Source organism: Sceloporus occidentalis, unplaced genomic scaffold (assembly GCF_023333645.1).
Source record: "Sceloporus occidentalis isolate IW3139 unplaced genomic scaffold, rSceOcc1.0.p SCAF_3, whole genome shotgun sequence".
In the NCBI taxonomy this organism is placed as follows: Eukaryota; Metazoa; Chordata; class Lepidosauria; order Squamata; family Phrynosomatidae; genus Sceloporus; species Sceloporus occidentalis.
Window position 1 is genome coordinate 218,848,314 of NW_028316983.1, and position 72,089 is coordinate 218,920,402.

The following is a 72,089-nucleotide window of genomic DNA, read 5'->3' on the forward strand; positions in this document are numbered from 1 at the left end:
TGTTTAGTTTCCGCTGATGGTTGATATGAATGATCTGCACTAAATTAATGATGATTCAGTGCCAGGTTGCTTAGTGGCCAGATAGCAACCAGACATCTGCAAAATCAGTTCTTTCAACAATAACACTTCCAGGGGACATCCAGTACAGCTGACATTTTATAAAAAAAGGTTAATGCTAATAGAAGAGGTGACAGAAGGATAACCTTTACTTGTTGGAGACTTCTTTAACATGACAGTGAAGAAAGACTAGTGGGTTAAAGCTTGAAATGATATTGCATAATTTTTTCCTATGTTTATTCAGAGTACTAACCACATCCACTTCACTTTTGACTGACTGCTGGACTGGATATCATGCATGAGGCAGTTTGGCCAAAACTAGGTGTCTTGCCAGTCTTACTGAAGGAAAATAACTTACCGTAGGTGTGACCGACAAATCTGCTTTAGAATCACAGATAAATTGTGTTTTTTAGCCTCATTTGTAGATTAAAAAAGTAAGAATTCTAACATTTTCTTGTTTCTGACATGTACAGACAAATGTCTGGTTTGAAGACAAGCCTGTCTATTATGTAGTTTCACATTATGGAACTTATCCCATGGTGTTTTAATTCATTTTACCTCTATCCAGATTAAATCTTAATTCAGGAGACATCCTGATTTTATCAGGTGGTTTTTGCTGCCTAATTTGCCACCTGAATACATCCCGGATCCAACCCCACTTCCAGAGTCTCTCCTCCTGGCTCTTTTCAGATCCAGGAGTTTTCTGGCTTGAGAAAAAGGCTGGTGGAGTGCTCCTGGAAGCAGGGATGAACCTGGGCTGTATTTAGGTGGCAAAAACCATCTGATAGTATCAGGATGCCACCTGAATTAAGGTTTAAACCAGATAGAGGTAAACCGAATTAAAACGCCATAAGCTCCAATGTCTGTTTGGTACGTAAAGTTATGAATTATTACTGTAATAGTACCAGCTCCATTTTCTAATAAAGAAACAAGAAAACAGAAATTTATATATGCAGGAAAAAGGCAGGGGATTGGGGTACACTATGGACAAAAATATTTTAGGTACTGTAATTCCCAGTATCACTCAGCCAGCATTGTTCCTGGAAATTCTGGGAGTTGTAATCCCAAACAGTAATGTTTCCAGGTTTGGGGTCAGAGGAAAGAAGCTGAGTAGCTTGGTATCTAGAACTTGGCTGAAGGCAACATTTCCAATGCCAGTGATCTCTGCTGTGGATTTGTTTCTTGCCCAGATATGTAAATCACAGGGAGGGAGCTGACTTGACTGCAGTTATGTGTTCATAAACTCATTTTGCAATCCTTATAGATGGCTCAGCTTGGGTGTGTTTGAGTATAGTGTCCTTTGTATAAAGAGGGAAGTCACAAGAGCTTGATCCTACATGCATTGTCTGAGGCCAAATTCCATTTTGTTTCATCAGAGAATACTGACGAAGGAGAAAATTGGGAAAAGAAAGGTCAAACCGTAATACTAATAGAAAACCTCAATTTGTTTTTCACTTTTTAAAAAAATGATGCAATGAGATTGCTATCCTGCTGTACTACGGAAGAAGTGGCCATCCTTTTTAAGCCAATGCCTTGCTTATGGTCAGAAACCCTTTACGTTTGGCTCAAGAGCCATTGTGGCGTAGTGGTTTGAGTGCTGAATTAGGAGTCCCAGAGACCAGAATCCAAAACACACTTCATAAATAATCCAGTTTGAGACCACTTTAACTGCCCTGGCTCAATGCTAGGGAATTCTGGGAGCTGTAGTTTTGTGAGGCACTTAGCCTTCTCTGTCAGAGAGCTCTGGTGCCACAATAAACAATTTCCAGAATTCCCTAGTACTGAGCCAGGGTAATTAAAGTGGTCTCAAACTGGATGATTTCTGCAGTGTGTTTTGAGCCCAGGATTCAAATCCCCATTTACTGGGTGACCTTGGGCTAGCCCCCCTTGCTTGGCATTAGAGAAAGGCAATGACAAGCCTCATCTGAGCAAATTTTGCCAAGAAAACTCTGATAGGCTCACTTTAGGATCCCCACAAATTGGAAATGATTTGGAGGCAGACAATAGCAAAAAACATATGGATATGGTGGTCAGGAAATGATCAGGGCAGTCTATCTGTAGATCCAAGTACTAACTAGAACTGAACTTGCTTAGCTTCCAAAATCAGATCAGACATGATGCCTTTAGGCGTTTCTAGGAGTTGAAGCCCTGGAGGACCAAAGTTTTTGAAACACTGATTTACACCATTTTGTGGAATTTTGGATAGTCCTAATAAAGATATTGCCAGCTGTAGATTTTGGGGAGTTTTGCCCCATAGAACAGAATGGATATCCATATATTTTAAAGTGGCATTTTCCACAGTCCACAGAACAAAGATCTCCTTTGTTTTCAAACTTTTCAGTCAAATAGGTATCATAGCCAAAGGGATTTGGTTGACATTAATGGGATTTGTAGTGAGATTGGTAGTGAAATTCTGTTCTCAGTTACACTAATGTAAACTAAAACTAATTCCAGGGGATTATATTGGATTTGTTTCAGTGTCCAGCATTTTTCTTTCATACACATCCACCACCATCCCAATCCCCCTCCTTTTCAGCATAGAAACAGCTTTGTTAACTCGGCATGACCCCCTAGTTTTTGAAAAGCCTCTGGTGAAGTTCAAGGGATCTAGCCAGCCCTTTCCATACTTTGATAAATATAATTTCTGTCCTGACGGCATAGAACTGTACATAACCATGCTTTTTTTTTTTTTAAATGGTCAGTTGATGAGATTATTTAAAACATGCTCTAATGCAGGGACTATATTCTCATCTCATCATGCATGGGGATTTATGTCCTTAACTCTCTGCACATCTGGATTATAAGAAACATCATAGTTGTTGGGTTCCCTGGCCTCAAAGATCCTAATGCTTTCTACCAATTCTGTCCCTTAAATTACTGTACACGTAAAACAGAGAAATGGTACAGAGTAAGGGAAGTGGAGCCAAGTTTGGGCGAGAGGAGGTGGAAGGAACCAATCTTCCTCTAACAGATCCCACAAATGAAAAGAAAAAAAAAACGGATGTCTCTGACAATCTAGAAGGTACAGTCCCATGTGTAATCAATAGGACTCATTTAAGTATTTACTGTTATCTCTTGACAGAAACCAACAGCTCTTTAAAAGGCTGGAACCAAGATATGCATTTTAAACTTTAGGGTAACTGAGGTTCTCTTTCTCTATTCTCTCCTTGGGTGCTGTCACAGAATGGAAAGAGACCTCAAGAGCCACCCAGTTGAACCCCTTGTCATGCAGAAACACACAATCAAAGCACTCTGGACAGATAGCCATCCAGCCTCTGTTTAAAAACTTCCAAAGAAGGAGACACCACCACTTTCTGAGGGAGTATGTTTCACTATCGAACGGCTCTTACTGTCATAAAGTTCCTCCTAATGTTGAGGTGGAATCTCTTTTCCTTTAGTTTGCATCCATTGCTCAGTGTCATAGTCTCTGGAGTAGCAGAAAACAAGCTTGCTCCATCCTCAAAGTATGACATCCTTTCACATATTTAAACAGGGCCATCGTATCACCTCTTCAGCTTCTCTTCTCCAGGCTGAACATATCCAACTCCCTAAGTTGGTCCTTGTTTCCAGACCCTTTCAGATGACACTTTCTTTTGTTGTAAGTTGCCCTGCTGGTATTTGTGGAATTTTTAATGAAGTGTCGAGAACATCATCTTCCATTTCTAACCAGTGGTGCAGTGAAGTCAAGAATGACAGGTTCCAAAACATTGCTCCTTTTTGATAAAGAGGGATGATGACTTTATCTGCCCTCTCCTCGCCTCCCCTGTTCCTGATAGCCTCAACTGCAGTCTCCAGAGAAGCTGAAAGAAAGTGAATCTTCCCAGCAACAATATATTGATGTGACCTTTCCTTGTTGTAATATAAAGAACTTGGTACTGGCTTAAACTAGCAATTCAGATCCATTACCTCTACAAAAGACCTGCTGTGTTGGAGATGAAAACTGCTAGACTTGGTTTGTTGATGTGGCTCAACACAGCTACCTGCATTTTAGATTCCTCCTTGGGATGTTTGGCTGTGGCAACTGTCATAATGAAGGCCTGCACTTCAGAATTTATAGCCACATCACTCCTTATCAACCTTCATAGAATCATATAGAGTTGGAACCACCTGCCATACAGGAATGGCTTTTCCTCACCATTCCTTCTATCTTTTTTACTTTCACAGAGAATCCTTTATGACAGGAAAGACAGAGTAGTTGCACAGTGTCTTCCGACTGGTAGGGCTTGAATCTGTCTGTTTGGGAAAGGTTTGTCTATATCTAATCAATAATGTATTAATTACTCTGGCAAGCACTGCATACCTTCAAACCTTAGTCCCTTCTGAGACATGAAACCCACTAAATGATCTTGGGATAATCACTTTCTCTCTGCCTGGCCAACCTGGCAGGGTGGTTGTGAGAATTAAGAGGCCAGAAGGAAAGCCATGTGTGCCACCCTGAGCTCACAGGAGAATAGGTGCCATATCAGTGTAACTAATAAATAAATATCTGGACAGTCAGAGCAGTGCCTTCTCCCACATAGTTTGATGGTACTCTTTTCTTTAATTCATAGGTCTCAGCCCATGTTTTAATTGCTTCCTGTTCTTTATTTACTATATTAATAAATATAGTGGAACAGAAGTAATTAGGCAGCCAGTGTGGTGTAGTGGTTTGAGTGCTGGGATAGGGCTCTTCGAGACCAGGGTTCAAGCCCTTGCTCAGCTATGGAAACCCATTGGATTAGCTTGGAGGAAGGCAATAGCAAACCTCCTCTGAACAAATCTTGCCCATGATAGGTTTGCTTTAGGGTTAGGGTTAGACATACACTGGAAACAACTTGAAGGCATGCAATAACAACATAATCAGAGAACCTGTGCCTCACATTCTGCAATCTTCTTCTTCTTCTTTTGTGTGTGGAGACAATGGGCCTGAACAGACAGGCCAAAATAAAGCTGCTTCAGGCCACTTTGGAAGTGTGCTGTTCCAATGAAGCATGTGTCCTAAGGGGCCGGAAGCCGCACCAAAGCCACGCTCCAATCCTAAAGACTGGAGTGCAGCTTTGGTGCAGCTTAGGGTCTCTTAAGATGCATGTATCTTTTAAACAGCATACCTCCAAAGTGGCCCAAAGCAGCTTTACTTTGGCCTGTCTGTTCAGGCACAATAGCCCTTATCAGATGAGTCTGGAACTGGGGGTCTTCAGCACTGGGTGGTTCGAATTCACGTTATTTCGCACAATACCATCATACCAGCATTCGAATGGCCCAATCCGAACTCACGTGAATGCGCGAGATGCCGAACTGAATGCGTACTGGCTCCTCTTTTTGGAGCGTGTTGGCCAGTGCGCTGATAAGGGGATTGGCAATATCCTGGATTGGGGCTCTGTTCGATCTCAGTGCGAATGGCTCTGGTGTGACTACCCAATCCTGAATTCCATCGCAAGACCCCCAGATTCCAATTTTAACTTCCGGTGGGTCTTTCCTCTTGCCGGTTCCAGGGAAGCGGGGGGGGGGGGCGGTTCCAGCGGCCTCCTCCTCCTCCTCCCGGCTTGGGAGCCAGCATAAGCTGCATCCCAAGAAGGGAAGAGGCGCGTGGGGCCGCTGGAATCGTGGTTCCGGCAGCCTCCTCCTCCTCCTCCCGGCTTGGGAGCCAGCATAGGCTGCATCCCAAGAAGGGAAGAGGCGCGGGGGCCGCTGGAATGGCGGCGATCGCCGCGATTCTAGCGGCCCCGCGCCTGTTCCCTTCTTGGGATGCAGCTTATGCTGGCTCCCAAGCCGGGAGGAGGAGGAGGAAAAAAGCATCCCCATTTACTTAGATGGCCATCCAGCCTCTTTGACAGCCGCTGGAACTGGTCCTCCCCCCCCCCCCCAGAATACATATTCACACACTCACACACACACACGTACAACCGGGCATTGCTAATTTGTTGCAAGGGAAGGTCATGGTAACGTTAAAACCAAGCAGGAATGTAGAGAGGAAACAGAGAGGAATGTAGAGAGGGCACGTTGTATTGCGATTGTTAATGTGCATGAGCTGGCTCTCCAGCTGTTTACCGGGCTGTCATGACGTGACCTCCCCTTTCACCCCGGAAGCGTTTAAGGTCGCAACCCATGCAGGGCACCACTGAGCATGTGCGAGGGGGCCGATACGAATCGGCCAATCCTCATGTTGAGTACCGGTGTGACAAAACATTCTGCACTGAATGCACTTCGCGCGAATGCGTATTGGCCAATTTGAATCATGCCAATTCGGAGGGGCTCCCAGGTATGATGGTATTGTGCGAAATAACGTGAATTCGAACCGCCCAGTGCTGAAGACCCCCAGTTCCAGACTCATCTGATAAGGGCTAATGTTACCTTTGAATGTGAAAGAACTGAGCCTGCCCTCAAAGCCTCAGCGCTGATGAGAAATTGCAACTGTTAAAAATAAATAAATGCTTGTTTCTCATTGCCTCTCATTTTCCAACCTTTGGTTAATTTCTTGCAGGCTAACAAGCCAACTTCTCTCTGCAGTTGTGGGCATGTAACATAATGGACATGATCTAGCCATAGTTAGCATTCCTTTTGGTAACAGTATTTTAATTCAAGAGGAGCAATTTCAAAACACATTTAAATTGTTCTGCTGAAACCAAAGGGACTTCAATGGGCTTACTCCTGGAAGGAACCATTTATATTTTTATATTATCTGAATGACTCTTGGACTTCTCAGAAGACCATTGAGAGCTAATAGGTTCCCCAGAAGCAGATAAAATAGCTTGAGAGGAAAGGGGTAAGTTTTTCAGTAGAAAAAAAATGCCTGAAGGGGAAAGTTAAAACAGCCACTCCTCTCATCTTCGCCTTTCAAATTGTAGCCCCAACAGCTGGGTTGCATTAACGTCCCCAAAGAAAATAATGGATTTATACATAATATGCAGTTGTAGTGCAATACTCTGTAATTTCTGCACTGCGGGATCAGACTGGTCACCATGGCTTTGATCTGCACATTCTGAGTTTCTGGCTGCAATACTATACCCACTTAATTGAAAGTAAACCCAACAAAACCCAGTGAGACTTATGTTTAAGAAAACAAACAATACAATTGTGCTGTTAAGACAGTGATGTGGGTTTCCCTAGATAATTCTGAGTCAGAAAATTTTCCGGTGTCCTAAGCTAACTGGAATCTGATTTCGTACATTCAGATGGGTGTGTAGTTTTGACTTTGATTTACCTCCCATTCATATCCCTGCTTTACAAAGAAAAATATATACAACATTTTTATGTGTGCATGAGATTTAATACAGGATTTCTAAAGAAAACCACTTGTAAAGAGTTAATTAGAATTTTGAAAATTTCTTCCTAGTTAACCATTATTGTATACATTATGTCACATATTAACCTTGTGGGGGAAAACAATTAGAAAAGGACTTTTTTTGTTTGTTTGAAAATATGGTAATTGAAGATGCACTAGGGACCACACTGCAAACATATAATAGCTAATGTACCATAAAAAGGAATTCTGAGGGGGGTAGGGAGAAGCATGTGTTTTATAGACTATAGCAAAGGCTTTGACTGCATAGACCACAAAAAGCTATATATGGTTCTTCAGATCATAGGAGTGCCACGGCATCTGGTAGTCCTGATGAGGAATCTGTCCTTAGGATAAATGGCAACTGTTAGAATATGGAGAAATGGAATAGTTCCCAGTTGGCAAAGGAGTCAGGCAAGGTAGAATTCTATCACCCTCTTTGTCCAACATGTATGCAGAAAATATCATAAGAAAAGCAGGTTTAGAATGAGAAGAAGAAAGGAAGATAGGAGGAAAGAACATCAACAATCTAAGATATGCAGAAAGCCCCATACTACTAATGGAAAATGTCACAAATGTGGAACAATTACAGTGGTCCCTTGTCTTACGTGGGGGATCCTTTCCCCCCGCCCCCGCGTGAGCTGAATAATGTGTAAGCTCAAGTCCGCAGAGAAACAAAACAAAACTGAGGTCAAGAAGTGAAACAGAAGGGAGAGTTATAGTTCGACAAATTTCTAATATATGTGATGCACAAGGTAGCATGTATTGTCAGAAATGAATGACAAGAGGTGACAGTTTTGCAGAAAATCTGCATGTGCTAGTTTAAATGCACAGACTCAAATTTAGAAATTGCTGCTGTAATATAAATAGGAATATGACAGTGACATAGTGCCCACCTGTTTGCCTACTTCTCAGTCTGCTGTCATGCTGGTAGTTGTTTCCCTCCTCTCCTTTCTTAGGGTTCTATCCTTCTTATTAAACCAAATAAAGTAGTATGCATGACCACATTTCCAAGTTCTCAGAAGTGGAGGAGGATTTCCAACTGTCTACTTCAGTGTCAGCCTGCCCTCTACAGTTTTGAACTGGAAGTTTTTCATGTTCTAAGAGCTGTTTTAGCATCTGAAGAAGGTGTGTGTGTGTTCATGAAATAGTATGGTAAAATAAATTGGTTTGTCTTTAAGGTGTCTTGAGCTGACTTCTTTGTATTATGTCAGTTTCAGTATAAAAAGAGAAGGTGGAGTGAAAGAATCTTGTGGCACCTCTAAATTGATTGATTGGTTGATTCTTTAAAAATAATAATAATATTCAAACCTCAGATATAAATGACTCCAGGAAAAGTATACAGCTGAACTGGTATATGATCATTCCACTCTATTAACAAGAGTTTGAATAGAGATAATGATTTCTTAGCACATTGCAAGTATTAATAATTTGGTTTTTGTTACCATAATGTGTATACTCCCTTCCACTAAGTCTTAAAAACCTCTGCCTTCAAGAGATCTAATTTTCTGAAAGCAAAATGTATTGTTTGCACACATCAGAGGCAGATAGCAGCCTACAAGCTTTGTAAAATGCTGTAACAGCTGTTACTATATTTGTTTCACTGTCTATAAAGTGTTATGGACTAGAGGCCTGACTCACCAATGATTGGGATTCTACTGAGAACCTAGGAATCAGTGAGGTATCATCAGAGTACCTGGAATGCTCCAAGCAGTGTTGCATTTTTCCAATTGTCCTATTGTGAGAGTATTTATTGTTAGCATACCTGACATGTCATGCACTGTGTAAGGGGCCTAATATTTTGGTATCTGGAGCTAGGCATGTTTTAAGAGGTCACAATGACCCTTGGAACCCCATGAAGTTTCATGTGGGAAAGGCATGTTGGCCCAAAGACGTGGCAAACATTTTAGAGACCGAGTGCCCAAACAGTAACCGAAAGTCTACTATTTTTCACAACGTGCCATGTCTCTCTGGCTTTCTAGTAACAAACTTTGGCAAACTCTGTACTGGGATGACAGTATGTGTGCTCACAGAAAGGGCTCTGAGTGCTACCTCTGGCACTCGTGCCACAGGTTCGCCACCATTGATCTAGATAATACCATAATAAATGCATAATGAGTTGCTGATTATTCCGTCCTCCCTGCCGTGTTCCCATCCACCTTTCCAGTCCAGGTATCTTGCAGTTGTCCCATATTCAATCACTATTTTGTTAATCTGGAGTTAAGATCATCAACTGGAATCACCCCTTTTGTAAATTCTATGGAAAAGCAATGAAACTCTTTGTACTTTGTGTGGGCATGTTAAATATCTCTCGAGGATATGAAAGAGGATACATATCCAGTTTGCAAACACTAGAGCTCTGCCCAACCATCTAGAGTTTCCTCTGCCTATATTGCTCTCAGATGCTGTCTGAGCCACACTCCGCTTTCTGTGGATTCCTCTTCAGGACTTGTAAATATCACCTTCTCTCAACTCTAAGCCTCCCCATCCAAATTTTCCAAACCTCTTCTCCAGTTAACTTTGCATGGTGCTTCAGACTGAATTGCTATTATGTTTGGTTGCACTTTGGCATATTTCTAAATAAACCTTCTTTATTCACCAAATGTGGAATCCTCTCGTAGTTAGTAATGGTATACATAGATGAAACAATCCCCCCACTATTACCCACCTCTTGACCTAAGCAATTCTCCCAACATTTTAAGGAGACACCCAGTTGGTGGGGACCCCAAGCTTCTCTTTGGGGTAACACTATAGCAGTTTCATTTATCTCCACCTCTTAATTTATAATCTGCCTTTTGCCCAAAACTGACATTCAAGGCACCTATAGGTGCCAGAATGCTGGTTAACCTCTTTGAGATATGACAATTGTCTTTTTGAGCATTTCATTGCACTCTGAACCCATCTCCATAACTATATAACTATGCATTTAGGCTGCATGGGGTCCTAGGCTGGAAGGGGGGGGGGAAGCAGGTGACCTTATTATATTCCCCTTCCCCATTCCTCCCAATGTAGAATCAAAGCCAAGCCTAAACCAGGGCATGGCCCACATGTTAAAAGGGCAAGGAAAAAACCATGCTAACTTACCTTCAGAAATGGCATAGTTAAGCTCTTCATACTGTTTATGTAGATCAATCATTTTTCCAGCTATTCTCAGAACCAAATGGTTAACTGTACCCAAAAGTTATTTAGCCATACAACTTAAAAGTATTCAAGAGAGCCAAGCTGGAGCATTACTGCTTAGAACATTTTACTGTTTTATTGATTTCAATATATAGGGCCCTGAGATTCATGGAGATAGGTCAGGACATAATTATTTTAACAACAACAGAAGCAGAACCATATAAATATTTTCCATTTATATAGCACACATTTCAAGTGTTCAGCATGCTTTAGATATAGGCCTGGTACATATGGGCCCTTTGCGACGCCCTCGTCACGTGCTAGGGTTGCCTGGGGGCAGAGTGCCCACACGCCCCGCAACCCTACCACGTGACGAGGGCATAACAATGGCGGCGCCCTGTATACATGGGCGCTGCCATTGTTATGCCGCTGCGGCTTTAGAAGAACCCGCTTTTCACAGTTTTTTTTCCACCGGTGGGAAGCCACATAGTTTGGTGGCTGCGGCTTCCCTCCGGTGGAAAAACAGGCGCTGGGAGTCAGCCCTTTTTGGACGGTCTGTCCCGCGCTATATTTATCTTAGGATTTTCACATTAACACTGAGAGGAGGGCCAGTATTCTCTTCTACATGCTGTATCTAAGGGGTGTGTATATTTTTATTTTTTCATTAATTCTTCAATCAGCTATATCTGGCCAAGATCAGTCACTTTCAAAGAACAAAAGTAACCAGTTTTTACATCCCCTTCAACATATAATACTGGGTTGGAGAATGTGTGTACCCTGATGCTGTTGAACTGTAGCTCGTCTCATCCTTGGCTGTGTTGGTAGGGGCTGATAAGAGCTATACCAAACAATATTTTGAAAGCTAAACTTCCCTTATACATGATTTAATTTAATAATCAGAATTTATACAGTGGTTTTCTAAGTGTTCAATAAGTTTCACAGTTATTATCTCAATAATATTATACTGTCTGTATATAACGTTTGAAGAATGAATTAGTCATTAAGCCATCATTGACACCAATAAACAAAAGAGGTAATAGGCAATAAAATGTGATATACAACTAACTTACCCAGGATACAGCTTTTAGTACACTTTTCTCTCTATATTTACTAAGGTTAGGGGCACAAGACCTCTGTGAATAGGGAAAAACCACAAATAATGAAAACACCATAGTTTTACCTGAGATGACACCTCTCTAGGAATCTCTAGGTCTTCCAGTGCAACTCTGTGGTCAATGTCCGACAGACACTGACCATAGAAATTGCACTGGAGGGGCTATAAATGCCTAGTGGAGTGTTCTCTCTAGGAATCTCTATGTCTTTCAGTGCAACATTTAGTTAAAGTTGACCACAGAGTTGTGCTGGAGGACCTAGATATTCCTAGAGAGAATATATTAATCAAATCCGTGAATAATCAAAGCCGCAAATATCAAAGCTGCAAATATGGAGGGATGAGTGTAATTGTAGCACTACAGAGAAAGTCAAAGGACTGATTTCTATGTTTACTTTCAAATTTTTATTTAAAAGAAACATATCAAAACTATTTATACTCCAGTTCTAACAAGGTTACATGGAATGAAAATAAACTGCAATAAATTAAACTTGCTTGTATGTAATTGGTCCAAGACTGAACTTAGAAAAGTTACTTTTTGGACTACAGTATGCCGAATTTTCCAGACAGTGTGCATGCTGGCTGGTGAACTGTGAGAATTGTAGTCCTAAATATCTCCCAAGTTCTGGTTTGAGATCACCATAAAGAGCAACATTTGCTTTTTCTCATATGCTTTCTTATCAAGCTGCTTATTTCTGGTTTGTTCCAGTTATTTAAGACAGAGAGCACTTTTCAACTTTTCATGGTACATAAAAAACAAACAAATCCTAATAGTGTATTGCTTAACATTACAGGTTGAAAAAAACAACAACCACACAGACAAGAATTATATATATATAATATAATTATAATTATATTATATTATAGTCAATTAAAACAATACAATACAATAACTATCATAATGTGGGGGTTTTTCTGCAAAAGATAATTAGGGAAAGTAAGAGGCCAGCTAACCTTGGTTATATCTGATATTTTCATATAAAGATTTAAATAACACAGTGTGAATATCTGACTAGTTTGGATTATTTTAAATGCTTCAGTGCTTGCTAGGGATGAAAAAACTTTCCACTGAATATCATGCATACAATTCTCCCCTATAAATGATGCCATCAATTCAAAATATTGTTTCAGAAAATAATTTAGCTCCTTCACACTATGGATGGGGAAAGTGCAAACTGTGGGTTGTTCACAGCCCTTGAATTGCCATCCTTTCAATCTGACTTTTCTGAAAATTTTCACCTGTTAAAAGAGTAAAATGCAAGAAAACCACTTGCAAATGCAGAGATATTGCTTTCTTGACTTAAGGTTGCCCTCCCTCCCCATTACTTCTAGTTTTCAACTGATACACTAGTGCAGCCACTGGAGTTCTTCCAGGGTAAAAATTTGCCCACTGTACAGTTGCCTATTCCTGTTTTACAAGAAAAGCTTTGGACAGCTGAATCACAGACATTTTATTTTGAAGCAACTGCTACTTAGTTGAGTAGGACTTGCATCTAGAACTGCAGCCATAAACAAGATGACAGTATAGAAAGGCATAAACAATTCAGTTCAATTCATGTTCACTTGTAGACAAGTACCACTGTCTCCAGTGGTGCATATTCCCTGGTAAAAGGTTATTAAAGTTGTAGCCTAAAGATCTCCTTTGCAATTTTACAATTTAGAATTTTAGAATTTAGTGCCTTTTAGAATTCTGGCACTGCCATGTCTCCTAATCTCATCACTGCTGATACTGTTGCTGGTGCTTGCTTAAGCTACAAGCTTCATGGTTTGTGCTTCTAATACTGCTTTAAAACAATACTAATTCAACTATGGGTTCCACACACATTAGCAGAAAGCTAGAAGCTGTATTAAACCATCTGTACCATACTGTTAAAATCCTCAGTGGAATATAACAATGCTCAACAATTTTGTGTTTCAGACTCTACAACAGATTTTTACAATAGACTAATCACAAAAATCGCTCCAGTCAAAGCATTAGCTTGGTTATATGTTACTGCTTGTATGTTTCTCTTTCAGGTTTGAGATGCATTCTATGACATTGCCTTCATTTCCTTTCAGCTTTAACCTATCTTTTGCTGGTATTTAGTGGAGAGGACTGTTAAATCCCAAGACATTTATGAATACTGCCATGTGTAATGCTAGGCTAAGATGATTTTGCCAACCTGGTTCTCCAGGCAGCAGAACTTCAGCTTGCAATTCATCCCAGTTTGGTTAGTTCACAAAGAAACTGCAGATAAGGCAGAGTGCTCTATTTATATTTAGAATAGCAACAAGATCTAATTGTACAAAAAACATACTTGATTTACATACAACAATGCCAAGAAGGAAGACAGTCTTCAGAGTGAAGTAGGTATTTGGCTGTGGAAGATGAAATCACTCAGTGTGTTTGCTACAAACCCAACGTAGTTGTCTGTCTGTAGAGAGATCTGTTAATTGATCTACAGATCTCCAAGTGCACTGACAAGCATAGGCGCGTGCTCCCTTCTTTATTAGCATCTTTCTTCTCAACTTGCTGAACTCAGGCATATTATTCCTAAAAATCAAGAGCATCCCACTTTAACTGTTTTTAAAAGGTATTTTTAAAATATCATAGATACAGTATCTAGAAATACCCTAACATTGAACACAGTGTACTTCTCATGCAAATAGTGTATATCTCTGATTTTTACTCAAATAAAACCCCCACTCCCATTGCATGCCATATCATGTGCCATTCTAGGCAGATTGTCATCCACACTTCATGAGCAGCATTTTGGGGGGCCCAGAGAGAGGTTATGTCAGCCTGTTACAGAAAGACTCATATAAATTACAAACAGCCCAAGAGAAGCTTCAGAGATTGGGCCTCTCAGATAATTTTGGTTTTTTTGCATCTTAAACTGGACTGTAGCAAAACAATTCTCATGCAGTACAGTTCAATACTGATAGCCATTATTCCTTATTGAATGCAAAAAGACCTGCTCTCCCATTAATTTACCGTGTGTTCTTGTTTATAAGTTTAAAAATTTATGCCCATAATTGACCCCAAAATCCCAGTTCGACTTATTTACAGGTCACTATGATAATGTGATAGCATCTCTTTCAGATTTCCCCATGCAGTGTGGAGAGTTTATTTCTCTCTGGAGACAAGCAGAAAGAGTCCTGGATGATTGATTGATATTGCTGTTTAAGAGTATATCTCCCTCCCCCTCCATGTCTGGCTGAAACGAAAGCTGAAACTATGAAGCAAAAAGCCTCAATGAGAGTCTCTCTTGTCATACACACACATACACAAACTGAAGGAGCCTCCAAGTTTTACCCTTGACCTATCATGGCAAAATCCATAATTTTGGCCCCAAAACCTGACCTCGATTTATACATGAAGTTGATTTATAGTTGAGTATATACGGTAACCTGGCATTTAATCTAATGGGTGGTGCAAATTACTTTAAAAAACCATGCAATTCCCAAATATTGCTTGACATTTACCAAAGTAAGATTTAATGATTTCCATTTGCCGTAATAAAGGGCCGATTTCAACAAGTTGAGTATAAGGATCGTCTATGCTCATGTGAAGGTTCAGTAGAATTTTTATCGCATATCCTTCTCACATGAATTCTCTATAGGGATGATAGGTTAAGATTAATAACACTCCGAATAGATAAATTCCCTGAAAGATCCCTGGGCTGGTATACCAAAAGATACTGATCAAAAGGTAACGGAAGAGGTGGCAAAATTCTGCTTTGTAGCTATTGATCTGCAGGGCATAGCAATACCTGCAATTAAGTTGCAGTAACTAGTTTCAGTACTTAAGAGTAATTTTTGGATCCAGTCCAACCTCATTGGTATTCAGAATAATGAGGATGTGTAGTTCCTGGTCTATATACTGTTGCTGTTTTAAAATTGACATTTTAATTGTCTTATGGCCTGAAGGTCTGTTAACTGTAACAACTGATTGACTGACTTCATGAGTAACATTTTAGATATGAGCATATGTGTATATGGACAAGCAGCTGCAGTGGAAAGAGGCAGGAAAAAAGCTCTCTTCTGCAAGCAGAAGCTGATTTATGATTCTTTGGGAACAAGCCCTTGAATGATAGTTTCAGTATTAAATATTCACACAGCAGGGACGGTTGAACTGACTTTATTTGATGTAAATAAAGGATAAGGCCATGGTATGTTTCAGTTTGACATGCATATTTTTAAAATATCAAAATACTTGTATTGTTTGTGGTGTTATTTTATTTTATTATTGTCAGTCGCTTTGGAATTTCTGGATTGTAAAGCACTATAGAAATGTCTTAATCAAAATAAAATGCGAGAACACATTTGTTCTGAAATAAAGAAGGAGTCTTCCAGATATGACATTAATAGTTTTTCCTCCTTTATCGCTATAGTCCATATATCTGCAGTCACAAACAAACCTCTCTCAGCCTGACAGAATATATTCTGTAGTGTATTTAGGACAATATCCTTGGGAATGAACAGTCAGACATGGCATGGTTGGACTGTCCAATTTCTTTGCCTACAAGCAGCCCTCTCCATTATTATTAACCATCCCTCTCCGTTATTTTTCTATTAGAATTAGCATCTGGAAGTGGGGATGAAATTAACATATTCTACCAGTGCCACTGCCATCTAAGTCTCTGTTTGTCTGCTACCTTTTTCCAACCTAACATATTACAAGATCTCCACTATACTGTATGCCAGCCTGCCCCAACCTGTTACTTTCCAGATGTGCAGGATTACAACTTCCATCATTCCACCTAGCATGGGCAATGTCCAGAAATGCTGGGAATTGTATTCCAAGACATAAGACAGCTATACACTATGAAAGGTTAAATTGAGACAGAACAAACTGAGGAAACATTCAGGGTCTGCAGTGCCATATGGTTTTATATGACCTATCAAGTGCCAGTGGAAACACACTGAATCCTCCTAAAAATGTTCCCCACAAAAACATACCTGAAAAAGAGATAATCACATGATTTATCCCACTGATAGTCATCATAATGTGAAACACGGAAGTCACATGCAGTACAACGTAACTGATCACAGGTTCTGTTGAAAGGAAAGAGATGAATATCATTATTTTTGTTTAAATAAATTTAACACAACATGTTTTCTAAAACACACTGACACACTAGGAATTAGCAGTCTTGTGTTATTTTAAAAAAATGTTAAAATTTTCAATCACTTTCAAATTTTCCTTAGGAAACAGGACACTGAATTTCACAATGGCTCTATTGGCGCTGCAGGAATAATCCAATTAGTCACCATGGTTCAATGCTAAAAATAATTGTAATATATCCAAGCAATATCTATAAATAAAGAAAATATGCCTCTTTCTTCAGAGCTATTGCTTTTGCCCATAAGTAAATATAAGTGCAATTAATGTCACTGAATCATAGAGTTGTAAGAGTCCCCAAGGGCCATCCAGTCTTACCCCCTGCCATGCAGGAACTCACAATCAAAGCACCCCCACCCCCACACATAGATGGCCATCCAGCCTCTGTTTAAAGACCTCCAAAAAAAGGAGACTCCACCACACTCTGAGGGAGTGTGTTCCACTGCTGAATAGCTCTTACTGTCAGGAAGTTCCTCCTAATGTTGAGGTGGAATTTCTTTCTGTCAACCAATCAAAACTCATAGTAAGAAATAACTAAACTTTTTTGTTAGTTAGGTATCAGTCCTGAGGCTTCTAATATTCATTGAACAACTGGTGATGTCAGAACAGGTTAATACTGTGTGACTGCTAGGTTTTTCAAATGCAAAATCACACACACACACACTATTACAAGCAATTTCTACTCTTCCTATCTGATTACACTTAACCTTTCTTACTGATTGTTGTGGTTCCACACCTCTGGAGAGGACTTGCTCTGGATGGTTAATAGAAACAACACAGAACTACACAGACCAGTGGCTCATTTGTCACAGTTTTCTATTCCATTCTAGTTGAACAAGAAGTCTGGGAATTAGCAATAAGTTACTTTGAGGGGATTCTGGGAAAAAGTAACTTTTTCAACTGGAAGATTTAATCAATACTTTTTATTTTAAAAAAATCCTACCTCGGTGATATACTTGTTCCAATACCATATGGTGCCGCGCTCCCGCCAAGGTACACCGGGCAACATCTTCAAGATTTAGAATAGAAAGTTTTAGTTTTGAAAAATTAGCAACACAGTAAAGCATTTTTATTTCTTGGGGTTACAGTAACCATGTGAACATATCTACTTTTCCAATAAACCTAGTAATTCTGGAACAATTAGGAGGCACACCAGAAAAACAGCAACCTTGTATTGTCATAAGTAAATATTCCAATATGCCCACTGTTTTTAAGATATCTTATACAGGCCTAAAATGAAGATGCTGATACTGATGATGACATGCCTTCAAGTTACTTATGGAGACTTCAGGATTATCGTAGGATTTTCTTATGCAAGGAATACTCAGAGGTGGTTTGCCATTGCCTTCTTCTAAAATATAGCCTACAGAACCTGATATTCAACACTGAAGATACAGAACCTCACAGTTTGAAAAATGATTAATATTTTTATGGCCTCATGGAATATTGTGCACAGCTCAATTAATAATAATAATTTATTTATAGCCTGCCTCTCCCCACAGGATTGGGGTGGGTTACAATAAAAATAAAACGTAGTAAAATAATAACACAATCCCTAATCTACAATTTAAAATACAACAGCATAAAAATCAGTTATTAAAATCGCAGTAAAATTTAATCCCCATTGCAATGAGGCGATTTAAGGGAGAATCAAAGAAGGCATAGTTGTGGGACAGAGGAGAGGGCCCGTGTATTAGTCTGGGAATGCCTGCTGGAAGAGATCCGTCTTGATGGCTTTTTTAAAGGCCTCAAGAAATGTTATGTGACGGATCTCCTCTGGTAGGTCATTCCAAAGTTTAGGAACGGCCGAGGAGAAGGTCATCTGGATAACCACAGCAAGTCTGTTCTTCTTAGTTTGCAGTAAATTTGTCCCAGAGGACCTGAGTATGCGGGGTGGATTGTATGGAAGGAGATGTTCCTTTAAATAAGCTGGACCTAAGCCATGTAGGGCTTTAAAGGTGATTACCAACACCTTGTACTGTGCCGGGAAACTAATTAAGAACTGGTACTATCACTTCTTCACAGATGTATTAAAAGCATGTGCTTGGATCCAGCTTAAACTGATTGAATTTTGGACTAAATGAAATTAATATAAGAGGTATGCTCATATGTTTGGAACTGCCTCCTAAAAAACTGTTGTTCCTTCAGATATCTCCAATAGCCCCTGGTTCTTCTGCTATACTTCTGAGGTGAGGAGGCTGCAGCTTTGTTCAGTGCTATGGTGTGGGCACCCAAAATGACAATATCTATACCCATATCTCCAAGCAATATCCAAAAATTCAGGCATCACACCAGCTGGAGGAGAGCTCTACAGATACCATGGATTGCCAAAACAAAACAAATACCCTCGCCCCCCCCCCCCCCAAATAAATGAGTCCTATTGGAAGCCAAAATGATAAGACTGAGGCTATGGTACTTTGGATATATCATGATAAGACATGAGTCAATGGAAAAGATGATAATGCTTGATAAAATTCCAAGATATAGCCATGCCTCCTCCCATACAATCCTTTCCAAACACTCAGGTTCTCTGGGAGGAACCTACTCCACCCAAAGAAAACCAGGCTGGTGGTGACTTCCCAGAGGACCTTTTCAGCTGCTGCTCCTAAAATATGTAGTGACCTGCCGGAAGAGATCTGCCATATTTACATCTTTGGAGGTGTTTAAAAAGGCGATAAAGACGGATCTCTTCCAGCGGGCTTTTCCAGACTAACCTCCTCCAGCTGAATTAACCAAATTGATCCATTCACTCTTCCACCCCCTCTTCTGATAGTCCCTTGGAATAATTCGACCTGCGTCAATCCTTAGTTACAAAATTTGTAATTAACTACACTGTACTGCGGATCTTGTATTGTGTCTTGATGTTTATGTGTAATTTTAGCAGAAGGAGGGAGGTTAAGGGACCTCTGGGAGTTTTTTGATTGTGAGTTTCTGCATGGCAGGGGGTTGGACTGGATGGCCCTTGTGGTCTTTTCCAAGTGTTATGATTCTATTATTCTATTATTGTCTGTATATCTGTTTTATTGGACTGTTGTTACCTGCCTAGATCCCGGAAGGGAAGAGGCGGGATATAAATAAACCGTACCACAAACCCTGTCTCTGCTCCTGTGCAATGCCAGGTCTATTAAGAACAAAACCCATATAATATATGATTTGTTGGAGGATAACAACTGTGACCTGGCTTGCATTACTGAGACCTGGCTTGGGCCTGAGGGAGAAGCTGTATGGGCTCAGGCCCTACCTGCCGGGTACTCAGTGAAGGACCAGACCAGGTTAGGTGGGCGGGGAGGGGGTGTTGCCTTGGTGCATAAAAACACCTTGTCTCTAACCAGGAACCATGTGCGTCAAACTTCCTATATTGAGTGTATTTACCTGACCCTGAAGGCCAGAGACAGTCTAGGGATTCTGTTGGTCTATCGGCCACCCCGTGCGCTAACAGACTCCCTTAACGAGCTGACACAGTTGGTCTCGGAGTTGATGCTGGAGTCCCCCAGGCTATTAGTCATGGGAGACTTCAACATCTCCCTCGCGGCCAACTATGTTCCATCCGGTGCAGCTCAGGAATTCATGGAGACCATGACAGCCATGGGCCTGTCACAACTGGTCTCAGGGCCTACGCATTCCGCGGGTAATACACTCGATTTGGTCTTTTGTATGGACATGGAAATTCCGTGGTTGGAAATATCGAATATTTCCCCCGTGTCATGGACGGATCATTTCCTGGTGGAGGCAAAAATCAAGGCTTCTACCCAGATCCTCCCCGGGGGTGGCGGACCTATTAAAATGGTCCACCCTCGAAGGCTGATGGAACCAAAAAGGTTCCAAGAAGCCCTAGAGGGGTATATGGTTGGAACCGACGGCGACTCTGTTGATGCCCTGATTGATATCTGGGATATCAATCTTTCTAGGGCTATACACAGTATCGCTCCCAAGCGCCCTCTCAGACCTGCTTCCAAAAGAAAGCCCTGGTATACGGAAGATCTCTGGGCAAGGAAGCGGGTTCTGTGACGGCTAGAGCACCGCTGGCGGAAACACCAGCGCTTATCTGACCAGACTCTCCTAGACCATCTCTTGAAGGACTACGGAGAGGCGATACGTGCAGCTAAGAATTCGTTCTATGGTGCACGTGTCGCGTCCGCGGAGTCGCGTCCGGCAGAGTTGTTCAGGGTTGTGAGGGAGCTAACTCAGCTCCCTCCTGCCCCGAACCAGATCCTTGAACCTTCTAAGGCCTGCTGTGACCGATTTAACAACTTCTTCGTGGATAAAATCTCTCGGATAAGCGAAGATCTGGACGCCAGTATTAGAGCAGAGACCAGAATAGAGGTGCCCAGAGCCTCCGTGGACTTGGTTAAGCTGGATCACTTTGAGTCTGTGAGTACCGAGGATGTGGACAGGATCCTTGGGAGTGTTAGGAAGACGACCTGCTCTCTCGATCCCTGTCCCTCATGGCTGGCGGCTCAGGGGGGACCGGTGGTAACTTCGATGTTACACCGGATTATCAATACATCTTTTAGGGATGGGCAATTTCCATCAAAACTAAAATTGGCCATTGTAAGACCTTTATTAAAAAAGCCCTCCCTTGACCCCCTGATGCATAATAATTATCGGCCTGTATCGCTGTTGCCATTTGTGGGTAAGGTGATTGAGAGGGCGGTTGCGATCCAGCTCCAATCGATCCTGGATGAAACGGATTATCTAGACCCATTTCAAACCAGCTTTTGGGCGGGCTACGGGGTTGAGACTGCCATGGTCGCCTTGGTCGATGACCTCCGTCTGGGCATTGACAGGGGAAGCGTGTCCCTGCTGGTGCTCTTAGACATCTCAGCGGCTTTCGATACCATTGACCATGGTATCCTTCTGGAGCACCTGGCAGAGGTGGGAGTCGGGGGCACTGCGCTTCAGTGGTTCCGGTCCTACCTCTCTGGGAGGTTCCAGATGGTGCAACTGGGAGACGTGTGCTCCGACAGGAGACCCCTAACATCTGGGGTCCCTCAAGGAGCCATTCTGTCTCCCATGCTTTTTAACATCTACATGAAACCGCTGGGAGAGATCATCCGGAGACATGGGGCGCGGGGTTATCAGTATGCTGATGATACCCAAATAATTTTCTCTATGTCTCCGACTGATGCAGTGACTGGGGATGGCATCTCTCCTCTCGTGGCCTGTCTGGAGTCGGTAATGGGCTGGATGAGGGAAAACAGACTCAGCTTGAATCCAGAGAAAACGGAAGTACTTGTGATAGGTCCTCCTGGCCCAGGGATGGCGGTGGTTCCACCTGTCCTGAATGGGATCACGCTTCCCGTGAAGGACTCTGCACACAGTCTGGGGGTGCTCCTTGACTCGTCGCTCCACCTTACATCTCAGGTGGATGCGACGGTCAGGAGCACCTGCTATCAGCTTCGGATGATACGCCAGCTGCGTCCCTACCTGAGCCGGGGGGACCTAGAAACAGTGGTACACGCTCTGGTCACTTCTCGGTTGGATTTCTGCAATGCGCTCTACATGGGGCAACCCTTGTACCATACCCGGAAGCTGCAATTAGTGCAGAATATGGCAGCAAGACTGGTCACTAATACACCTAGGACCAGTCATATAACACCGGTCTTAAAAGACCTACATTGGCTGCCTATTTGCTTCCGGGCGCAATACAAGGTGTTGGTCATAACCTATAAAGCCCTAAATGGCTTGGGCCCAGAGTACTTAAAGGACCGCCTCTCTCCATACAATCCGCCCCACACACTCAGATCTACTGGGCAGCATCTGCTAAGAGTTCCAGAGACCAGATTAGTCAACACCACCAGAAGGGCCTTTTCCACCTCGGCCCCTACTCTCTGGAACTCGCTGCCCATTGAGCTCCGTTCAGCAACCTCCCTGGCCCAATTTAAGAAGGGGCTGAAAACGTTCTTTTTTAAACAGGCTTACCCCTGATACTTCCCCTGAGAGCCCTCCCCCCTCTGTTAGCAACTTACGATTTGGCACAAGTTCTTTTATTGTTTTAATTGTATTGTTTTTAAATTGTAAATTGTATTGTATTGAATGTAGTTTTATTGCTGTAAACCGCCCTGATGTTTCGAAGGGCGGTATATAAATAAAGTTTTTATTATTTATTTATTTATTATTATTAATCTGGATCAATATCCAAGGGGAATTTTCTGCATCTTTGAGAGAAAGAAACTGGTAGCATAAGCTTTCATAGACTTAAGTTTACTTCATCAGATGCATGAAGTGAAGTGCCTTGGAATAGACCTTCATAGCTATGAATATGTAGGTTGTATGGGTGAATAGCAAAAGAAATGGAAAACTTGATGGTATGTGACAAGTTTAGGTTTAACAAGAGTTGTTGGGAGACAAAGGCATGAGGAAAGATGTTGCCTAAAGCCAAGGTGAGAGAACAACTAGGTCTGCTGCCACACTGTGAAATTAAAGCAGTTTGATACTTCTTTGTCATGGCTCCATCCTATGGAATCCTGGTATTTGTAGTTCATTGTAGTATTAGAGCTTCCTGGTAGAGAAGGCTAAATATCTCACAAAACTCCAAACCCAAAATTCCATAGCATTAAGCAATGCTAAAGTGGTGTCAAACTGCATTAATTCTGCAGTGTAGGTGCAGCCCATATGAATGGTAGAGGGAGTTATTGGAATGTAGTGTGATGCTGGCTGGGAACGAGAAAGGATATGTGATAAACTGGCTGAGAGCACTCACGAGGCTGGGGTTGTTAACCAGTGTTATAATATGTATACTGTGCCAGTAAACCATTGTATCTGTTCGACCCACTCTTGATGGGCTGGGGTTTGTGAATAAATTCCATTTTTACTGTTTCTCTATCTAATCTTACTTTGCTGTTGTTTTGTTCCAGGACTGCTGTTCGGAAGGTCCGGATGGAATGCCCAGGAAGACTGAAGTGTCCTGCAACTGGTTTTTGTGTATTCCCATTCCTAATGTCTGACTTATGACCAGTTATCCTCAGGCACAGAGATGGACCTGTTTGCCCAATGTATAGTGCTTGGTAAAGTTGAAGATAGTGGAAAAAGAGGAATACCATGTTACAAGTGGATTTACTCAATTAAGGAAGCCACACCCTGAGTTTGCAAGACCTAAGCAGAGCTCTTAACAGCAACATATCTTTGAGGTCTCCCTTTCATAGGGTTGTCATAAACTGAAAGCAACCTGACAGTAAATAAGAGAAGCAAAATACCCCCCCCCCCGATATTGTGAGCTTTATGGCTTGGTTGAGGAACAGGAAAGTTTCAGGTAATATCATCATCACTGCTAATCAAAAAGTCACACTGCTTCAACCTTGCAGTCCCTAATTTTACTGCACCACATAGTTTGGGGATCTCACTTTGGGTCTATTAAAACTGTAAGTTTCACCAATAGCAAAGGTGTAAAGAAAAGAAAAACACCACAATGTTGAAGCCCCAAAATTTCTTTTAGTACTGATTATTGCCTGCCTTCGCCCCACTATAATTAGCATTGTGAGTCATTTTGTTGGTGGTGGTGTTAAAAAAAACCTGGCAGCAATTTCCAGTGAACTCATTTCATACCTACTTATTTCTTAGCAGATTATAGAATTATAGAATCATAACAGTTGGAAGAGACCACAAGGGCCATCCAGTCCAACCCCCTGCCATGCAGGAACTCACAATCACCCCCCCTCCCGAGGTCATCCAGCCTCTGTTTAAAGACATTCATAGAAGGAGACTCCACCACTCTCCGAGGGACTGTGTTCCACTGTCTAACAGCTCTTACTGTTGGGAAGTTCCTCCTCATGTTGAGGTGGAAACTCTTTTCCTCTAGCTTCCATCCATTGTTCCGGGTCCTATTCCTTGGAGCAGCAGAAAACAAGCTTGCTCCATCCTCAATGTGACACCCCTTCAAATATTTAAACACACACACACGATAAATTGCACCATAAGGGGTAATTATTGCTAGATCCAACTACGCATCAGTTCTTTATTGTTGGTCCATACAGTAGTTGAAATTAGCCATTTACTAATCCCTGGACATTATTTAACCATGCCACCTTTACTTACCTTTTACCATAGGCTTGAATAGTGGTAATATTTTTGTCAGATGCAGGGCTGGACAAGTTAGATGTTTGTTTCTAACAGAAAGAGGAAGATGGGAACCTGTTAACATGAACCAGTAATCTATTAAAAGATATAATGTTAAAGTTTTCAAATAACATCCTGAGAAGTGGCAGGTGAGACATTGTTAATGTTATCAATGTAGCATCATTATTAACTATTAAATTTCTTAGATGACTTTTTTCTAAAAATTGAAGAAGTTTGCCAATTAAAATCTGCAAAAGTTAAAAACAAAGACAATAAAAATGTAAACTAAAAGTTCTCCACAAGAATTAATTATAGGAACAATTCTATTCCTTTCCCTATAACCTAAGGCCAAGGTTTCAAAAATGCTAGTAAAATCAAAGGTCTAAGTAGAAAAACAATGCAGCACCAAAAATATGTTGCTGGTGACTCCAGACATGTCTCACTTGTTAAGATATTCCATAGGTGGTGGGTCACAACCAAAAAGGCCCTCTCCCTTACCACCACCTAGAGAGTCAGACACTAGAATAGACAGTAGCAGGACAGATGGAATCGACAGTAACAGGCTGGATGGATCAGAAGCTGGAAAAATTACTGTTTGGGACTACAACTCCCCCATCAAAATGGACACTGTCTAGACTTGCTGGAAAATTCTGGGAGTTGTAATTCGAAACAGTAATGTCTTGATGGATCAATGGTCTGACTATTCAGAAGTTTAATATGTTTTTTTAAATAAAGCTGACGGAAGTTTGTTTGACTTTAACAATACGTTCATTTGAAAAATGGATATTGGCTTCATGTGACAAAACAGGTAAAGCTGAAATACCGTACTTGTTCACAGTAGTCACATATTTCACAACTCAGGAAGGTTGCATCTGTACTGCAGAAATAATGCAGTTCAATACCACTTCAACTGCCATAGCTCAATGTAATGGGATTCTGGGATTTGTAGTTTGTTGTGGCACTGGAACTCTCTGACAAAGAAGGCTAAATGTCTCACAAAACTACAATTCCCATAATTCCATAGCATTGAACCATGGCAGTTAATGTGGTGTCAAGCTGCTTTAATTCTGCAGATGCAGCCCTAGAGATCCAATAACTTTAGCATTTTTTTCTGTACAGCTGCTTAATCCAAATTCAAATGTAATTTAGATCAAATTCACTGTAATTTAAAGATTAATATTTTCTTGGAAAAACCAAAAGGACCTATAGATCTGAATACTATTTGTCCCACTAGAACATGCCTACTGAAACAATGGAATTTACATTAAATGTTACCTTAACAGGTCCCATGGTCTAATAAAGTTGGATAGAAATTAGTCTATAATTTCCCTGGAATGATATAGCTCTTTTCTCACAGGTTCCATTTCCTGTGAAATCAAAAAACATTTTCTTTCTTATTTCAGCATGCATGCTCCAACATTTTGATTAGACTCCCACATTATCAAATCTGTCATAGCTCCAGAATCCAAAAAGGAGGATAGTAAGAGTCTATGGTTTAACTCAAAGGTAGGAAACCTCTTGTAGTTCAAGAGCTGAATTCAATCGCAGTTAACTTCTTGGAGACCATATTCCAGTATGGGTGAGGTCAAAGCAAAAGGGTGAAACCAAAAAATAAGAGCATAGGCAATCTTAAAGTTTTGTCAGTAATGAAGCCTTAAAAGAGGTGATTCCATGTTTTCTGAATTGGGAAGAAAATCATGGAAAAATTGGGAAACCACCAGCACTGTGTGCTGGGGAAAGGGTTGTTAACCACCTAGGGAGGGTAGCATCAGAACCCCAGAAGGGCATGATTTAGTCCCACAGGCTGTAGTTCCCCATCTTGGCTTAGATGTTCCCCGCCACTTTCACTTTTCTCCTAAAAGTATGACCCCTTTGCCTTTTCTCAGAGGGTTTTTTTTTTTTTACCTACCACACAATTTTGGACATAGCTCTTTTCATCAAATATATCTTTGATTATGTCATCTAATTCTTCTTTGCTAGCACCTTTGGTAAATCTAAAAGGAAATGGGAGAAAAACATCAATTTGCAAAGTTTCATAAAAGACTGGGGGGAAAAAAGAGAGAGGAAGGAATAAAAGGGTTGGGGTGCCCATATCAAAAGGGCAAGGACTACTGCAGGCAGGCTGGCCTTTTGAACATCAAAATTTGTTGCACACATAAAAAACAGATCAGAGTTATACTTAAGGAAATCCTATCTCCCATTGTTTTCACTAAAACCTGTGACACTTTGAAACTCTGCCTCAAAATATTGGGCTAACACCACTGGACTGTATTACAAGGTTGACAGAAGCTCTTCTCTCTCAGTCTCTTCACCCTTATTTAATCCATTGCTGAGGCAGGAGCTTAATACCATCTTTGTCCTGTACTTTCCTTAGCAATATATTTTGAAATGTGCTTTTAATTTTTAATATTTTAATTTATTTCTTTTTCTTGTGCTTTAAGGGCACTTTTAATTACACATTCTTGGGAACCAACTTGAGTCCAGCTTGAGGAGAAAGGTTAGATATAAATGCAATAAATACATTTTCCAGAACCTGTCATCTGGAGATAAGAAGACTAGTCTACAGGAAGGGTTGTAATTTACTTAAACTTTTAGCATCAGCTCTCATCTCTAGCACAGCCTGAAATATAGATATAATAAAACTCAACTATATTGCATGGTTGTTGTGAGCTGCTCTCTCATTTCCAATCCTTTTCTCACCTCGACTGCACTATAGACATAGTAAAACACTGCAGGGTTTCTGTGAACCACTTGCTCTCACTCTTTGCTCTTCCTCCTAACAACTGTAATATAGAGATAATACAATTTCCCCTGATCATGAGCAGGACCTGAGTGGAATGATCAAGAAGTATTAACATAAACTTGATGAGGTTGATATAAGATATTTTGCAGGCTGAGGCAAAGGCATTTTTCACACACACACACACACACCATCATCCCCAGATGTAAGAGGGAGAAAATGCATGTCCCCCTATCGTTGATTCTATAACCACAAAATAACAATTATTTGCTGCCCTTTCATTTCCAACAAATACAGTAAGGGTCCTCTGGCATCTTAAAGAATAACAGATTTTATTTGGCAAAGTTTGTATCAATTAAATCTTTGATTAAGATGCTACAAGACCCTCTGTTGTAGCATCTTTGAAAAAATGCCACCTCTGTTGTTACAAGATCCTCTGCTAACCTTTTTACAATACCTCAAATCTGAAGCGGCTCCTGCCGCACTCTACCTCATGGTAGGTCACCCTGACATTTTGCTATCACTGTTAGGTCTGCGTTCTCCAGAATTCTGGTTTATCATTTTGGATGACTAAAAATCAGGCAGGTAGTAATGATGGAAGGACTACAGTTTGGATAAATGTCAATAATTAAAGGCCAGTTCATATGTTATGAAGGAAACAAGTCTGCAGCTTGTTCACCATACATTTCCTAAAGGGTATGTGTAACATTTGAAGGGGTATCTTGTGGCAGGAAATAAGCTATGGATATACACTGCAGAGCTGCATCTTAATTCATGTTTTTAGTGTGCATAGGGCACACAGCTCCCTGTGTTTATAGATACCCATCCCCTGTTCAAACATGACTGTGTTCATAGGGGAACATATCAACTCTGAGAAAGGTAAGGCATCAATGAATATGAGATCCAAGATCTTAAAAGTGGGGCATATTCACTCCAAGGATTGTGGAAGGGAAGGAGAAGGAAAGGGGCAGACAAAACTGGTGTAGTTCAGAAAAGGTGAAATGGGTTTTGGGCCAAATCATTCCAAGGCTGATTTTTACTTGCCCCGGTTCCCTCTAACTGTCCAATCAGGGATTGTAGGAGGTGAAGAACACCAAGCTATATAGCGTTAGAAAATTCTACCCATCTGAGATGTTTTGAGTTGCTTGGCAAGTCAGGAACATCCTTACACAGAAGGAACTCTTGGTTTAAGAAATATAAAAAAAATATTTAGCACCCTCTCCTTTAATATTGTCCTAGGCAGTGACTCCACATGTAGACTTTCAGCTCCTTGTATATGTGCATGCATGCAGCAGCCAAAAGCAGCTTCCAGCAGCTTTATATGAGCAATGACTAGACCTAAGGGTTAACAAGGCATTTACTCATCATACATAGCACACTTGAATTATGTTGCATTGTGAAGTCGCCATTCCTTTTTTTCCTGGATGGAACAGTTGAAAGGCAGCAGCGAAGTAGTTTGGGAAGCAGCCAGAAGGACTGGGGGAGTATTAAAGCGAGCGAGACATGGCATGCCTGAAATAGGTGAAGGTGGAAATGGCAGTGTTTGTGCATACTGACACCGTACAACAGAGAGATCTCACCCAGTGGCATGACATCCAGCACAGATGGATGAGAATGACAACTGACAGGAAAGGTGTGTTTATATGCATGTAAAGAAATAAAAGCTTGGGGAAAAGTGGAAATTATGGAACCACCCCTTTTCCCCCAGAAGCCTTTCTCTTCCTCTTTTGCTTCTGGAAAAATTGAAAAAAGGGCTGGGAAAAAAATTAAAAATGGATTATTTTCTTTTAGAATAATTAATAAATGTTTAACATAAGGGTTTTTGTATATACAGTGGTCCCTTGGTATCTGCTGGGGTTTGGTACCGGGACCTCCTGTGAATACCAAAATTCATGGATGCTCAAGTCCCATTAAATACAATGGCATAGTAAAATGGTGTTCGTATCAGATCATTACAATTCCAAGTCATTGATTTCTTTTTTCCCAGTTCTGTTTATGGGAACAAGTGTGTTATGTTTGCCTGACACCATGGAGAACTAGTGGAGACAAAATATTGCTCTCTGTTTTAGTCATGTTTATAGTTTCTTCAGGTTTTATTGGTTTTGCTTTTGCTTGCTCAAACTGGACAGCTTCAGGCTGAGAGAGTGTGACTTGCCCAAGTTCACCCAGTGGGTTTCATGGCTCAGCTGGGAATCGAGCCTTGATCTCCAGATTCAGAATCCAAAACTCAGACCCCTATGCCAGGCTGGCTTTCTCACAAATATATGTATGCATGTGTATATATATTATGTGTGTGTGTGTGTGTGAGAGAGCGAGAGAGCGAGAGAGAAAAACAGCATGGTGTAGTGGTTTGAGTGTTGAGTACATCTGAAACATGTACAGATGCACACACACGTGAGAGAGCCAGCCTGGCAAAACGGTCTGAGTGTTGGACTATGACATGGTCGTAGTCCAACAATATATATATATATATATATATATGTACACACACACACATATAGGTTTGAATTGTGTGTGTGTATAAATATATATATGAAGTGGTTTGAATGTTGAGTGTATTCAACACACACACACACATATATATATGTGAGAGGGCCAGCCTGGCATAGAGGTCTGAGTGTTGGACTATGACTCTGTTGTAGTCCAACAATATATATGTAGTGGTTTGAATTGTGTGTGTGTGAAGTAGTTTTTATTATTTCCAGGCTATATATGTATGTATATATATATATATATATATATATATGTAAGAGCCAGCCTGGCATAATGGTCTGAGTGTTGGTTGTGGTCCAACTATATGTGTGTGTGTGAATAATATGTAATAAATAAAATACTATTAATCATTATAATTAAGATTAATAAATAATAATGATAATAATAATTAATATTTAATGATATTAATAACATGTAGTAGTTTGAATTGTGTGTGTGTATACACACACACACACACACATATATATGAAGCGGTTTGAATGTTGAGTGTATTCAATAAATAAGGCAAGATTTTGTCCAGAGGTTCCCCCTGCCTTCCTCTGAGGCTGAGAGAGTGTGACTTTTCCAAGGTCACCCAGTGAGTAGTTGCCCAGGAAGCCCAACGGGGATCGGAAGTGTCGAGCCCCTTATTTCTTTGCCGCAGCGCTCCTTCCTCTTTGGGATGAGAGCCTCCAAAAGCACCAAAACGATGGAAAGACAGCGCAGGGGGAGGCGCATGCGCAGTACCCACCTGGCCCTCTCGCTGGCCGCGGCCGCCTCAGCCTCGGCTTCTTCTTCCTCTTCCCGGAAGCGGCCCCTTTTCCGTCCCTGGGGCCGGTTCCGGTCCGCGCAGTCTCGCCTGGAGAGGCGGCAGAACTTGTTCTCCACCTCGTCCAGTAGCTCGTCGAGGTCGTCCGCCATCTTAGTTCCCGTTGCCAAGGCAACGGGGGGAGGGGTGGCACCAGAGGCCTCGCCCCGCCCCTTCGGCCTGAGGGAACCTGATTAATAATAAATAACCTTACAAAATTCCCGGAACCGATAAACGAAGAACGTATCAGTGTCCTCTACTGACGCCAAAATAAGATTTTAATAATAATAAAAGCTTATTTTTGGACGTAGTCGGCAGGATTCGAACCTGCGCGGGGAGACCCCAATGGATTTCTAGTCCATCGCCTTAACCACTCGGCCACGACTACGCGACGTATAGATAGAACGCCGAACCACCACAACTCACTTCTCGCTGCTGAGGCGGCTGCTCCGCCATTTTATAGACTCCCCCCAAGAACCAAACCTCTGCCTGTATTTCACCACACAAACCTTTCCGACTTGATAACACAACTGTAGTCACTCACACACACTATATTGTAAACGCCGCCATTTCCAGCAGTAAGAGTCCAAAGCACACTGCAGAAATAATCCAGTTTGAGACCGCTTCAACTGCCCTGGCTCAATACCAGGGGATTCTGGGAACTGTAGTTTGTGGTGACACCAGGGTTTTCTTGGCAAAAGATGTGTTCAAAAGTGGTTTGCCATTGCCTTCCCCTGAGGCTGAGAGAGTGTGACATGCGAGTGCTAGGGAATCCTGGGAATTGTAGTTTATTGTGTGGCACCAGAGTTTTCTCTGACAGAGAAGGCTAAATGCCTCACAAAACTACAGTTACCAGAATTCCTTAGCATTGAGCCAGGGCGGTTAAAAGCGGTCTCAAACTGGATTATTTCTGCAGTGTGTTTCGGACCTATATAGATACCTACTCATTTTTTATATTGCAATAGACTTCTATGAGCAATTCCCTATTGCTTCTAATTTAATAAATATTAAATAATATTTAATATACATTAAATAATATATACTAAATAAGAGGTATTAATCTCCATTGTTCTTTGTAGAGTACGCCACCCGCAGGTCTTTATTTTATTTTTATTTTATTTTAATTGCTCGTATGTACAGCGCTGTGTAAACCTACAGCGCTTTATAAATAAATAAATAAATATAATAATTTGTTGTACAGAGAAAGGCTACTTTCTTCTATGGCGCAACCAAGGCTTCCCCTGTCCACACTGCAGAAATAATCCGGTTTGTCACCACTTTAACTGCCTTGGCTCAATGCTAGGGAATTCTGGGAACTGTAATTTGTGGTGACACCGGGGTTTTCTTGGCAAGATTTGTTCAGAGGAGGTTTGCCATTGCCTTCCCCTGAGGCTGAGAGAGTGTGACTTGCCCAGGATCACCCACTGGGTTTACTTTTTAAAAACAAACAAATAAATAAGAACATAACACACACACTAACACACTAACACACACTTCCCTCCACCTTTTCAAAACATTATCTTTTTGGAACTGCAACTCCCAGAATCCTCAGCCAGGCTACGCTGAGTGAGGGTTTTTACATTTGTGTATGTCCAGGAGTTGTAATTTTTTAAAAAGGGAGCATTTCAAGTGAGCAACAGCACCACCTTCTTACCAATATGACAAATAACAAGGCCAGGCCTGGGTTTATAATTTTATCATTAAAACTGGCAGAAACAAAATCAATTTTGATTGTATCCAGGGTTAGCCATGTTGGCCATCTAACAAAGTACAGTAACATCCAAAATCCAGAAAACAGTGCTGCCTTTACGGGGCCAAACCAAAAGTTGCAAAACACATGTTGCAAGCTTTCGAAGCTGTATGGCCTTCTTCGGTGGCATCCGCACTGCAGAAATAATCCAGTTTGGCACCACTTTAACTGCCTTGGCTCAATGCTAGGGAATTCTGGGAACTGTAATTTGTGGTGACACCGAGGTTTTCTTGGCAAGATTTGTTCAGAGGAGGTTTGCCATTGCCTTCCCCTGAGGCTGAGAGAGTGTGACTTGCCCAGGATCATGACCTCCATGTTTCCAAGTTTCAGGTGGAATTCCATCAATCCCGGCAGCCTTGCCATTTTTCATCTGCTGTATGGCCTTAACGGTTTCTTCCAAAGTGGGAGCTATGTCCAATTCCTTTTTCATTGGTTGTCGTGTCATATGTTGAATAGCTGAGTCTTGGACTACTCGGTTGGCACTAAAGAGGCTTTGGAAATGTTCAGCCCATCAGTTCAGAATGGAACCTTTATCTCTGATTAGTGTTTGACCATCTGTACTGTATAGGGAGCTTTGGATCTGATATGTAGGTCCAAACACTGCTTAAAGAGCTTCGTAAAATCCTCTGGAATCACCCAGATCTGCACAATGTTGTGTCTTTTCTGCTAAGTTGATCCACCACTTGTTCTCAGTGTCTCGGAGTTTTTGTTGGAGTTGACTACATGCAAGGCAAAAGGCTGCCTTTTTACATGGCAGGATGGCTGGGCGAGGTGTACCTGGTGAGCAGTTCTCTTCTTTGCCAACAGCTCCTGGATCTCTTGGTTGTTTTCATCAAACCAGTCTTGGTTTTTCTTGAGGGAGAATCCTAAGGATTCTTCCGCAGACTGCAGGATGCTGTTTTTGATATGTTGCCAAAGCACTGTAGGAGGAGAGTCTACAGGATGGTCTTCAAGTTTTGTTTGCAAAATTGCCTGGAAGTTGTCTCTCATGGCAGCTTGTTGAAGATTGTTGACTTGGAGTCTCCTCTTTAGGATGTCACCCCTCTTAGGTTTGAACTTAAAATAAACGCCCCCTTGTCATGGGGGAGAGGCTTGCGCACTCCATTGATGCCCCCTTGTCGTGGGGGAGAGGCTTGCGTACCCTAATGATGTTGTGAGATATGCTGGCGGTGGTATAATAACCACCGGCAGAGCCTCCCATGCCAGACAGGTCACAACCGAAGGGTCTTTGATATATGGTTATTACAATTTATGAGTAACATTAATACAAAAATATTATTAAGGATTCTGTATGGTGTTGTATGGGAAGAGGTCAATGGGGGTGGTTGACGCCATGAGTTGTTTTTATTATTGTAGTAATTTGGTTCTATTTTAATGTACTATTTTTGTATGTTTTTAATTATATTTTTTTAAATATTGTAAGCCACTCTGAGTCCCAGTCTTGGGAGAAGGACAAGATATAAATAAATATAACAACAACAAGAAAAGCCCGCACTGGGTGACACGACACCAACCCTAGTGATGCCACTGTGCCTGCTCAGACACTAATCCGCTGGGAGTTCAATGGGTCCTACCCCCAGATATGTGTAGAGTAGGGGTGGGTAATTTAAGACCCTCTCAGTATTGTTGAAGTTCACTTCCTATAATCCCTCACCATTTTCTGTGCTGGCTAGGACTTTGGGGAGCTGCAGTATAACAACTGGAGGATCATAAGTCCCCCTGTCTAGTGTATAGGTTTGCAGCCTTCAGATTTCATTTAGTATAACTGGGTGCAGGTAAGATAGTTTTTTGTGCGTTTTTTGGGCTATCTGGCCATGTTCTAGAAGAGTTTCTTCCTGACGTTTCACCAGCATCTGTGGCTGACATCTTCAGAGAATGCTTTGCCTGGAAAATTGGGTGTATATATACTGTGTGAGCCTGGGAATGCAGGAGTGATTTGCATGTATATTGTTCTGTGTTGATGGCAGGCCTCAGCCTGGGAGGCTACTGCAAACAAAGATTAATGTCTGCTAATTGGGGATCATTATCTGCTGGGAAAGCCCCTGACTCTGAATGGTTTCCCATTTGCATTTGCTGAGTCCTTATTTTGCTATTCCTCAGGACTGGTAGCCAAATTTTGTTCACTTTAAGAGTTTCTTCTTTCCGGTTGAAATTATCCAGATGTTTGTGGATCTCAATGGCTTTCCTGTGCCTCCTGACATGGTAGTGGTTGGCATGGTCCAGAACTTCAGTGTTTTGAAACAGTATTTTATGCCCAGGATGGTTTGTGGCTTGTTCTGCTACTGCTGATTTTTCTGGCTGGCCCAGTCTGCAGTGTTTCTCGTGTTCCTTGATTCTTGTTTGCACCTGCGTTTGGTGGTCCCTATGTAGACTTGTCCGCAGCTGCATGGTATGTGGTAAACTCCTGCGGCTGTGAGAGGGTCTCTCTGGTCCTTGGCTGAGCAAAGCATTTGCTGGATTTTCTTTGTCGGTTTGTAAACCATTTGAAGGTTGTGCTTCCTCACCACTTTGCCTATTCTGTCTGTGACTCCTTTGATGTATGGCAAAGATCTCTAATATAATTTCACAATTAATTTTCTTGTTAATTTTCTGCAATGAAGTACTGTACATTCCCCAACACCTGAAATAAATACTGCCTAATTCTGGTGTACTTACAGCAAATGTGCATAAATTGTGGAGCTGCCACACAGCGCTTTGAGATGGAATAAGGGAGGAAGAGTTTTCAGGAATTCAGATCAGACTCTGCTAGATTCATATGATGACGAGTCCCCAGTTCCTACTAGAGTTTAAGAAGCTTATGTCTAGGGATGAGAAAGAACATTGCTGTAGTCAATGAAAACATCAGTTTTGCACCTCTTGAGACTTATTGTGAAATGAAGCACACTGCCTCTGAAATCTGCAAGCTTTACTGTGTGTTTCAGAAAAATAAAATATTTACGTAACTATGTTCAACTTTTAAAAAATGAGAATTGATAAAAATGCACAAATAAGGCATGCTTTTGTCAGTAAAAAATGCATAAAGAAATGCATACAAAAGATACAAACATTAGGAAAAAATATGTAGAAGAATGTGAATAAACATCTATGGAGCAAGGGGAAAAAAGTCTTACAATCTGATACAAGCAAAGGACAGGAGGCGAATCCAGGTGGGATTCAGAGAAATACAGCAAAATTAAGACTTTCACATTCTTCTGTACATCCCATCACTCTTTAATTTTATCAGGTACTACCACCAGGTAACTGTGTTGCGGGACACACAGGGACCACCGCTAGCCATTCTATGTGTGTATGTGGGTGTGTGTGGCTATCTCTCTTTCTAGATGAGGCTTCTCAAGATGGATGGTCTTCAAAGTCCAATGGCTTTCCTTGGCACGTGGCCACTATTGTCTGTTTTTGTGCACTCATAAAAGCAACTGAAAGGGAATAACGTTTGTTATTTTGTGTTTGATTGGTAACCCAAGGAAACAATCAGATGAGCCCCTGTGAAATGCTCAAAAGAATCAGTGTCTCTTTGAAGAAGAATGACAGAAGGCCTAGCACTGGTTTTCTCCTGCCAAGATCACTCAGCATTTGTCAGCCTCTAAAAAAAGTGAAGCCTACAGTCCTTAACAGCTACAGGCAAATGTCTTTTAGTTACAAGGTGTTTTACAATCCCCTTGGTACTGCAAGTAATGAATTGCAAGCCCTCTTTAGATTCTTTTGTATTTGAAGCTTTTCATACTGTCTCTACGTTTCCCTTCCTCCACATCTCCAGACGCCCATAATATCACTGCCCTATAATGACAGATGGGCTGGATAGGGCAGTTGTGAGCCCCTCAGTGACTGAGACTATGGAAGAAACTGAATCACACTCATGCAGCTCCAAATCTCTCTCCCCTCCTCTCCATACCCACCAAGCACTCCCTTGGTTTAGGTCGTGGTGTCATGTAGGTAAATTGAGTCCAGAAGTTGTGGATCCTCCAGTGGAATTATTACATTCATCCCTCACAGCTGCGGAGAGTTTAGACTAATCGCAATTCTCTGGTATCCCATCATCTCTATAATTTGAAAAAGGATCAGGAGGAGCCCGAAGGCTTGGAAAAAAATTTCTGAAGAAACCTTTTGTCTCAAAATACCTCATCGCATGTGGAAAGGAGTACCTGTTACTTCAGTGCAGGCAGCTTAAGCCATGCCGAAGTCATAGATGTCCCTGGCAGTCTCTCTAGTGTCCCTCAAATATTCAGCACACTTATGATTTACAAAATAGCAACTCTCTTCCTCCAACTTGGGAGATTTTCAGATGGGGAAAAATACTGAGAGCAAAAGGCATAATCCTGGCATAACCATGCGATCACGTTGAAGATTTTCAGACAACTTTGCGCTCATCCAGGACGTCTCTCGTGAAGAAACTGGCATGCTCCTGCAACAAACCATTCACAGGAAAGTCCCATGAATGGTTTCTCAATAGTGCAAATGAAACATGATTGTGAGAGTGTGAAAGTTAATCACGCTTCATTCGCACTATTGGGGAAGCAACCAGGGACATCTACCCAGACTGCATTTTGGTGGAGGCAATCCATCCTCATTGCCAGACTCGGTTTTGCAGTGGATTTCTGTCTTCTTTTGAGATATGGGGCACAATTTTGTTTACACTGGATTAAAAGAATGGGGTGAAGTAATTAATTTAATTTTATTGTATTTTATTCCATGCAGGATGGAAACATAATTTGCAGACGTATGTCCTAATGCCGAAACAGTGCATGCTTGAAATGATCAATTCCAATATACTAATGATTCATTCATGGATGTATGCAGAACGCGATCTCAATATTATTTGGCATTTATGTCACAATTATTGCACGATTGCATGACTGTGTGAAAATATTGAGCACTACATTGCTACTGTTGCATTAGCTTTCACTACCATGATTACTGCTGAATTGGCCCTGTGTGATAATCTCCTTGGTTCCTGGTTGGCTCAAGCAAGGTGCTTCAGTGACAGATATACCCAACAGCAGGATCAGAATGGGGATGGTCCAGACTTTACATGGATATCACATCTGGCTGAGAAGCCTCAGTGACATAAAATCAAAAGCCCTCAGCAAGTCAACAGTTTAGATCTCTAGCAAGAGACACCCCAAAGTGTGTCTTTGGAGGTTTTTAAGCAGAGTCTGGAATGCTGTTGGGAATGCTTTCATGGTGTATTCCTGCACGGCAGAGGGTTTGACTGGATGGCCCTTGGGATCTCTTCCAACTCTATGATTCTATATCTTTCCCACTGATAGCTGAGAGAGAGGATGCAAAGAAAAAGAGAGGACAAGGCAACAGCTCTAGTTATTTGAGGTTCTGACCCAAGGTGTTATTGGCTTCAGCAGTCAGTGCTGTGAAGATGGGACCAGTGGCAGCACATCTCTTGCCTTAGATGACAGGAGAGCTTGGGCTACCAATGCTGCACCAGGAACAAGGCCACAGACAGATTATCCTCAAGGGCATGTGCATACTCCTCCCACCAAATGTCCCCGATTTAGCAGGGACAGTCCTCTGTCATTCCAGTTTGTCAGCTGCTTTTAAAATGTCCCAGTTTCTCTCTCCTCCTCCCATTTCCCCCCTTTGGGCAAAACACACCGCAGAAACAAACCAGTTTGAGACCATTTTAATTGCCCTTGCTCAATGCTAGGGAATTTTGGGAACTGTATTTTTGTGACACATTTAGCCATCTCTGTCAGAGAACTCTTGGTGCCACTATAAACTACTATTCTCAGAATTCCCTAGCACTCAGCCAGGGAAGTTAAAGAAGTCTCAAACTAGATTATTTCTGCAGTGTGTTTTGGATCTTTGTTTTCAGCTTACTTCAGTTGTTGCAAACTAAATTCGAAATGCAAATGTTGTTTCCGCTTAGCAAAGAGGAGCGGAGAGGAAAGAACCTTATTTTGCTCTTCGCTGGTGGCTCAGGCAAAAGAAGCAAACTGCTGCCACATTTCCTTCTTTTTGTGTTCTTCCTCATTCATTACTTTTGCCATCATTCCGATGATGCTTGGCCACCCATACCTCGGTTGTCATGAAATGTTGGAGGATCCAGTAATGTAGGAAATGGTTTGCAACTGTGCAGGTAGCCATGTCATAGACTGCCTGCAGTGCAGGTGAATTCTGCAGGAAAACATGGCAAAATGTCCTGATGTAGTGCATAAAGCTTAAAAGCCATGCTGTAATCTGTAACGTTCTAGTTTTGGTGGGGGTAGGAATAAAGAGGGCATAATTAGGTTTTGTGAGTGTATGAAATAACAACATGTAACAGAATTTTTCTCTGTAACCAGTAACATTTACTTCAAAGTGTTGCTTATTGGAGGGGGGTCGTTTTGTAAGAATTTTTGCCCATCCATTTTTCTGTTTAAGATTTAAAAATTTTTTTGAAACACAACCTATTGGTAATATCAATGCATTTGTTATTACCATTGCTTGTTGTTAGCACTACTTTTGTTATTAACACTACTTGTAAAAAGTAGGTAAAAGCATGTCATTAAAATCCCATTTCAGATACTGACAGATAAAGTGAACTTGTCTAAATATGCTAAAAATGTTAATACATGGACAATTGTCCCAGTTATTCATCCAAGGGACTACCATTGGACTGAAGTAGAAGCCTTCCCCTACTTCAAGAGGTGAAGGACTGTAAACTGCATGACTGTCTTTCTGGCTGGTAGAATGATGGAATTTGTATTCCTACCAGTTGGGGGAAGATTGGGCTAAACACTTGCAAATTTTAGTCCACTATATATTGCCTGACTGAGCAAATCTGTACAGCGTATGTGGAGTGCACTGTATTTGAACTGACAACTCAAGAGGTTAAAAATATTGCCACCCGTTGCCAGTCTCTTAAGCCGTCCAATATGCCTGTTTATTAAAAGATCTGGAATATCTCCCCTATGAATTCAGCTCGCCCAGGAATAACATATTTTAAGTGGTTACAGCCACACAGGAAAAATTATTTTTGGATAAGTAGGTCACCCTGTAACAGCACAGGTGTTTCTGCATGTACAAGACACAACAGGAAAATGTTTTTAAATAAATAAATGCTGCAATGCAAATTAAATGGGGGGGGGGAGGCACGGGAAAACCACCTCTCAGCCCCAAAGCAACCCCTATCCATGAGCCAGTATCCTTTTTAATGAATCTGGCACAGTTTCAACATTTCTGCTCATAACCATGACTGTTTGATCTCTATGAGGTACAGCAAACAATTGTAAAAGGGTTTCTGGCAGAAAAAAGCACTATTGGCTTATGCTGGTGTATATCAAAAAGTTCCCACTTCTAAATCAGCAATAATTATGAGCACCATCAAAAAAATAAATACACCACACCTGCTTTCTCTGGCTCACTGTTTTAGACTCTGTAGGCTGGGGGAAGATGGAGGGGAGAGGGAGAGAGAAAGAGATGGCAGGACTGTATATAAAGTGGAGAAAACCAAACCTGCAGATCTGAGTTTCTTGGGAAGATGTAGCCAGGAGATATCTCTAGTATTATGTGGCTCTGCTTGAAGCCTTAGAACATTATCTCAGCAGTTTGATATTATTTTAACTGTTGTAAATCAATCCTAAATAATCCTGGGATTTTGGTGAGGTACTAAGAGTTCTCTGCTAGAGAGCTGTAATGCTTTAATTCAGGAATGCTCTAGATCTCTCTAGCAGAGAAGTTTAAGTATATGCATACCTCACTTGACAAAACCTCTGGCACTGAAGCTCCTTTTTACAAAATCTTTTTATGCCTGCCCAGCTTATCTTCCACGTTCTCCTCTGTCTAGCTGGTAGGGTTTTTTTAAAGGAACATTTACATTGGAAAGATGGTGAAAGAGATTTGGAAAAACACAGACTATGGGTGTCAGATAGTAGTAATGTGTCTGCAGTAGAGAATGCCTTGGTTACCAAATTTTGGAAATCATGTTCATATACTGTAGGTCCTTTTGCAGGTATCTCTGCCTGTGGACAGTGAGCAAGACAAGAGACTTTGGTAGTGGTCTTCTTGTGGAGCCTTCCTCCTAAAGAGTCATGACTGGAACTGATTTTTCTGCTGAAAAACCTTTTCATTACCCAGGCCTTTTCATTTTTCATCTACTTGCACAAATAAAATGCTGGTGTATTTTCTCTTACTGGCTCACTGTGGTTTTAATTTAAATTTAGCCACCTCTATATCTCACCTTGAATGCCTGTATCTCACGTCTGTGTCCTTCAACGAGCTCAAGGTGATATACATGCTTCTTTACCGCTTCTGTCAGAGACTAGTTCAGGGTTACCCAGTGAGTTTCATGTGGCAACAGGAGCCTGGATCTCCTATGCCCGGGGTGACCAGAGGACCTCCTTTTCTTTGACATGTCCTCCATTTCAACCTTATGTCAGTGGTATGGGAGGGATTGCGAAACATCCTCTATTTTGAGCCATAAAACCTGTCCTAGGGATCATTCAGACGTCACTTATTTTACCACAACAATGCGAATCATCTCACTCATGTATTTCAGGTTTGTTATTCATACTATGAAACTGCATCAGTTTGCATCTCTGCAAGTTCGGTTGTTCAAATAAAGCATTCAAATAAAGATGGAGTCAATTATGTGAATGCATTCAGAACACGTTCAAGGCATGCAGCATTTTATCCTGGGTCTATTCAGGCCTATTCACATCGGTTATTCACACTATGGATCTTTAAAAAAAAAACTCGGGAGAAAACCCGATATCGTGATTAAGTAGGTTTTTTTGGCAGCCTCCCCCCCTCCAAAAAACCTTAATCAGTAAATATGATTATAACTCTTGGAATGAACTCTTCTGGAAATCTGATTTTGATGAAGTTGCAAAGAGTAAAAGTAAAAATGAGTTTTTTACGATGCTTTTGAAACACTTACCCAACAAATCTCTAGTCTGTAGTCTGCCAAAAAATATTTCTGAACAAATATGATTTATTTTTAACATCAAGGTGTAATTTACTAAACTAGTGGGAAAGGAATAATGATCAATTTAAAATCACATATAAAATACTGTGTTTTACTGGTGGTTAGGAAGGGAAGGAAGTGTTGCTAAAAAGTACAATAAATTGAATTTTGTTCAAAGGATAACATATCATCACCACCAGGGGGCACTGCAGGGTGGCATTTAAGAAAACAACAGGCTCAAGGTTTATGAATATCACTGGAAAATATTAAAATTATCTTTGGAAAAGCAGGAATTAGTGATATGAATAGGTGGATAAAAAAACAGTCCAAGGACTGTTATTGCAGAAGGAAGAAGCAATATCATAAAATACATAAACATTTTGTCTGTTCATCTCACAGATGATACACAACTTCTAACCTCAATCCTTTAGGATAATTGTGTAGAGTGTGCAGGCATAATTTTAAAGTCAAGGCAGTGTTGCAGTAATTGAAAAACACTTGGAAAAGGTCATTGTGCAAAACACAGTAAAATTGAGTGTTGAACAACACAAACATATTTTATTTTGCTTCTTTGCAGTTTGTCCATTGCTGGGAAACATTGAAACAAAATGTGAAAGAGAGCTATGCTTTCTCTTTTTATGGATGTTCAGAAAGCAATGCTCCCAAAATGTTCACTAGCAGTTACAGCACATTTCACTACTTTATGCCAGGGGAAAAAAAGGGGGGAGAGAGAGCCAGCATAATGAGTGGTTTGAGTATTGGATCAGGATTCTGAGAAATCTGGGTTGAGATCCCCGCTCAGCCATGGAAACCCACTGAGTGACCCTGGGCAAGTCACACACTCTGAACTTTACAGGAAGACAGCGGCAAACCTATGAATAAATCTTGCCAAGAAAGGTCATAAAAGGTTTGCTTTAAGATTGCTGACTTGAAGGCACACACTAACAAAAATACCTGGAAAAATTATTGTGGAAATTATTGTGAAAGGAACCAGCTAATAATAATAATAATAATAATAATAATAATAATAATAATAATAGGATTTATTTATATGCCGTCCAATCACTGGAAATCCGGGCGGCTTACAACAGCCTGCCCTCAGGCTTACAGTCTAAAAAGACATGACATAAAAGGAGAAGGGACTGGTGAGGGGGGGGGGGTGTTCAGGTCCAGCATTCTTCTCTCCCTCTGAGGACTGGACCCAGGCAGATGGACTGGAGGGAGGACTCCTTTTCTTAATCGAGGCTGGGCCCGATGGCGTTGGGCCTGTCATTTCACTCCTTCCCAGGCCAGAAGATGACAGTTGGAAGGAGGGAGGGGAGGGCTCTTCCTCTTCAGGTCCGATTATTTATTATTATTTTATTTATTATTTTATTATTATTTTTAGCCCGCCTCTCCCTGCAGATTGAGGTAGGTTACAATAAAATTATACAAATACATAATACAAAAAACCATAAAATTGCACAGTCCCCAACCCACCACCAACATAAAATGTAATTCAAGAAAATTCAAGAAAAAGACAATCAAATTACAAATTCAAGTTAAAATTAATTAAAACAGTTAAAAGCCAGATGGTAAAAGTAGCTATGGGCAGATGGGGTATCTTTTATTCTGAGAGGTCAGTCAGTCAGGGAAGGCTTATCATGGATCCAATCATGGGGTGGGAAACATGTGCCTGTCAGATGATGTTGGACTCCAGCTCCCATCATTTGCAATCCAGGTTGATAGGAGCTGCAGCTCAACAACATCTGGAAGCATCAGCAGTGGTAATTTATCTATGGATCAAGCGGGGGTGATGCATCTCACCCTGAAACAGTTGTTGTGGATGTTGGCGAGTGTGTGTGGTAATTCTGATTAAGGAGTAAAGACACAAGTAAAAAAAGGGACAAATTAAGGCTTTATTATGAGAACACTATTAAAGATATGAAAGCTCTCTTGGGCCTGAGCAGACGGGCCAAGAAAGAATGAGCGGAGCCTGTGCTATTCTGGCCTGGATGTTCACCTGGGTCAGTCTCCAGGCTGGTGAGGAGATGGGCGGGTGTTTACACACCTGTCCCTGCACTGGCACAGGGACCTGTTACTGGCGTGTGCTCTGTAAATTTCAACACTATTGTTCCTACTGGGAAGTCCCCTGTCACCATGTTTGATGCAGAAATGGGGCACCTGTCTGCACCCATGTTACCAGACACCCCATTTTCTCATCAGATGTGGTGACAGAGGGATTTCCAGTAGGAGCAACATGCTGAAAGATAAGGAACACATAGGGACTATTGAAACAGCTGGCGTTTGCCATGGAGTTTCCAGGAAACTCCACAAGCAAAATGGGGATCAAATTGATCTGGGGTAAGGTTTTTTTACCCCAGAATCAAGCCAGATCCACCAGATCCCATAGCAATAGCAATAGCATTTATATTTCTATACCTCTTACCAATGAACTCAACACTCTCTAAGCAGTTTACAATCTCTAAGCCAATTGCCCCCTAGAAACTGGGTACTCATTTTACTACTAAAGGATGGAAGGCTGAGTCAACCTTGGAGCCCTGAGATTGAACTCACAACCTTGTGATTGCAGTACTGGCATTTAACCACTGTGCCACCAGGGCTCTTCCATGTCTGGTCTGTCAGGATTGGACCTGATCCTGGCCCTGGGTTTTGGCCTGCATAGTCCAAACAGGATGACGTGGGCCCAAGGAGAACATGGCCTTTTGGTCCCTGTGGAGAGACCCTAAGTATGCTAAGCTAACACAGAACTAAGCTAGTTCCATTTTTGGTAGAAGTGAGAGAGTAAAGAGTTGGGAAGAAACAAGTAGAAAGATCCCGCAGAGTAGCACTTGCAGAGAAGGGCTAGTCTTCACAATTAAAATACTCTTCTTTTTATTCAAGTAGAATGTGATTCTGCCACCCACATTTTGGAATGGCAGGAGGAGTTTGGGCTCTTTTGGGGTGGGAGACAAAACTCTTCAGAAACCCCTCAAGAAAAGGCTTTTGGTTTTACTGGAGTACCCACAAGGATGTACATTATCAAACTTGTGTCTGTTTTCAGTTGCTTTCAGCTATGTCACATTTTCAGCAGATGGAGGGAGAATAGATATGAATAGATGCAAATTTGTGCAGGAAAATGAAGACAAAGTAGATGTGACTGTGTGAAAATCTGCAGCAATTTACGTAATACACTTATGTGTAGACTAGCTCTTAAGAAAGATAGTAACAGATACAGAGACTTTGAGCAGAGCACATGTTTTTAATGCAGAAGGCCCCAGGTTCATTACACAACATATTCAGGTAGGTCTGGGAAAGAGATTTGTCTGAAATCCTTGAGGTAGTACCTGCCAGTATAGAGAATACTGAACTCGACAGACCAACACTCTGGTAAAAAAGAAGCTTCCTGATTGTCCAAGCAAAGAAAATTTCTGGAGGTGAGAGAACAATCTAAGGTGAAAGAATCACCAAATTGAAAGATTCATACCGGCAAGACAAAAGCTTTTGTCCCCTTTTTAGTTTCTCTTTTTCCTTTAAACAAGTATGCCAGATCCAGCATGGGTTTATTTTTCTTCATTCAGTAGGAGTAGGGTCAGAGAGACAGCAGTACTTTGGATTCACAATGAATCCAAAACTACACTGGATCCTGGATCTGCCTGCTGAATATACAGAGCATACAATCACTCCCAAGCCTCACTTTTTAGCTTTTATCACTTTTGGGAGTACTAGTAGAAAAATAGGAAACAGAGGTGGAGATTTTTTTTCTACTTGTCACTCACTTGTGTGAGTGAGATTAAGACATTCCACTCTGTGGTCAGAGAGAGGAGTCCACTGTATCAAGAGTGGACGACTTGTGTCCTTCCAAGGGTTGCCAGAGTGAAAACTGGACAGAGTTCCTGTATCTTTAATGCAGGGGTGGGCAACCATGGAAGGCTAGGTGGCTGGTTTGGCTAACTGGAAGACACTGGAGGGCTGCCTCCACTGTGCCCATCTCCATAAAAAATAATCAAAATGGTTCCCCCACAAGCCCTCTCTAAGGGGCATAGGGAGAATTTTCATCATGCATTAGGGTCTTCTTGGTCCATTTTAGGCCACAGAGATGTCTTTTTGAACAAGAAGTGAGTGGAAATCACTTCTTGTTCCATGTTCTGTTTCCAAAAAGGCTTCTTTTGGGCATAAATTAGTCCAGCCCTGCCCTCCCCACATAGTGGAAATGCCTCCCACATACCCTGAAGTATATCTTGAGACAATTTTTTGGGGGAGGGGGAAATCACAGTTTTTGATCCCAGGTGCAGGGGCCCTCCAGAAATACCCTTCACATTCTTAGAGGTCATTTTGGTGGATTGTTGAGTATTTTTGACCCTCAGGAAGTCCTGGGAGCCACATGCAGCCAACTTTATAAAAAGAGCTATCCAAGGTGCTGATCTATTTGGGGAATAAGGTTCAAAATATTGTCTAGCTCAGGGGTAGGCAACCTGCGGCCCGCGGGCCGGATGCGGCCCAGTGAGGCCTTGGGACCGGCCCCAGCCTGGTCCTGCCACCGATTGCCGCTGGGGCCTTTGGCCTATCAGGAGGAGGCGGGCAAGGGGGGCAAGCGGCAGGCAAGTGGGGCAAGCAGCGGGCAAGCGGGGGCAAGGGGGGCAATTGTCTATAGAAGCCTCAGAAACATGCATTTATATTAACATTTTTAAAAAAATCAGCAAATTTTTTCGTGTGCCCTCCATTTTTTAAAAAAGTGTCCTCCATTTGAAAATTTTGTCCTATATTTGTCCCGGTTTATTTATTTATATACTTTTTAAAAAATAAATTATTTAATTATTTATTTTTTGGCTCCCCCCCCCCCCCCCAGTTGTCTGAGGGACAGCAACCCGGCCCCTGGCTCAAAAAGGTTGCCTACCCCTGGTCTAGCTCCTTCAAAATTTGGATGAAAACACAGAGAAGATTCATCCCCCCTCTGACTTGGAAGCTACCAGAAGCTGGTAATATCTGGTTGCCTTGTGAACCAAAGAAGCTGCCGCAGACCAAGGCAGGTGATTTGTCAAATGCGCATTAGGGGCCACTCTCACTTGGCAGTGGCTTCCTGTGGTCTCAGGCAAAGAATGCTTTTCCCATAACCTGATGTCTACTCCTTTTAATCTCTGTTGCAATGCAAGGTTCTGAGAGTCTTGTGCTCTTGAAGTCTTAGCTTAACAAATGAGATAAATGGCTAGACTTGGTTTATTGTCCTGGATCAATATAGCTGATGGTATTTTTGTTCTGGGGGAAGTGACCATGGGAACTGCTGTGAAGAAAACCTGTACTTTGAAAGTTTGCACTTCACCACCAATTACTCCACTGGCTTATATGAAACCATTTAAAATCTTGTATTCAGACTGACATACCTAAATTAAACCTATTGAAATCAGTTCAGTCAAAACACTTTAGGTTAGTTATGGCTAACAAATGCCATTGTATGTAATGGAGCTTGAACATCCACAGATTTTGGTATTCACAGGGAGAGAGGTCCTGGAATCAAGCCCCAGAGGCTCAGTGTACATCCCTGATTCCAAATACCAATAAATCTGCACAAGTCAAATAATGGAAACATGCTGGGATCTTAAAAAAAATTAAAAAGCAAAACTAAATGATAGAGGGCTTACTTGTACAATTGAAAGACATCAAGACAAATTGGTATTGTATATACCAGGCAGCCTCATTTGCCACTTACCTTTTCTTTGTGGCTGAATATCCATGTTCCATAACTTTTTTAAAAAAATCTTTGTGTATGAAAACAGGATGCCCAAAAAAGGGAAAAGCAGCACTTATATGTAAGTGGTTTGTAGTCCAAATGCATCTGAGGATGTAGCCTGAAGTCTACGAAAGCTCATGCTGCCAGTTAGTCTCAAAGGTGCTATAAGATCTCTCTATGTAAGTGGTTAGTTGACTATATTCATGGAAATCAGCAGTATCATACATTGGAGTGGCAATCTGATTTAAGAACTGCAATCTCAGAAACTGACTGGTCTCATGTTTGGGCTTCTCCACCTTTTAAATCCCACTCAGTAAGGAATATGCTCATAAATGTTGTTTGACACCCATTACTTTGGTGAGGATGGTGAACAGTGTATCTTCAAATTGTTGGAGAGGTTGCAGTACTCTAGGCTCCTATATTCATATGTGGATATAAAATTTAGAACCTGGTGTTAAATCAGATTTCAAATATCACAAACCAAACAGTCTGATTTTGGCCTAACATTCTTTTACTTTCTGTTTACTGCAGTGGAAATGATAATTTAAAACACAGGAAGCTTACTGCTTTTATTTTAGGAGCAGCTCAAGCAGAAATAGCTAGGTGCTGCAAGCTGGGAACAACATTATGGAAAGCTGGTAGGAAAGAATGTGGAATAATTGGCTTTGGGAAAGATTTTAATATACTATGAATACTGTCCCTGGACACACAAATAACAATATGTTTATTTAGAACTGGTTTATCTTTATTGAATATATAAACAACAATTTACAGTGTCTGATAGCTCCTGCACAACAAATGGGCTTTTGGAAGGACATGGTACATCTTGACACCTTCCATTCCAGGAATAAGGAGCTGGTGGCTTTCTTAGACCTTCCTTCCATCAATAAGAATTAAACTCAAGATTGATTTCTTTTCTCCCTGGTAGAATAAATATCTTGATAATTATTATCCTACATTGCATTTCCTCTTTTTTTGGCTTTGTTTTGTCTCTATGCATTTTTGTTACTGTAATTGTTAATAAATTTAATAAAGCTTTAAAAAACCTGGAATGGTTCATTTCTTTCTGAGAGAAAACAGTGAGACAAGAGACTGTGAACCTTTCAAAATGCAAAAAGAGGCCCAGAGTCATGGAGAAGAGGTGTTTGGCTTGTTTGATGAAGTTCTGAGTTTAATCAAATAGGCATTCTGTTTGGCAGGGAGAATTAAGGGGGAAAAGCCATAAACGTCTCTCATTTTAATGGCACATTCACCCATAAATCTAATGTAAGGAACGCTCTCAGAATTCCCATGATAAACACTTAGCAATCCTTTGAAACTTATGATATGGCAATAAATATTGTTTGTAACCATAAAATTAAGGTTATAGGAGCTGGTTACTTTTTATGTTACATTAGCTCTATGAGCCTCTAGTAACGAGAATAAAGTTCATTTTCCTAAATATTTGAAACTTGGCTGATGAAATCATAGTCCACAACAAGGGTAGATGAAAAAACAAATGCCTTGTCATCATCCCTGAGCACCTTAACTTGATAAAATATAATGGCTGAGATTCTGCATTCGGGTTGTGTACAAACAAAAGATAAAGGGCATTTTTGTAGTACACGGTTATAGTGCTATGATTTAACAGCCATGACTGCACCCTATGCAATCCTGGGATTTGTAGTTTGGTGAGGCATTAGAGCTCTCTGTCTGAGAATTCGAAATGGTCCTCCCTAAACTACAAATCCTAGGATTCTACAGAATACAGCCATGGCAGTTAAAGTGGAATCCTAATGCTATAAAGGTGTTATATGAAAGACACCTAAGTTTGAACAAGAGAAAATAATGAAAGACCCAGCGGACATCTCCCAAATGGAATGCTATATGACAATAACAGGAACACACTATAGGACCAAGAAGAAAGCAAAAAATGCTGGATGTCGTACACAGAAGAGTTATATAAAAGAGATGGGAAAAAAAGGAAAACACATTGAATGAAGAACCATATGAAAATGAAACCCACATTTTAGTAAGCAGGATGGAAACAGCATTAAGAGAAATTGGGAAAAATAAATCACCAGGAAGATTACATACATAATAAACTCTAGCATTAACTAAAATATGCCAACAAATATGGGAAACAAACGATTGATAAACAGAATGGAAATGCTCAATATACAATCCCATCCACAAAAAAAGGGACACAAGAGACTGCAGCAACTATAGGACCACAGCACTAATTCCACATGCAAGCAAAATTATGTTCAAAATACTGCAACATAGGGTCCAACCACATATACAAAGACAAACCCCAGAGGTACAAGCAGGATTCAGGAAAGGTACAGGCACTAGGGACCACATTGCAAACATGTCATGACTAATGTTGCACACCAAGAAATTCCAAAAGAAAATCAACATGTGCTTTATAGACTATAGCAAAGTCTTGGACTGCATCAGTCATGAAAAGCTATGGAATGCTCTCAAAGACATAGGAGTGCCAATATACTTGATAGTTCTGTTGAGAAATCTATACTTAGGACAAGAGTCCACTGTCAGAACAGAATATGGAGGAGCAGAATGGTTCCCAGTTGGCAAAGGGGTCAGACAAGGCTGAATATTATCACCATATTGTTCAATTTGTACGTAGAAAATATCATACGAAGAGCCAGGCTAGACTCAGAAGAACGAGGAATGAAGATAGGAGAAAGAAACATCAACAGCTTAAGATATACAGATGGCACAGTATTACTATTGGAAAATGTCACTGACTTGCAAAAATTACTAAGGAAGATCAAGGAAGGAAGTGCAAAGGCAGGCTCACTGCTGAACATAAAGAAAACAAAAATAATGAACACGGAGGACTTACATAAATTTGAATTAGACAATGACAAAATTGAAATAGTCTAAGATTTCTTATGCTTGGGATGAAACATCATCTAGGACAGAGACTGTAGTCAAGAGCTAAGAAGAAGACTAGGAATGGGAAGGGCAGCTATGAAAGAGCTAGTGATGATCCTAAATAGTAAGTATATACAACTGAACACTAAATTAAGAATCATCCAAGCCATGGTATTTCCAATCACTATGTATAGATAATAATAATAATAATAATAATAATAATAATAATAATTTGTATTCCGCTTTTTCACAAAGGAATCAAAGTGGATTCCAATGGTATAAATAAAACATAGAACAATTAAAAATTACAGTTTAAAAAACCCCAAACCCCAACCCTCCCCCCAGATGTGATAGCTGGCCAGTGAAAAAAGCAGATAAAAAGAAAATAAACTCATTTGAGATGTGGTGCTGGAGAAGAGTGCTGAGAATATTGTGCACAGCCAAAAAAGACAAAATGATCAAGCCGGAAATACCCCTGGAGGTCAAGAAGATGAAACTGAGGCTGTTGTACTTTGGCCACATCATGAGACACATCATGTGATACAACTTGTTAGAAAAGACAATAATGCTGGGAAAGGTGGAGGGGAGAAGAATGAGAGAAGACTAGATGGCTAGACTCAGGGAAGACACAAGCATGAGTCTGCAGGAAATGAACAGAGCAGTCGAGGACAGGGAGTCTTGGAGATGTCTCATCCCCAGGGTTGCCTTGAGTCATAGGAGATTGTCACATGTGCCTTATACTGTCTTTACCTGGAGAGGATACGTGCATGTTTAACTGTCAATAATGTATCTTACCACATTCTGCCATCACCAGGCATATGCAGCCTGTACGCAACCTGGGCTTTTCCTGCGGCTTTTCAAGCATGGGATAAGCCCAGATTGCATACAGGCTGCATACACCTGGCCACTGGAGAATGCAGTAAGATCACTTATTGACAGTTAAACTCACATGTATCCCTTCCAGGAAAAGACGGGATTAGGTGCATGCAATAATTTCCAAAGTCAACTCAAGGGTAGCTAACAACTGCCTTCTTATGGAATCCTTGGATTTCTAGTTTGGTGACACTCTAGAGCTTTTTGGCTGAGAATTTTAAATATACCTCCCTAAAATGCAAATCACATGACTCAATAGGATCTTGCTGGTAGGTTAAGTGGAAATCATAGTACTATGATTCTGTGGTGTGAAAGTCCTCTGCTGAACAACTTACTTTTCTCTGCTTTTCCTTTCTCTCTCTTTGGCATTCATTGTATCTTTCTCTCCTACCCCTCTGCCACCTCTTTTCTCTCTTTTTCTGTTAGCATTTCTCTCTCTTTCTGATACCCTCCTCTCATTTAGTTCCCACCCAGAAGGCTTCCAGGAAAGGGACAGATTGTTCTTGCCTTTGGTGTGATGATCACTTTTGTTACTGGCTGTCCACCTTTGCCTTAGGCTAAAGCCTTTGTAATAAAACATCTAACAATGGATATTGGCACTGCAGGGGGTTGCCATATTTCTTTACATGCTTATTATCTTAGGGACCATTTCATCATCATGTATGAGAGATTTCTGGAGGCCAGTCATAAAGTTAAAAATAAGTTGTCTGTATATTTATAGGCCCCATCGTGCTTTACACATTTCTAGATGGCTTTTTGGAACACAATGATATGATTTTATTAAGTGTTAGTCAAACCCTCTTGTTCTGAGTTTTCATAACTTTTTCAGGCCTCTAAATGCTATTGAGCAATAACAGCAGACAACCCTCCCCAAACCAAACCAAAAACCTCTAGGTTTTTTTTTGTTAAGTGTATCTCTTTGGAGTGTCAGTCATGAGGAATCCTAAAAGCTTTTTATTGTAAGCTGTGATGTGGAAATGATGATTCCTTGCTTTGTAAACAGTCATGCAAGTGTCAAGGGGCTGCCTATATACCAATACAGACTGGAGAGCCAGTCTTCCTCAATTTTATACTTTATATGTGTCGACTGTGTTCATGTGCCACTTGTCACAAAAGGAACTGCTGGAATGGCTTACATATTTTGTTAAAAGAAACAACCCTCATTAAAAAACCTAAGAGCACAAAGACTGAAATCAATGGGATTTAAACTAAATTATATTTTATTCGAGGTAGCTCTTAGATGTAACTAAGGTGCTCAGGGTGATCTGGAGCTGCCCATTTTCCCTCTGGAAGGAGCCTGCAGCAACCAAACCATGTGAGCTCCCTCCGCTCCAAGATGACATCAGTGTGTCATTGGCGCACTGTGATGCATCCACGACTCAAGGCAGCACCTGGAGGTGTGGACACAGTGCCATGCTTGCATTGTGCATGTGCGCCACATATGGATGGCACCACATAAAGATGGTGCCATCCATATATATTAGGGTTCCAGAGCTCGCGGTTGCTGCATGCTCTGGAAACCTAATTTCGGCGCCAACACAGTGCTTTCGATCTGTCTGTTTTGGGCCTTAGACAGAAATGTCCTGCTATAGTTATATGGATGCAATCTGAGGTGCCAATCTTGTAATAACTATATGGAAGCAGAGCTAGAAAAAGTTACTTTTTTGGATTACATATTCCAGAATGCTCTAGCCAGAATGTTGAGTGGCTATGATGGCTGGGTTTTTTGGGGAGGAGATATAGTCCAAACATACCATTTCCAAATTCTGCATGGATGTGAATACCATTGAGCTCAATCTAATGTCAGATTTCTATGAATCAGCAACATTGTGGTCTTCACTGCCTTGAGAAAGGCAGGATGTAAGAAAATCATCATCATCATCATCATCATCATCATCATCATCATCATCATCATCTTCGTCATACCACAGTGCTTGGGATTTGATCATCCACAAGTTCCGGGAACCAAACCCCAGTCGATATCAAAGACCAACTGTATTATAAAATGCTATAAAGTTCCCATTAAGTCTTTTGAAAGGAAATCAAGTGTGGGTAGCCAAACCCCTGATATTTCTTATTGCTTGGGTGAGGGTAACTACAAATATGAGGATCCCACACTCCATGAGCAACCATTCCTCTGTGATACTGACACCAACTCTCTAACTAGCACAGGAAAGGGAAACCTACAGCTCTCCTGAAGTTATTGAATTACAGTTCCCATCATGCCTCACCACTGGCCAGGCTGGATGGGGGCTGATGGGAACTGGTGTCCAACAAAATCTGAGTGACCACAAACTCCATAGCCCTGATATAGTCTATACAGTACATGCTAGATTTGATTCAGTGTCATTATTGTACATTTTAGTTGTATTGTAGGGAATGTTTAAGTTATATAAACAATAGGTTAACTGGGAATGACAAAGGTCAAAATGGAATCTTATATCATATAGTTTATAATAATCATTATGACTGTGCTTATTTTCCAGGCGAAGGGGAGCAGGATCTATACAGCTGCACCTGCAGTGAGACTATATTTTCTTAATGGCTGTGACAGAAAACGTGAATCATGGATTCTTGAAGATTTTCCTTGCATACTTCATTGGCTCCCTCTGATTTATCAGTATTCCTATAGGAATGAACCCTGACCTTGAGTAATAAGTATGTTGTGATGCTCTGGGATATGAGTATGCTGTACTTATAACCTATAACAAAAGAAGTTTAATACTCAAGATGTCTAACTCTGTAGCCACTGAAAACAAGCAAGGGGGAATACTTCCATCTTGACCATAACAGTCAACAAACCAAATTCCCTGCATTTGTTTAAATCTTAACTGGTTCCTTGCTAAGGTGAGGCTCTACGCAAGCCTACAACTAGCATGGAAGTGAGGATTTTAGAGGACTCCAGCTCAGTTCCACCATGAAGACAGCCAATGGAGCAGCCATTTAATTTTTCCACAATGCTAATGATATAGCATTGCTTTGGGGCATTGTGGGATATTAAAATGCTGCTCACTTACCAAGTGATGGAGATCTGTGAAATGCCATTTTAATTCACCTATTATCCCTAATGTAGAATTATGCCAGGGCAACATGGAAAGTAAAATGGGAGTTCATATGATCAATGATATTATGGCATTTATGATAAGTTCTATGTCATTTTTATGTACACAGCTGGTGTTACATAGCTGTAGGTGTGCAGTCTGTAATAGTCTTTCACTCAGATAAGGCCAGCAAAAGCTAACCCCGTGAAACTCTTGAATGTTGAAATTATGGCATAAATCCAATGCTGTGCTACTGCCTGACACAAAGTTTGGAATATTTTGTTTAAAAAAAGTAATTCATTCTCATGTTTGTGTATGTATGTAATTCATCATTGTTGTTGTCATGATGTTTGAAAAATAACTATTTGCTTTACTCTTGGCACCACTACTTTTGTTACTTAAAAAGAAACAAATAGCCAGAGATGGAGAACACATGACCCTCCAGATGTCAGTGGACTACAGGTCTCATATAGGATGGGATGAATATTTAATTTCCATTTATTTTTCTTAAGAATTTACCAAAATTTTCAATTTTCTTCATAATTGGGAGGGAAAGTGATTTGAGTTTTTATAAAGTGACGGTAGGGGAAACCTCACAAAATGAATAGATTCTTCCAGATAGACTCAGAACTCTGAGTGCAAAATCTGCAAAGTTTGGATTTTAATCTCTTCTTAGTGCTGAATGGAGGTTGTCATCTCTTTGCTCTTAGAGGCTCTTCATTTTTAATATCTATGCAGATAACAGGAAGAATATGGTAGGAATAGCTGGACCTGTTGCATTTGTCCTGTGCAGATGGATAGGAAAAGTTTAGTTTTGAAGAATTTCACAAATTCACAAATGTTTTCATGTGACCCTGGGCAGGTCACACTCTTTCAGCTGCAGAGGGTGGCAATGGCAATCCCCCTCTGAAGAAACTTGCCAAGAAAATCTGTGATAAGTTTGCCTTAGAGTGGCCATAACTTGGAAATGACTTGAAGGCACACAACAACAACAACAACAACAACAACAAATGAGGTGGAAAATACTAATTGAAAAATACCAATACAGAAAGAGAACTGATGTGGTGCCCTGCTCAAGCCATGCAAATTCAGGGCCATGGCTTCTTTGAGTCATAGGGCCCATTCACATTACCTTTTAACCCGGTTTTGAAATAGATTCTTCCACGTGAAGTTCATATTGGGCCCAATTCTGTCACAATCCATGTCGAGGCTTGCACAAGGAAATGCCCCTTACCGTGGGTTATCGGGAATCAGGCTAAAATCCATCTTTTCTGAAAAGACCCAGGTTCCACGAAATATGAACTTGCCCCCGATCATGATCGGGGCAAATTCAGGGAGGGATTAAGGTCAGAGGGTGGCAGAGGTCAGCGCATTCCCTCCCCTCATCCGAGGGGAGGGGGAGGAGGAAAGAGCCGAAGGAAAAGGGGGAATCTGGATGCAATGGGTGACAGGAGGCAAAAGGGGAAATCAGGGCGACTGGCTTGCAAAGGGCTGGTGAGGGGGGGAGTGGAAAAAGTGATGGAGGAGGAGGAGGAGGAGGAGGAGGAGGAAGATGAAGGAACCGTGGGAAGAAGGGAGCCATGGAGGGCATTCTCTAATGGAGCAGCAGGAGGAGGATGAAGGAGGGGGGGGGGAAGGGTCAATTCAGGGCACCTCAAAGGGAGGGGAGGGTCGGAAGGAAGGAGGAGGAGGAGGCTTGCCAAGGGAAATTGGGTTGCGGGGCTAAGCCGGGGGATGTAGGGAAATCAGGCTGCAACAGAAGCAGCCTCTTTTATTTTTTACAATTTATGCACATAATTTTTTGGGTGACTGACAGGTCACTCTCTCTCAGCCTCAGTAGAAAGCAATGGCAAAGCTCCTCTGAAGAGAATGTAGCAGGAGGAAAAGGGTCAGTTCAGGTCAGGTCAAAGGCAGGGCATGAACGGAGCTCCCATCAGACACCTTCCCCCCTTTTTTATTTTTTAAAATTATTTTTGACAAAATATGCGCATGTTTTTTTCCCCAGGCTGATATCTAGATGGATAGAACGTGGCTAGCAGCTTTTTCCCTTTCATTTGCTGGCTTCCAGCAAAGGGGAAATGTTGCAAAGGGCTAAAACTGCGAATGACTGTAACAATTTGAATGTTACATTTGTTGCTCTTCAAATTGGCAAAATGATACATGCTTTTGCTACTGTCTCTAAGGAATTCAGGGTTAGCCTTTTAAAAGCAAAAAAGAATGCATGACAATTGCATCCTTTTCTGGCATTTCCAAGGTGAGAAATTTATTATTATTATTATTATTATTATTATTATTATTATTACATGTGTAAGAGGCATTCTGGGGTGGCAAGGAGGGGGGGATACAGGATGCATTAGCTTGCATTTTGGGGTTGAAAATGGGGCTAAGGGCAGATCATAACCTGCACTGACCCAGATGCCCACAACACACACACATACACACAAAAGAGGTTTATTTGACAAAATGTGAGCATTTTGGTGCATTTTGTGCCTGGCTCTTTAAAAAAAAGGAGGGGGAAAACATGCCCCAATGAGTGCTGCAAACGTCACCTATGACGATCACTTGATTGACAACAGGCACCTTCAAGTTAAACCCGATTTCTGAGTAAGGCATTCGGGTTAAAATGCCCCTCAAACCGTAGTGGGCACTTGCTAACGGAGAGATTCATGACAGGGACCCCCCGAATCTGCCCAGTTTCTTCCAGTGCAATGTCGCCAGTGTGAATGGCCCCATAGAATCATAGAGTCGGAAGAGAACACAAGGGCCATTCAGTCTAACACTCTGCCATGCAGGAAATCACAATCAAAGCACCCCCAACAGATCGCTATCCAACTTCTGTTTAAAAAGCTGTAAAGAAGGAGACTCCACCACACTTTGAGGGTCTGGAATGTGGTCTTCCTCTTTTCCTACTGCCTTCTACTTTGTGAAGCATCATTGTCTTTTCTAGTGAATCATGTCTTCTCATGATATGGCCTAAGTGTGACAGCCTCAATTAGGCATCCTGGCTTCTAGGGAGAGTTAAGATTTGATTTGTTCTCGAAACCATTTATTTGTCCTTTTGAAAGTCAAGGGTATCCACAGAACTCTTCTTCAATACAACATCTCAAACAAGTTGTTTTTCTTCCTATCAGCTTTTTTCGCTCTCCAGCTCTAAGAGGACTATGGAGACTAGGGTTCAAATTTCCATTTGGGCATGGAAACCACTGGAAGACCTTGGGCAATGGCACTTTTTCAGTTTCAGGGGAAGGCAATGGCAAAGCCCCTCTGACCAAATTGTGCCAAGAAATCTCTGTGATAGGACCACCTAAGTGTCACCATAAGTAGGAAATGACTTGAAGTTAGAAAATAACAGTGCAGAAAACAAGAAAAGCTGGCAGATTTTTACATTTCCATGGTTCCAAACCATGCTGGCTAGCAAAGATGGGAGTTGCAGTATGAAAATATAAAACATGAAAAGATGAAAAGCCACACGTTTCTCGTCTCTGGTCTACATTATTCTTGGCTTATCTCATAGGACTATTGGAAATTATATATATATATATATATATATATATATATATATATATATATATTAATTGGTATGAATATGGAGGCAGTGACAAATGAAGAGTAGAGAGAGGCAGTCCCTAGATGTTAGTTTGGTTTGCCTTCTAGTAGGGAGATAAAGGACTTTATCACATGAGGCTACCAAAGCAGAATTACAGCAGGATAGTAACATCTGTGGCCATACCTTATAACAGGATGCCATGCCTCATAGAATCACAGAGTTGGAAAAGATCACAAGGGCCATCCAGTCCAACCACCTGCCATGCAGGAATACACATTCAAAGCAACCTCAACAGATGGTCATCCAGCCTCTGTTCAAAAATCTCCAAAGAAGGAGACTCCACCACACTCCGAGGCAGCGTTTTCTACTGCTGAACAGATCTTATTGTCAGGAGATTCTTCCTAATGCTTAGTTGGAAACTCTTTTCCTGTAGATTGAACCTATTGTTCTGTGTCCTACTCTCTGGAGCTGCAGAAAACAAGCTTGCTCCATCCTCAATATGACATCCCTTCCAATATTTAAACATGACTATCATGTCTCCTATTAACCTTCTCTTCCCCAGACTAAACACATTGAGCTCCCTAAGCCGCTCCTTATAGGGCATGGTTTCCAGACCTTTCACCATTTGGTCACCCTCATCTGGACACTACTCCAGATGTTTCAGCTGATTGATTAACACATAGGTTTAAGCTAGCCAATATGTAAAGCTATTCAACCTGTATCACATCATGGGCTCATCTATATCAGGAAAAGCGGCAGATCACGGCCTTATGCATATGTTTTTGAAATTTTTGCTGAGTAGTCTGTAATTATTTTTTCTGTGGTCAAGAAGATTGACTGGGAGTTTCTGGAAACTGCAGTCCCCCAAAACTAATATTGCCACATGCTGCTTGTGGGAAGCTTTTAAAGAGACACCAGGGTTGAACCCATAATTATTTGTATACAGGGCTTGTTTTTTCACCACTAAGCTAGGATCTTGCCCATGTCTTTCATTAGTAGAAATCCATGTATGTGGGAATGACTCACATGTTGTGCTTTCTTGATGGAGCTGCAAAAAATATATTAAAGCCCCTAGGATGAGACATTCACTTTCCTGGTGTCCCCTTTGCATTGGGAGCGGTATACAGCTTTATTCTAATGGCTTGCTGCTTTGATCAGATTGCAAATATTTTGTGACTTAGTCATTTATGAAATTGTTTCTCCAGGGAGGTAAAATAATTGCAAATAAACGTTCATTCTTCCAATTGTAAGGATATTTGTTAGCCCTCAGCCTTGATTTATCATGAGTTTTTGCCAAATAATGTGCTAATGGATCAGAATTTGCCTCTCGTATTCCTCAATTGGAATCTAAAATGGCCAATCCAATTTTATTTAGTCATTTGGACTCAAGGGAGCAAGATAGCTTGAACTTAACATACTAATTTAGATTGGAAATCAATGTACTCTTACCCTGTAACACAGGCTCTGGGTAGTTGCTATTAATCAGAAAAATAAAAAGCAGTCAGTTAATGTGTAATTATTAGTTTGGCATTTCCCCAGGGCTTAACTAGGACCCTTTCTGTTTCTGTTTTGTATTACTGAACTCCCTTGCCAAATATTTCCAAATCGTATAGATTTAGATAGGACACGTTCCAGAACTTGTAGCATTTTTATTTTGACTTTTATAGTATTGTTGGTGTAATGAAAATAATACTTTGACAACTTCCCAATTAAATTGTAATATTCACCTGTAAATAGTTAAATAAAATGTCCAACCAATTTGCTCCCTCCTTTAGACATATTAAGTAGAGGTGGGATTTGCCGTTATTTGGATGCAGATTATCTTTTACACTTCAGTGTTATTCAGCCTCTTAAATCAGCTGATTTGGACAGCATGCTAAACTAGTTTAGATTCATGAGCCACAGCAATCCTCAATTTCACATATTTTTCTCTGTCTCTTTTGAACAGTAAGAGAGGAGAGTTCTATTTCCAGTTTTAAACCAACCACAATTCCCAAATAGGGCTGGACTTGCTATACTCTGGTTGACTAAGCTGTAATTAGTTTAAACAAGCCAGGATCAAACTGCAGTTTATAATCCTAGGTTGTTTACCAAAATAAGGAGTGGCAATTTGGTTGTCAATATGCATTTGTCCTACAACTCCCACCAGCCCTAGCCAGATCACAAATGGTGAAAGATTGCAGGTGTTGTAACTCAACAACATCTGGAGGGTCACATACATCCCTGCACAAGTGGGCAACCTGTATTGGGGTCCAGAGGCCAATTTTACACCCCTTTATCTGCCACAGGCTACCCCTCCAATGAAATCTAACATGGCTGAAAGTCCACATAGAATTTTGTAAGATGCCTTTTTGGACTGGAGGCAAAACAAAGCTCAAGGGAAACTTGACTCTTATTTTAAATGAATTTAGGTGCTTGGAGCATTTCAAGAATAGCATTTCTCCTTTACCAGCCATTTTTTTCCTAGCAGGTCAAGCACTGGGTGGGGTCCAGAGCCCACAAAATGGAAATAGGACAGCATGTAGCATATGGACCATTTGTTGTCTTCCTTAGTTTAACTAACCAATGTTCCCTAAATCTGAATATACTGATGAACTCTGGTTAGCTTAACATTGCTCACTGGCTGTTTCTGATTTCCTCTGTTGTGTTTAGTGAGAGCTCATGGTTGTCTGTGGATGCATAAGGCTTGCTGTAGCTCATACATTAATAATAATAATAATAATAATAATAATAATAATTATTATTATTATTATTGTAAAGTTCAACCATAGTTTACCACAGCAGTTCCAAATCTTCTCTAGTTCAGGGAAATAGCCACAATGCTGGTACAAGATCAGGCCAGGGTGAGAACATCTCTAAGTAATTTCCACATACCTGGGCTGGGAGGGATTTGGATTCAACACAGCTTCAGCTGGCCTAATGTTAGTTCAGTTGGCCTTTGGCAATCTTTGTCAGTTAATTATGCTTTAGCTAGACCAGTTGAAATCAAGTTGACGATATATATATTCCATTGATTTCAATGGATTTATGCCAAGCATAGTTAAGTCATTATGTGTTGACCAGTCTTAGGTTGTTAATGTCCCTGCATCTCATCTTCACTCCTCCTGCCTCTGAGTCTAAGCCTGCTCTGCATATGATGCTTTCTCCATAGAGATTGAATAACTAGGGTGAATAAATAGGGTGATAGGCAACTCTGCCTGACCCCTTTTCCGATTGGCAGCCATCTTAAATACAGGTGAGAACTCAAGTCAAGACCTCAGAGGCACATTTTTTTTTTTGAAACTGAAAAATCTTTTCTGAGAAGTGCTGGTGATAAAACCAAGGCCTTTCTCCAAAATCTAGATTCAAATCTTCTTGAAAATACCACTATTTTTAGGCCTCATTTCTCAGGAATTTCTAAAGAACATCTGGCAGCTTATAAGAAATTGTGTAGAAGTCAAGGTAGATCATGTCTACTTATCATGCACACTCTTGTAATATTACAAGTTATAATGTTATTATCTGCAAAAGGCAGCATAATCTGTCTGGCATAATTTGTAAGACATATATTTATAAGGTCAGTTTATACCAGCCAATCATTTTAGTAGCTTAACACATTCAGGGCAGGGTAATATATCAGTACTTCAAAAAGTACTTGCATAATCCAAAAGAGTTATCAGCAGGACCTGATTTTATTCACAATAGTTATGTAGCTGTTAGACTGAGGCTGGATTTCATCAATTCTAGTCTTGCAGTTTGGGTCCAGATGTGGACACAACTGGCTGCTTCTTGGCTTTAGCCATTGTAGCACTTTTTGCTAAGAAACAATCTTCTACAATTGTGGCAGTTTGTTGCCGTTCTATGTGATTGCTAAATCTGAGTGTAAGCCATTTTATATTTTCATACACAAGGGCAGGGGTAGGCAACCTTTTTGAGCCGGGGGCCGGGTTGCTGTCCCTCAGACAACTGGGGGGCCGAAGCTGGGGTTGGAGCTTCCACCCTCCGGGGGCAGGGCCGTGTGCCGGGGGTGGAGCTTCCACCCCCGGGGGCCAGGCCTCCTCCTCTTTGCCGGCCCCTGACAGGGCCCTGTCAAAGGCCGGGAAAGAGCCGGCGGGGTCCGCCAGCGCTGGAGGCCTCCCCCTCTTTGCCGGCCCCTGACAAGGCCCCAGGCCCTGTCAGAGGCTGGCAAAAAAGCCGGCGGGGGCCGCCAGCGCTGAAGGCCTCCTCCTCTTTGCCAGCCCTTTTTCCGTTGCCGGAGCCCTCTTGGAGGGCCCCAGAGATGGCAACGGGTCTCTTGGAGGGCCCCAGCGATGGCAACAGGCCTCTTGGAGGGCCCCAGCAAAGGCAACGGGCCTCCCAGAGGCCTGCTGCCACCGCCGGAGCCCTCTTGGAGGGCCCCAGCGATGGCAATGGGCCTCTTGGAGGGCCTCGGCGACGGCATCGGGCCTCCCAGAGGCCACCGCCAATGGCGGCGAAGTCTCGCTCTGTCCGGGAAAGCAGCCAAAGGGCTGATAAGACAGCTAGTTCTCAAACAAACAAACCCCCTCCCAGCACAGCAAAGTCAGTGTAAGCTACACAGTCCTGGAGATTCACAGTAGTTCTACCAAAAGGGATTACCAAGAGAATTGTCAGATGGTCTGAGGTTCAAGGCAACAGATAGGCAGGTCGATAAAGCAGTCCAAGGTCAAGGTTTCCAGGAAGTCAAGACAAGAAGCCAAAGGAGCCAGAGACAGAGTCTTTCCTCTAAAAGAGTCAGATATCCACTGGCAAAGAACCACACATGCTCCAGGTGCTTAAGAAGGCAAGGAGCCGGCCTTCAGCTGTGTCTGATTACGAAGACGCTTCTGATAAAGCCTCCGAGATCTTCGAAGGCCCTCTCTTTCTGCTCGATGCTCATTGAAGGTAGGCACACTGCCCAGATCCTCCTCCATGTCCACAGCCTCGGCACCAGGCAAACTTGACTGCTGAATCTCTGGAGGGGCCATAGACTCTGCTCCAGCAGAACTAGGGCCATCCTCTGGCTCCTCCATTACAGGTTCAAGCCCCAGGGGCTCTGGCTCCTCCATTACAGGTTCAGGTCCCAGGGGCTCTAGCTCATCCTCTGAGTCCTCCAAGCCGTCCTCCAGGCTGGGCATGACACGTGCAACCTTTCTTGTGGTTGCACGAGACTTCGCCTCTAGGCCGCCACCGCCGCCATTTTGTTTTTCAAAATGGCGGGGAAGGTCGCATGAGACTTCGTCGCCATTTTGAAAAACAAAATGGCGGTGCCCCGGGAGCCGGGAAAAGCCGCAATCAGTGGCGGCGGCAGGGGCAGGCAGGGGCCGGCCGAAAGGCCTCTGCGGGCCGGAGGTTGCCGACCCCTGCACAAGGGCCTCCATCTGTGAAAAATAAAAAAATCATTATTGCATGTAACCCTCCCCATCTGATCAGAGTGGGTTAGAAGACACATAATCTTGACTCATACCTATCACCTCATCAAGTAGTTGCTAATCATGCCATGCATCTGAGGAAGTAGACCTAGTCTATGAAAGCTTATGTTACAACTTCTTTTGTACAGTTGGTCTGAAAGGTCCCTTTGCATACTGATATTCCAGACATGGGTATGTCTCTGAATCACTTAACATTAGTTATGTGGGGTCCACACTTCTTTCTGTGGGATATTGGATTTTCCCAGCACTTAATCAATGGCATACTCTGGGGGCATACTCTGGGGGAAATGTAATTCATTTTCCCAGCTAATAGGACCACTGTGATTTCTAATGCTGCTTGTGGGAATTTGATGACATTATCATCAGGACCTATTGTATAGTGTTTGTGAAGTCAGTTTTGGTGAATGACAGCTTCTCTGCATGATATTGTGATAATAACACCAGTGTTTAGTCTGCACGAGAGTTGCAAGTGTGGAGAAGACATTTCTTCATTTCAACACCACTCCCTCCACAGTGTACTGTAGCATTTTTCTCCACTTAATGTATTTAAGAAACAACGCAACAGCAACTCTGCACATTCTTCTAGTATAGGGTAGAGATAACAATGCATTACTTGAAGGATGGGGAACAGACTCATTGTAAGATCACCATGAATGCCATGTAGGCCATTTTAAGAACTTAATACTTCTTTGATCAGGTACTAACATATACATATAAAGGCATAAGTGCAATTACTAGACCAGATAAGAGTAGACTCACTGGATCAGTAAGTTAACATTTACATAAACCCCATTGATTTAATGGATCTACTCCAGTTGATAAGCAATTGCATTGATGCCATAGAGCACTAGAATTGGCCATTTTATTGGGACAAAACCCAGGATGACACGCAAGTTTTACCACATGCTCATAGGGCAGACTGATCAACTTCTTCAGCCTATATTGATAGACACTCCTGCTTAGCTGCTTGGAGGCTGGGCTTCTTGGCCATGATATTACAGTTCTAGCTGTGCATTTTGGCTGAAGAGCATTTGTCTCATAATGCAATGAAAGGCTGCCTCAGAGGTCACTGCCATCGATTCAGATGCTTCTTGAGTAGAATCATAGAATCATAGAATCAGAGTTGGAAGAGACCACAAGGGCCATCCAGTCCAACCCCCTGCCATGCAGGAAATCCAGATCAAAACATCCCCGACAGATGGCCATCCAGCCTCCGTTTGAAGACCTCCAAGGAGGGAGACTCCACTACACTCCTAGGAAGTGTGTTCCACTGTCGAACAGCCCTTACTGTCAGGAAATTCCTCCTAATGTTGAGATGGAATCTCTTTTCCTGCAGCTTGCATCCATTGCTCCGGGTCCTAGTCTCTGTAGCAGCAGAAAACAAGCTTGCTCCCTCCTCAATATGACATCTCTTCAAATATTTAAACAGGGCTATCATATCACCTCTTAACCTTCTTTTCTCCAGGCTAAACATACCCAGCTCCCTAAGGCGTTCCTCATAGGGCATGGTTTCCAGACCTTTCACCATTTTAGTCGCCCTCCTTTGGAATGCTCCAGTTTCTCAATGTCCTTTTTGAATTGTGGCGCCTAGAACTGGACACAGTATTCCAGGTGGGGCCTGACCAGAGCAGAATATAGTGGCACTATTACTTCCCTTGATCTAGACACTATACTTCTATTGATGCAGCCTAAAATCGCATTGGCCTTGTTAGCTGCTGCATTGCACTGTTGACTCATGTTCAACTTGTGGTCTACTTGGACTCCTAGATCCCTTTCACATGTTGTCTCCTTAAGCCAGGTGTCCCCCATCCTATATCTGTGCATTTCATTTTTTCGCCTTAAGTGCAGTACCTTACATTTCTCCCTGTTGAAGTTCATTTTGTTAGCTGTGGCCCAGCTTTCTAGTCTATTCAGGTCATTTTGGATTTTGATCCTGTCCTCTGGAGTATTAGCTATTCCTCCTAATTTGGTGTCATCTGCAAATTTGATAAGTACCTTCTAGATTCCTGTTGATCAGAAAATATATGGCTTGTACTGAGCAGAGCTTGGAGAAGTTATTTTTATGACTACACCTTGCACAGTCTTGCAGCCAGTGACTATACCAAGCTCTGCTGAACAACTAGTTTGGCCTAGTCAAGGCCACTGTGGTTTTTTTTTTTTTTTTTGCTAAACTATCAGCAAATTTCAGGGAAGGCACAATCAATGAAAACATGTGAAAAGAACAGCAGACACAATAATTTAAACCCATTCAATAAAATGTAGTGCCTGAAAGAAAATTAAAACCAATAGATCAAAATCAAACCATGATCACACTAGGCTCCAAATGCTGAGGTGAACAGCTAGGTTTTACTTTGCTGCTGAAATAAGAACAATGCTAATGCTGTTGGAGCCTCCATGGAAAGGATATTCCACTTTTCTTGCCACCCAAGCAAGCCTTATCTGAAGTCCCTACCCAGTGTTCTGATCCCAAGGGTGAGATAGAGGAGCTCCCTCCTTCAGCAGATCTGAATGATCAGGAAGAGATGTTCCCTCAAATATCTACATTTCTCCCTGGTTTTTAATCAAGGCAGTATGTAAACCACTGAATGCATTCATGGTGTTTTAGCTTTGTCCTGCAACAAGTAGCACCCAAATTCAAGAAAGATGCATCCCTCCATCACTTTACTCTATGACAGATTTTAGCACTTCACCGATGGATGCTGCTTTGGCCTATTGGTTGTTGGTGCTGAACTTCAAATGACATAATTCATTTAACCTTTCCCCTTTTGCTGTGTTAGTGCAAAAGTAACTGTTATTCTTGTTGACTATTACTTGAATGTGCATTGGCAGCAAGTCAAATTTCAGCTCGCACAACATGGGAACAATATGTGCAGCACAGCTAAAACCCATTAGCTGTCTCTTTCATTTCTCATGGTGCTCATAGAACACACTCGAGTCCCAAATGACCAGCTTTTACAAATATTAACACAGGATTAACTGGCACTAGCTCACAGTAATGTATTTAATTACATTCACTCTTCAGCAATATTTCATGATATTCTATTACTCAGGAAGGTAATTAATTTTTCCAGTTGAAGAAGTAGTGGGATGTGATGGGACAAGTTTCCTTACTCCTCCAAGTAAAATTTTGGCAAACTATTTAGAGATGGCAGATAAGATCTCCCCACCTCCTTTTTGTGTCAAATGACATGGAATGATTCCTTAGAAACATCTCCATTTCTAGCCAACACACTGATTCTACATGCTGAGTACTGCTTTAAACAGTTAAATGGATCCAGAGCTTAGAAAATTATTTTTAACTACAACTTCCAGGATTGTTGGGGGATTCTGGAAATTGCATGCAAACAGTAACTTTTAATGAGCTGTACATGGAGTAAAGAGTTCAAAACAAAGACCAAAGGAATAACTACTAGGTCTATGTAAGCAGCTTGGCCAAATCCCAAATGTGGGAATCAGTCTGATTTGTATGAGCTTCAGATTGGAAAGGATTGCCCAGTCCAATTCTGTAACAGAACGGCATAGTCTGAAGTAATTTGGACTGCACTGAAGGCTTAGAAATTCAAAACAGACTGTATTGTCTCCAACATAACCATGGCTGCGTTCACAATGCAGAAATAATCCTGTCCGGCACCACTTTAACTGGTATGGTTCAAAGCTATGGAATTCTGGGATTTGTAGTTTTGTGAGACATTTAGCTTTTTCTGTCAAAGAGCTCTGGTGCCACAACAAACTACAGTTCCCAGAATTCCATAGCATTGGACCTTGGCAGTTAAAGTGGTTTCAAATTGGATTATTTCTGCATTGTGGATGCAGCCCATATAACGAAAACACAAAGGCGGTAAGAAGCAGGGCAAAGGGCAACTGACAATGTTCATTGAGCAATCTAGGACAAAGATCTGACGAGCACTTTTCGAACACATTGTTTCCGGGGAGAGATTATGTGAGGTTACTGAAGTTATATAATCAGTTATTTCCCCTTGGTGCCCCTTTGTTTTGTGTTAGCAGATTGTGAAAGAGCTGTGACAAGGGATGGGTGTTTGTTTATTGTCATTTAATTTTATACTGTCAATTGCATTCTGGGGCCTACTTTATGTAATCTAAATGTGAATGATACATTTCATGGTATCAGAAAGTTCCCAGGATTGCTCTCTGCCTTTGCTATATACAACAAATGAGCAGGAATATAAATTCAACCTTACAGTACCAGCAGTCTGCTTGCAACACCTTAAGAGGCAGCACTCATAGATCTTGCTCAGGACAAAGGCAAAGGAAAAGTCTGAGAAGCCAAGGAGCAGGGGCTTATCTTTGGGAGATAATATCTAGTGAGGGGAACATCGAAATATAACATTATGAACGTGCAGGTACATCAACAGAGTTTCCCTCATGATGCAAATTGTAGCTTTGGGGAGGGATTTTATTCTGTGGTTAGACTCTGTTTGTGGCCATCACAGTCCTGTGGCCGACTGATTGTTCTTGTAGCAACTTTAAAACCACATATAATGATCACATGAAATGCTGGGACATGATACAACCTGTATTTTAAAACTCACTTTGATTGACTCTGCTATAGAAAGGGGGGGAGGACAGGACAGAGAAGAAGAGAACTTTCTATGACCTTAGGGAGACAAGCCTCAAAGGGCCAGTAGAAATATGTTTACTACATTTAGTAGCCTAAACCCAATTGTAAGTCCCAACAAAAGTGGATTCAAAACTGCTGAATGATAAATCAATGTTTCTGTACATCCCATTGCTTCTGTCCTCAATTTATCTAGATGGGACAAGCCATTGGATTTTAGGCCATATATTTTGGGCTGTAATAGAAATTACAAAACATTCACCAAAGGGAAGTCCTCTGAAGAAGCAGTCTGTATCCTCAAATGCATTTTGCTGATAAAACAAATTTTGAAAGGTTCTTCAAGATTCATCCCTTCTTGGATCATTCTCTGCTATTGCTGCCTAAAATCCTCTCCAGCTGGGGATTAACCTTGGAAATATTGCCACAAAACAGATGCTGCAGACTGAACTGTTTGCATTACATATCTGCTTTTGAATCTTGTCTTACTGAGCCAGTTCTTTTAATGTATTGAAGGCTTTTTAGGGTGTGCATGTGATAGACCCTGAGACCAGCTCCACAGTTGGCCCCAAGGAGTTGGACCTGTGGGGCCAACTGAAGAGAAAGGATCTGTAACAGGGGGGTATTGGGGATGGATACCTGTACCTCCAACCATAGGAAAACAATGGACACTAATCCACTGCCCACCCACTCCACAAGCTAGTATTTGACTCTGTTTGGGGGCTGATGTTGGTTGGGAGAGAGTTGGGTTGCTCCCCTGGATCCTGAACAAACAGAAAGATGGGATATAAATTATTTTTTAAAAAAATGTGCATGGATAGAAAATTTTAACCTCCACAATGACCAAAAACGTGAGTTATACAGGTGGAAATTGGATGCATTTATAAGTCACTACTAGATTGCCAGCCTAAGTACTTTTCTGGTTCTAGGCTTCTCTGGTGGCACTGCCTAAGCCTAGGAAGACCCTTGTTATTTTAAATTTATCAGTTTTGGGGGGGCATTGTAAAAAACAAGACCGTGGTTGGGCCCTCAGACTTAACTTCTGCTGTTGGGTAAAGATGCAGTTGAGAAGGTGGGTGGGTGAGTGTGGATGGCTTTTTGTAGGTGGTGACCCATTGGAAAGCAGTTTGCCAAGGCAACCCTCCAATCTGGAGCTGATTTTGCATCCATAATATGGGACAAATTAATGGTTCCAAACATAATGCAGAAAGTTATTGATGCCAAAAAGAGACTGAGATTTAATGTTTTATTGTGTTTACTTCTGAATTCTATTGTGTTAAAATTTGGGATGTATCAGTTCAAGTCTAATGTGAGTTTCTGGGTGGTTTTTCTTTTTTTGGGGGCAGGGGGAATCTGTAAGATTAACTCAGATAAAAACAGACAACAACAACAAGAAGAATGGATTTGTTATTTCTGTGACCTTTGGAAATATCTTCAATGTCATCATGACAATAAAATATATCATCAGTTTTGGTTAAAAGGCAAACCATATATTCTCTAATAGTCTTGGTTACTTAGATTTTTAGAAGAAAAAAATCTCATGAAGGGTTAGAAGGGCTATAGATATTACCTATGGATATAATAAAAGTAAAGATATATTTCATTTTTAAAGAAAAATACTTTTTAAAAAGCCTTTGATAGAATAGAATGGTTATTTCTATGTAAGATATCAACATGGGCCTGGTTATGAGGACATTTCATTCATTCATTAGAATTATTTATTAATAACCATTTATCCTCAAAGATAACACAGAAATTTGAAAAATGAAAACAAATCAAAAATAAAACTGGCAACAAGGGATCTAACATTCACTAAATCGGCAACAAAAGTTTGAGAACATTCCATTATTAGGTGTGATTTTATGAACTAGCAGAATATCTGTACCATAGGGGCTCACCTATCTTTGGGGTGATCTTCTTTATCATAATATATATCATGCACTTGGATAAGGTCTGATTAAGATGTGGCACAAGTATACTCATTTCCCCCAGTTCTTATTAAATTTGCTGTCTGACTTTCTTGCTATAGTGGTCAGGTAGCATGACATAATCATTGGCCCTAAAGTTACTCAGAGAGAATTTTATGTTAAATAATTGAAAAAGACCACTTCAATAAATTACAAAAATAATATATGTGCTCTAGCAGACTTCTAAACACACTATCTAGACAATAAGGCTATTTGAACCCTGTGGGATTTATTTCTTAGTAAGCATGCACAGGATTAGACTGTGTATATTAACCACTGAAATGAACAAAGCACAGCACAGTCCTAAGCAAGCTCATTTGGAAGTCAGTTCCACTGTGTTTCAGAAAGCCTTTTCCAAGGTAATTGTATAGGGGACTGGAGAAGAGGGACATATCTAACTCAACAGGGAAAGGGAAGTAGGCTCCAAAACACACTGGAGAAATAAACCAGTTTGAGACCGCTTTAACTGCCTTGGCTCGATGATAGGGAATTCTGGGAACTGTAGTTTTGTGAGTCATTTAGCCTTCACTATTAGAGAGCTCTGGTGCCACAAAAAACTACAGTTCCCAGGATTCCTAGCACTGAGCCAAGACAGTTAAAGCGGTCTCAAACTAGATTATTTCTGCAGTGAGTTTTGGACCAAAATTCCATTCTTGGCAATTTTCCAAACTCAGAGAAAACAGATATAAACATACATGACTGGAAAAAAACAACAATTATGACAGAAGGAAATTATGTTTGGTTTCAGCAAGTGAAGGGATATGAAATAATCATGGATAAGTAGGATGTCAGCATTTAAAAGGAATAATATTCCTAAACTATTTGTAATGTGTGCAGCATCACTAGTGCGCTGCATTGCATCATAGAGGCATAGCAGAAAGAGATCTACCTAGCTTAAGGTTAGGGCACTGAAGAAATAGCAGAAGAAAGAAAAGGAAGAAGCTGGATTTGTCTAGCACAATTGGTTCATGACAAATTAGTAATAGCACCATTTTAGGTCAATTGGTCATCAGGCAATCATTTTGGAAGCTGGGTACACCTTGACTGGAGTGGGGAGGTCACTTCCACCCATCCTTTGGAGAATTCCAAATTCTCAAAATACCTTTGGAGAAGGGTAATTCCCCACTTTGAAGGTGATTTTTTTTTTCCAGCAGTAGAAGGGCTGGAGCGGCACTGGCGGCCATTCTGGAGCCTATGGCGCTACACATGGAGAACCATAATTCTCACCACTAGAGTGATTTAAGTATAATTTTAAGTATAATTTTATTGTTTCTGCATTATTAGAAATCACAAGGTAAATGCCAAATATGCCCAGCTGTCCTCTATCAAAAAGGTAAAAGTGCTTTGACTTGATGGAGAGAAAGGGCTTTTCAAGCCTGTGAACACTTTGAGGGCAGATGGACTGACACCAGTTTGAGGAGAACTGGCTGCTACATTTGGTCTCCTTAAACCTGTCTAAAACTGTAATCTGAGAAGCCAGCAATGCTGCTAGGATCAGTTATTAGCAAACGCACAAGCTGTTGCTGAGTGTGAAGCAGGCGCTTGGAGCTCAGCCAGTAATATAGTGTTGGACTTGTTCCTCCAAGTGTGCCATAGAATTATTTCCCTCAAGACAATCCACGTGCTCGGCTGGATTTGACAGAAACTGTAATAGAAAATGACCAGCAGAACGTAAGCTATCCAATATCTCCCCAGGCTTCCCTGAGGATTGTTTGCTTACAACTGTTACTCTGCCAAAGGCAACAGAGCTGGGATTCTTGACTGTTTTCTATCAGGGATGCCTCAAGCAAGCAGCACTTGAGTTGACTTGGGAGAGTCTCTGGTGTCTTTGAAGTCACTGAGGATTGTGTTGATTAAACAGACCTTGAAAGGAATGTTCAAGCATATCCAGTACACTTACAAAATCCTTTTTACATGAACATGAGTATCATGGGAGCTATTTCTTTGTGGGTTTGTCCCATGGTACTACTATATGGTTTACAGGGTTGCCTGCATGGGCACAGCCAACTACTACCAAATAATACCCAAATCTCTGGTGGGCAATGATTTTGTGTGAAGGATGACCCACATGTTCTCTATTCTACAAGGTGGTTGAGAAACATGGGGAAACCTTTTCTTTTTAACGTTCAGATTCTTTCTATCTTCAATAGACTTTGCAAATATAGATATATTATTCAGAAAGAACTGATGTGAGAAATCCACTCCTTGATTTGTACTAGCCAGATTAGATTGTTGTTGTTGTTGTGTGCTTTCAAGTCACTTCTGACTTACGGCAACCCTAAAGTGAGCCTGTTTCATGGCTGAGCTGGGAATCAAATTTTGGTCTCCAGAGTCCAGATTCAATAGGTACAGCCATTTCCAGCGTGCAAAGGACCATGTTGTGTCAGTTTCCCATAAAAGTATTAAAGAGCCCTTCAGGAAAAATGAGATAGAATCTTTAATTCAGAACCATAACATGTTTGGACACATAGAAATTCAAAGCAAGACTTTTAAGAATCAAAGTACACAAGGCTCTGAACCTAGATAAATCTGTCACTTTGGTTTTCTTTAACATGCCAAGTTTTTGAATCTCAAGTTCTTTCTGTCCCAAATATGAACAAATTTTCCAAATTTGTTAAATTCTGATTAAAAATGAACTAAAATAAAATTTACACCCATTCTTAGAGGCCCTTAAATCTCACAAAAACAGTGTGGTAAGAAGCCAAAGGAAGTGGCTTCAAAA

At 41.2% G+C, this 72,089-nt stretch overlaps 1 protein-coding gene and 1 non-coding gene across 2 annotated transcripts; both read right to left on the reverse strand.

Annotated features, from left to right (window-relative positions):
• Positions 1-10,577: 10,577 nt before the first annotated feature.
• Positions 10,578-30,979, reverse strand: CFAP418 (cilia and flagella associated protein 418). Its single transcript, XM_089517670.1, has 6 exons — positions 30,669-30,979; positions 26,615-26,699; positions 24,685-24,755; positions 17,594-17,659; positions 16,488-16,583; positions 10,578-14,079 (listed from the first exon to the last, which is right to left on the reverse strand). Exons 1-6 carry the CDS (start codon positions 30,836-30,838, stop codon positions 13,920-13,922), a joined length of 648 nt encoding a protein of 215 aa, XP_089373796.1. The 5' UTR covers positions 30,839-30,979; the 3' UTR covers positions 10,578-13,919.
• A 52-nt stretch (positions 30,980-31,031) lies between these two features.
• On the reverse strand, positions 31,032-31,113 carry TRNAS-AGA (transfer RNA serine (anticodon AGA)). The gene has a single exon. It is a non-coding gene; the product is annotated as a tRNA-Ser (tRNA).
• Between the last annotated feature and the right edge of the window lie 40,976 nt (positions 31,114-72,089).

What these genes read in the sequence shown, in the direction of transcription:
- CFAP418 (XM_089517670.1), bottom strand. Translation starts at nt 30,838, where the DNA reads ATGGCGGACGACCTCGACGAGCTACTGGACGAGGTGGAGAACAAGTTC. An exon ending in GCGGCCAGCGAGAGGGCCAG is followed by an intron (nt 26,700 to 30,668) that starts GTGGGTACTGCG and finishes ATTTCCTTTTAG; the next exon opens with ATTTACCAAAGGTGCTAGCA. An exon ending in GCTATGTCCAAAATTGTGTG is followed by an intron (nt 24,756 to 26,614) that starts GTAGGTAAAAAA and finishes TCTTTCTGTTAG; the next exon opens with AAACAAACATCTAACTTGTC.